The sequence below is a fragment of the Gossypium hirsutum genome, chromosome A03 (genome assembly GCF_007990345.1).
Source record: "Gossypium hirsutum isolate 1008001.06 chromosome A03, Gossypium_hirsutum_v2.1, whole genome shotgun sequence".
Lineage (NCBI taxonomy): Eukaryota > Viridiplantae > Streptophyta > Magnoliopsida > Malvales > Malvaceae > Gossypium > Gossypium hirsutum.
This window is the reverse complement of record NC_053426.1, coordinates 72,522,619-72,594,707: the sequence shown is the minus strand read 5'-3', so window position 1 is coordinate 72,594,707 and position 72,089 is coordinate 72,522,619. Positions and strand designations below refer to the sequence as shown.

The 72,089-nt window shown below is 32.9% G+C and overlaps 3 protein-coding genes, 1 non-coding gene and 1 pseudogene across 5 annotated transcripts; 2 read left to right on the top strand and 3 right to left on the bottom strand.

Moving 5' to 3' along the window:
• Positions 1–19,087: 19,087 nt before the first annotated feature.
• On the top strand, positions 19,088–22,804 carry LOC107887465 (phytosulfokine receptor 1). Its single transcript, XM_016811728.2, has one exon. The coding sequence runs from the start codon at positions 19,476–19,478 to the stop codon at positions 22,512–22,514; it is 3,039 nt and encodes a 1,012-aa protein (XP_016667217.1). The 5' UTR covers positions 19,088–19,475; the 3' UTR covers positions 22,515–22,804.
• Positions 22,805–26,684: 3,880 nt separating this feature from the next.
• On the bottom strand, positions 26,685–31,230 carry LOC107887466 (aldo-keto reductase family 4 member C10). Of its 2 annotated transcripts, XM_016811729.2 has the most exons (4): positions 30,963–31,120; positions 30,081–30,707; positions 28,676–28,930; positions 26,685–27,233 (listed from the first exon to the last, which is right to left on the bottom strand). In XM_016811729.2, exons 2-4 carry the CDS (start codon positions 30,636–30,638, stop codon positions 26,973–26,975), a joined length of 1,074 nt encoding a protein of 357 aa, XP_016667218.1. In that variant the 5' UTR covers positions 30,639–30,707; positions 30,963–31,120; the 3' UTR covers positions 26,685–26,972. The 2 variants fall into 2 exon arrangements, with proteins under 2 accessions (XP_016667218.1, XP_040954871.1); XM_041098937.1 differs by having other exon boundaries at positions 30,081–31,230.
• Positions 31,231–33,716: 2,486 nt separating this feature from the next.
• Positions 33,717–35,892, top strand: LOC107887468 (delta(24)-sterol reductase-like; annotated as a pseudogene).
• Positions 35,876–37,439, bottom strand: LOC107887467 (large ribosomal RNA subunit accumulation protein YCED homolog 2, chloroplastic). Its single transcript, XM_016811730.2, has 7 exons — positions 37,184–37,439; positions 36,906–37,094; positions 36,695–36,784; positions 36,501–36,593; positions 36,317–36,397; positions 36,176–36,221; positions 35,876–36,103 (listed from the first exon to the last, which is right to left on the bottom strand). Exons 1-7 carry the CDS (start codon positions 37,343–37,345, stop codon positions 36,027–36,029), a joined length of 738 nt encoding a protein of 245 aa, XP_016667219.1. The 5' UTR covers positions 37,346–37,439; the 3' UTR covers positions 35,876–36,026.
• A 7,097-nt stretch (positions 37,440–44,536) lies between these two features.
• Positions 44,537–44,642, bottom strand: LOC121225437 (small nucleolar RNA R71). Its single transcript, XR_005923320.1, has one exon. It is a non-coding gene; the product is annotated as a small nucleolar RNA R71 (small nucleolar RNA).
• Between the last annotated feature and the right edge of the window lie 27,447 nt (positions 44,643–72,089).

The following is a 72,089-nucleotide window of genomic DNA, read 5'->3' as shown; positions in this document are numbered from 1 at the left end:
CAGTAAATAAAGAGGAGGGAGTAAGCATAAATGCTTAGTAAGTTCATATGTAAATAACAAGTAACATAATAATAGAAATATACCAAACAACTTTAGCATGGTATCACCAAAACATATATCACATTTCTAAACATCATTCATCATCTTACCACCTTATCGTTGTTGTATCTAATTTCAACCCGAGGGTTAAGAACATACCTGTCCAAAGTGTCCATTTCACAACACTTACCAAAACGTCACTTGCATCTTAAGTGTTCTTCCATTTCACTAGAAATTTCACCCGTTGAACACATCGGAATACAACTCGGATACACAGATAATTTGCACATAAGTGCCTCATATGTAATCAAGAAATCATGTAACCTGCCCCTAAGTGAACTCGGACTCAACTCAACGAGCTCGGGCGTTCGCATCCATAAGTGAACTCGGACTCAACTCAACGAGTTCGGACATTTGCATCCATAAGTGAACTCGGACTCAACTCAACGAGTTCGGATGCTCAACCATCCTAGTGACATGTCACTTGTATCCTAATCTATTCCTAAGGTTCAAACGGGCGTTTTCCTCGATCACACATCTTTGCCATCTTCCACGGAATATCGAAATTGATACTTCGGTGATAGTTCATACTCATCAAGTAATTCACATAATCACATATTATTCAACAATAACCACAAAGCATAATATTTCATGATAATAATTAGCATCATATCATATAAACAACATTAAATTGCTTAAAATGACAATTATGTTACTACATTTACACATGAACTTACCTTGGTACCAAAATATAAAGATTTTGCAATTTAGTCCATAATCTTTTCTTTTCCTCGATCGCGACTTGAATCTCGTTTCTCTTGATCTATAATGCCAAATTAATCTTATTTAATACATACATTCATCAAAACAGCATTTAATACGAACTTTTGAAAAATTACACTTTTGCCCCTAAACTTTTGCATAATTACACTTTTGCCCCTAGGCTCAGGAATTAAACTTTATTCCTTATTCTTATGTTTTATAACATGCTGATCACTTTTCCCTTCTATGGCAACATCAAATTCTCTCTCTAACATATACTTGTGACTATTAGGTATTTTTGCCAATTAAGCCCTTTTACTCGTTTTCACTCAAAACCGAGTAGCACAAGTTGTCTAGCATAATTTAAAACTTCATATTCTATCATAAAACATCAAAATACACAAATTTCACCTATGGGTATTTTTCCAAATATAAACCCTAGGTTGAATTATTGCTAACATAAGCTTAATCGAGCTACCGGGATTCCAAAAACGTAAAGAACATTAAAAACGAGGCTTGGAATCACTTACTATAGAGCTTGGAAGCTTGAAACAAACCCTAGCTATGGAGAACCCTTGAAATTTCGGCCTAATGAAGAAGATGGACAAAAATTGGCTTTTAATTTTGTTTTTAATTCATTTTAATAACTAAATGACCAAAATACCCTTACTACTAAACTTTCCAAAAATTCCTTCCATGTCCTAATTTTGTCCATGAACTTAAAATTGGTCAAATTTCTATTTAAGACCTCCTCATTAATATTCCAAAACAATTTCATACTAAAAACTTCTAGAATGCAAGTTTTGCAGCTTATTCGATTTAGTCCCTACTTTCAATTTAAGCACTTTAGGCATAGAATTTCATCACGAAATTTTCACACAATCATGCAATCATATCATAATCATCAAAATAATTATAAAATAATTATTTCTATCTCGGATTTGTGGTCACGAAACCACTATTCCGATTAAGCCCTAATTCAGGATATTACATTTATGACCAATTTTATAACTTTTGCAAAACGGTCATTTCGGATGTTTTCATCAAAAATCACTTAGTAAAAGTTATTCCTCTAACCATAAACATGCATAATCTACCATTAAACCTCAAAATTCCAGCATATCACTCATGGGTAAATTTTTAAACATAAACTCTAGCTCAAAATAATGGTAGAAATAGGTAAATCAAGTTACCGGGACTTCAAAAATGTAAAGAACATTAAAAACAGGGCTCGGGATCACTTAAAAATGAGCTTGGAAGCTTGAATCAAACCCTAGCCATGGATCCATGGTATTTTCGGCTGGATGAAGAAGATGGGCATGAATTTTGGCTTATTTTCCCTTTTTATTATTTTAATTACTAAAAGACCAAAATGCCCTTAACTTAAAAATATTCTATTTCACCCATTTCATTTCTATTTTTGTCCAAAAAATTAATCAATGGTCTAATTACCATACAAGGGCCTCCAATATAAAATTTCATATCAATTGGGCACCTCTAGAACTCAACTTTTGCAATTTTTACAAATTAGTCCTTTTGACCAAATTGAGTGCCCAAACGTCAAAATTTTTGAATGAGATTTTCACAAAAATAAAAATGAATTTCATTACGTTGAATTTGGGGTCCTAAAACTACTATTCCGACTAGGCCCTATGTCAGGATGTTACAGAGATCGTCAAGTGATCCCACGAATATAGGAGTCTTGCAGGTGCTTTACAATATATAGTGTTAAATTGACCTGATATTGCCTATGCCGTGAATCGAGTGTGCCAATTCATGCATGCTCTAACTATTATGCATCTGGTTGCCTTAAAACAAGTTTTATGGTATTTACATGGTACTATTGATTTCAGGCTTATTTTTCGACCCTCTGACAGATTGTCCTTAGTGGGCTATGCCGATGCCAACTGGGAGTTAGATTTTGATGATCGACGATCAACAACAGGGTATTATGTGTATTTTGGACATACACATGTCTCCTGGTCATCAAAAAAGCAACAAATAGTGTCACGATCTACAACTGAGGCGAAGTATCGAAGTTTGGCTGCCGCTACCAGTGATGTTACTTGGTTAATTTCGTTGTTGCAAGAACTACAGTTATGTTCAGCTGATTTACCTGATATTTGGTGTGATAGTTCGAGTGCTATGACTGTTGCAGCTAATCCTGTTCTTCACTCTAAATTCAAACATTTTGAGCTTGATCTCTTTTTTGTTCGCGAAAAAGTTGCTAGCGGATCACTTGTTGTTGGTGAAGTTCCAGCTTGTGATCAAGTGGCTGACATACTCACCAAACCTCTATCTGTCTCTTCCTTTGTGCATTTTCAAAATTGCCTTCAGATTTTACCTGTGGAGAAGTTGGGAGAATGTTAAGTGTATAAGGAAGGTCTTCAATTGTTAGCTAATTGTTAGTCTGTTAGTTTGTTATACTCTAGCTGTTATGCAATTGCTGAATTGTTAGCAGTAGTTAACTCATTCAAAGTCCTATATATATATTTGTAATTGTTCACATGAAAGAACAGATATCAATTCAATTCTCAATATCATTTTTTGAATTACATTTTAAGCATTCATCAATTCATTTCTTGATTTACCTTTGGTAGTATTAGTTATTCTAGCAGTGACTAGTATCTGCATGTAAGTTATCATCAGACGAATCGTGGCGTTGGACGAATGGTATTTGTAGGCGAACTGCATTTAGTGGAAGCTATGTTTTCATGCACTCTGAAAGATCATGCCAATGGAAGGTTCTATATGTGAGAATAAGTTTTGGCTATCTGCAGGCTTGTTTCAAGGGCAAATATGTGTTCATATCCTCCAATATTTAGTGTTGTATGGGCTTGTTAGATGATGTTTGATAAGCCCATCAGTGGGCTTGATTATAACCTAATTGCTATAATGTATGTTCTGTTAGTGATCTTGGAAACTTTGGGAAAAGATATTTGTTTATGTGTGGAACTCACTAAACTCATTATGAACTTACTTGTCTTCCTCTTTTTTCTTTTAGGTACTTTAGGTCAGTTGTGTTCATGAAAGGACTCCGCCAGATTGTCACCATCTTGTGAGCTTTCCTTTGTTCTTCTGTAACATGTACATATCAAGCAATTCTCATATTTATGTACCTCATGTATAAGTTTGAATAAAATCAAACTTTATTGATTCGCACCCTTGTTCAGATGTTATGTAAATCTTCATATTGTTAATGAACCTTATGTCTCATTATATTTCACTGAAAGGCAAAGTGTAACACTTGTATTCGCCAAATATCATTAAACATGTTCTCTATTTCTTATTCCTTTTATATTTATGATATCAAAACCTCAAACTTCTTTCTTGCAAAAAAACATTACCAACTCTTCTCCTTTCCTCTGATTTTGATTCGAATTTATTGTTAGCCAAACATTCTTTTTAAGTTCTTTGGCTGATACCTCCTTTTCAGGAAATCCTTTTAAATGAAATCTTTAAGTACTGATTTAGGAGTACAATTGTCTTTTTGGTAACATTATAGTTCGTTGGCTGACTCGTGGGACTTGAGGTGTTACAAGAGTGCTTAAGTTGAAATGCTTGTAATCACCAAAGCATGAATATAAAGTCGTCTATATTACGGGGCAATATGAGGATGGAGAATTTTTTTTTTAATAATTTTGATTTTAAAATGCTTAAACAATTATTTTGTAGCTAAATTAATAGGGTGATGAGGATAAATTAGAATCACCTAACTTAAATTGCTTGTAATCACCTATTTTAAACCAAAAGCCAGCCGAGAATCAAGGAATACATTTTCATAGTATTTTGATTTTAAATTGCTTAAATAATGATTTTTTAGTTAAATTATTGGGAAGAAAGAGGATAAAAAAATGAAAATAATCTCAACAGCTGAAGTTGAACTAATAGTAAGTAGCTAAGTATGAATTAAGAAATACTTTTTGATATTATTATGATGACTTTGATATTAAAAGAATTTTTTGCAGGAAGAAAAAATATAAAAAATCGCCTAAACAAGAACGAAATCACTTATATTATAGGTCATGTGATCCCTGAATTTTTCCCTACTGCTTTTTCCTCTGTACATATTTTATAAAAATATCACCCAATTATGTTTGCGTTCATCCTTTTTAGTTACTTAATATTATAATTTTTTTAATTCAGGTGTTATTCTATTTTGGTCCCCATTGTTAAATTGATAATAGTAAGCATTCTTGTAATTGGTATGATAATACATTTAGTCCTCAATACTTACATATTCTATCGATTTGGTCTTAATTTTAAATAATTCAATAAATTTAATTTTTTACATTTACAAATTTTATCAATTTGATCCTCAAGCATCCTCGCTTTGTTCAACCTGTAATTTGATTAGGAGAAATGGATATACAGGCTTTGAAGAGCTTACAGTTACTTTCCGAGCTTCATTTTATGCCATTCATAACATGTTTCGCTTGCGGGGATAAGCAACAATCATGTTTCAATGCTTTATTTTGAAAGACTAAAACATATAAATCTAGCAAGCTTCCAGCCTTCCTCCATTGGAGAGAGGCAATATTAACCGAAAAAGAAACAGGAGGAACACTTTGTGCTTTCAAAATGGCTCTCAGATGAAGTAAAACCCAGCCAGAGAAAATGAGCACAAATAATAAACAAAAGCAGTAGCATACAACATAATTACCATGTTTAAAAATCTACTTCATATCTGAAAACAGAAAATACAAACATCAGTATAATAAATAGATGTTGTCTTTACGTCAAATTAAATCCATCAACCCACCCCATTTTAAAAAGCTGTATTATCACATACATCCATGAATTAAATTAAATGTTAGGATTTGTAAATTTATTGAATTAAGATCAAATTGATAGAATTTGTAAATATGAAGGGTAAATTTGTTGAATTATTTATAATTAAGATCAATTTGATAAAATATGTAAGAACAAATGTTTTTGTTATCAATTTAACAGTAGATGACCAAAACAAGAACAAATACAAACGTTAATACCCAAATTGAAAATTTTTAAAATTGAGTGACCAAAACAAAAACACAAACATAATTGGGTGACCACCTTATTAATATTATCATAGATTAATCATTAATTAATTCAACGTTAATTTAGTCCATGAAATTATTTAGTAGTCTAAACTAAAATCACAATAACAAAATAAAACAGACGGGTATTTAAGTATTTTAATTTTTAATAAATAATTTTTTATATTTTTAAATTGAACTTTTTAAAATAATAAAAATATAAACTGCTCTTCTTCTTTTTTCTCATGTGTTCTTTTACCAATATCTACATTAATGGATCTTAATGTTGGAGGACTTAGTAAATTTTAATATATATATATATATATGAGTTTAATGAGATTTTTTTTAATTAAAATTTTTATGAGATTAACGAGAACTTTTAAAAATTAAAAAAAAAAGTTTACTTATAACTTTCAAAAAAATTAAAAGATATAAAGAAATTTTTTAAAAATTTTGAAGGGTCAATTACAATTTTTTAAAAAATTTAAGATAAATGAAATCATTTCAAAATTTTGAAGGACCTAATTAAATTTGTTTAAAAATTTCAAGAGAACTAAAATTTTTTCAAAAAATTGAGAGGCCAAGGCTCTCTTGGTCACCATCATTATATTTATGATCCACCTTTCAATAACTTGGTACATATTTTTATACAACAATAAGGATAATAGTGAAAAAAATAAGAATAATATAATTTGAATTTGTATTAAATAAGTGTATGATATAAAAATAATAAATATTAATGAAAATGAAGAGAAAATGGATTAACCCAAAAATAAACAGAAATAGGGTATCTTCAACAATGATGGGACAATTTGATTGTGAGATAATTTCCATGAAATTGAACCCATGTCCACCAGAAAATGAAGCCTTCTCTTCTCTCCACAAACAGGTTTTCTTGATATAACTTTTTATTACTACTCATCCTTAAAACTCTAAAATTGACTTTTAAACACACAAAATTTTATTTATTTTTTGTTGTAACGATAACATTCTCCACTAAACTAAAACTTAATGGTAATAATAAATAATTAAGTTAAGGCATGTTTCTTTGATTTCTAAGGGTGGACACCTTAAATTTCGAAATAAAAACACAAAAAAATAAAAAAAAAAATGGTTATCCATTAGCCTTTGTATTTCTTTTTTTTTATATATATATTTGGAGAGAAAAATAAAATAAAATTCAATTATTTACCAGAGTCAAATACTTGAATCCGCTTAAGTTGACTTCGAATTCCTTCTCAATAATTAAAACAGTTTGGGTCAGATGTTGAATGGAACATATTTGTATTAGGAGACATTAAAAGTTGGGGTAGCATCAAATAGTTTCCCTTCACCACAATTCTCATCATCCCATATACGTGTCTACCCATTCAATGTATATTCAAAAGCCACCTCATAATTAGGTTATATTGAAACGAAATAATAGTTTATGAGGATTGACCTTGCCATAATTTAAACTAAATGTGCACCATAAGTCTCATTATTTGTATCATAAATAAATAAATAAATTTTGAGGAATGAGGTTTAGTGACTTTGCTAATGCTCAAATGTAAATGTTAAGTTGTGATTGTGAGCATAATGTTGGGGTGGAGGCAAATTACAAATAACACCAACGAATCTTCTTCACTGCTGTGGATTGTTGAACTTCAAACTTTCTCTCTGCTTTTTAAAATAATATTAGCTCCATAAGAAAAAAGTTGAAATAAATCATTTTATATATTTGCAGACAAATGATGATGAATTTCTCTAGTGGATGTAATCAAAATTTTCAGCCTTTTTCTTTTTCTTTTATTTATTTGTAGTGGATGGTGTGTTCCGCAGAAGAAAAAGAAAAGTTGGCATTCATCTTACATACTACACCTATCAATATTAGTTAATTAAATGAATGGACAATCTTTACTTTTCAACCAAAACTAATTGGATCTTTTAGAAGAAAGGATTAATATATAGTAGGGATGAAATGGCTTAACCCAGATGGTGCCTCATTCATTAAAATAAATCTGGCTTATTTTAGAACCTAATGCTCCATCATTTGCCATTATAAGAACAGATTGGCGCTGCACTAATATTAATATATAAATTTTGGGGTTAGTTGATCAGCAATCCATTTCTCTTGAATTAAACTATATATCTGACTTCTTCTTAAACTATTCAACCCTAACCTTGCTTCCATTTTCATCTCACCCCATTCTTTTCAGACTAATAAATCCAAAGTCATCCATTTTTTTTTATTTTCAACAAAATCTGCACTTGCAACATTCTTCTATTCATATCCTCAGGGGGGAAACGCCTTTCAACTTCTATCTCTAATATTTATATATCATTCAATGAGTTTGAATTTCTTTCTTTGGTTTTTGTAGGATATAAATTTGACTGACTCACCAATCCATTGTGCATATACGTATATATATTTTCCTTAATTTACTATTACTATTTTTATATAAGCTAAATACTTTGTTCATTTATTTCTTTAAAAAGAACACTCTCTCAAAACAAATCTTAGTTTTTATTTATGGCCTACGGTCGTGATTTTTCAACAATATTATTTGATTTTTCTTTTTGTTTTTAATTTCAATCCACTCCGTTTCCTCTTAATTTTTAATTTTAAATTGTGTTCTAATATATATAAGATTTATCAAGATAAGTATACTGTCAAATCTATTGAAAACTATTATCGAAAGTCTTTATCATGATAGAGTATAATGATGATATTTGTAACATTGGACTCCAAGATAAAACATTTGAGATTTGTCATTTTGTACATCACTAATGCGGTGGGACTCTCGGTAATGGTTTCTTAGTTGACTAGAGTTCATTATTATCACTAGACTAGTTCGATGATGACGAGAATAAGATACAATTTTCAGCGGTTAATCATGGTGATGCATCTCTAATTTATTTTTAAATTATTCTAATATTGTTGTTACCTCTAATTAATTTCTCTCTCTTTTTTTTTAATTACTCTACAAATATTACATTTATGCATCAATTTGTGGATTGTACTATGTATGTTTTTATTATTCATGATTTCTATTAATCATCAAATATTAATTTTCCTAAAAATACTACTAAACCACTGACTTGTATTGTTATAACATATTAAAATAATAAATAAATAAAAACTAGATTCTTAATTTGTTTTTAATTTCACTTGCAGCCATAACTTTGTTTCTTCACAAGTTGGAGGGTGAGGAAGTAATAAGAATAAGGAAATGTTAAATGCTGACCCCATTAATTCATGAATAAACTTAGACTAAAAGGATTTAGCCTTTCCTGAAATAAAGATTTTTTAATAATAAAAGTAGACAACGGTAATGCTGATCCCATTAGTTCATCCATAAACCGAAAAGCATTAATGAAAAGTGACTTTTTGCTATAAAAAAATCACTTTATAGTTAGATTTAAATATAATTATATTTCTGTAATATATTCTGATTTAAGTTCAAAAAATTATTTTTATATAATAATCTAATAGATTTCAATTTTAGTACATATATTTTATTTCTAAAATATAATCATTAAATTTATTTAAATAACCTAGAAATTTCATTTATAAACATACTTTCCTCCTAATTACTTAATGTTTATTATAAATTTAATTAAGTTACATCTATTTTATTATTGATTATTTATAGTTGGTCAATGATCAATTGAAACAATAAAGAGCATATGTTTTACATTTGAAAGAGAATAATCTAATAAATAAATATGGAATGTTAAAGTAATTAGATAAGATCGCATGTATATAAAATTTTTTTTTGTTAATTTTTTTAATAATCGTAATATTAATTTTTTTTTGGATTATCATACAATATGATGATTTGATTTTAAATTCTTTAATTGTTTAGAGAAATTTTTTAAAGTGAAACTAATAACTTTTATGATAACTAATAGATTTTTTAAATTTTCAAATTATGCAATTATATAATTACAAAATATATTACTAAACATGATATAAAAAAATTAAAATAGTAAATGCATCCCATCAATGAAACATGCATATGACTTAAAATTTTTTGTAATTTTTATAATTACTGTCTAATAATTATAATTTTATTGTCCAAACACATCTTAAATTTTTATATCGAGTAATAAAAAGATTATATGTGGATATTATTATAATATAACAACTAAATGTAATTTAAAATTAAAAAGCTTTTTTTCTGACGAAAATGGTTTGAAAATGCAGCCAATTTTTTAGAATAAAATTGATTTCTAAACAAACTAAATCAAAGGTGATCAGCTTTTGTAAATCTATTAAACCACAGCAGAATAATGAATAAAAATATTAAAATATAAGAAAAATGAAGTCCATTGACTATAAAATTACCAAAGTCAAAACTGTATTAATTGTGTGAACAACTCAGCTCTAACACAAGTTGCAATTTTAAAAATTCAACTCAATTTATTTATTTTCCTTTTAATAGAAACACAATCAAATCGAATCCATAGAAGAAAGGAATTTAGTTATGTTTTCTTTATTATTATTATTATTATTATTATTATTATTATTATTATTTAAACTCAATAAAGTGTTTTTTGTTTTTTACTTTTAATCCTATTTGTTTCACTGCTCTTAATCCTTCTATTTCCTGCTAAATGTCTCTACCAATTTTATATCTATTCGCTTTAAATGCTTTTTTAATATCATATTTCCTACATTAACATTTTTTTGTCAGTTATTAACATTTTTTTTAATTTAATATTAAGTTTTTTTACAATTTGATATCTAAATTTGTTAAATATTAAACAAATTATTTTAAAACACTAGCATACTAATTTTTTTAATGAAGGGATAGAAATAGTTAATTTATGACCAAGATGCAAAATTTACTGACAATAAAGGCTAAGATTATTGTGATTATTAGGTGGGAAGGATTCAAGGATGGCATGCTTAAATCAAGATATGGTTTTCATAAAACCTTCAATTCCAAAATTCTTCTCTTTTTATTTTTAGTATTATAGTTATTTTGTGTTCAAAAATTGGGCTTTGATATATGGATATTAAAAAAGAAAATAAGAATTTTAAAAAAAACCTAAATTAAATTAAATTAAAAGTAAATGACCATTTAAGATTATTATTTTCTCTCTCATAATATTTTATTTACAATTTTTATTTGTAATATTAAATACTTGATATATAAACTAACATCTTTAGTGTGTATATATATGCTAAAATTATAAATGTGTGATTATATGGTATGCATTTTATAGATTTATATTATATATACGCCAAAGAGTTATATATATTAAAATTATGTTTATAATAATAAATCTAAAAATTACTTGTAAACCTTCAAGCCATTTTGTTTCTTATCTTTTGTTTTGCTCATGACGGTACCAGCTTTCAGGTTGGCTATTGTCCACATTTTTCCCTCTCCCACCAACTCTTTTCTTTTTTTTTTTTCAGTTTGCAAATCTACTTTATGGATATCTTTATTATATTTACAAGTTATGATAGATAGATGACAATGTCTGTTGTTCATTAAAATTCCACCGGTAAACAATAGTTTTTTTTGGAAAGTGGGTGGCTCTTCGTCAATTTCATAATTTGTTTCTATGTTGAGAATATTTAAAAATAATAAATGATTTCATGAATCGATTTGGACTTGTGTTTGCTTAAGTTTTATATGATTTTTTTATTTGTTTTTTCATTATTTAATAAGTCTTCAATTTCAGAAGTTTTTTTCTGCTCTTGTAACATGGTTTTTAGCCTTACTTATGCATGTAATCTTAGTTTTACAAGTGATTTTTGGGATGGTTTTATTGTCGTCCTCTATAGTTTGGTGAATGTTCGATTCTTTTGTCGATTTTTGCTCGCCATTTTGGACCATCCAAGGTTGATTTTCTTATCATGTTTAGTGCTTGCAATCGCTCCAGATATGTTGCGCTTGAGTTGTGACAAAGCCAATTGTCAACGTGTCAGAATGTTCTATTAATGTTGAGGTTAAAGCCTTTGCTGTATTGATGGAGTTTGTTCTTCAATGTTTGTTATTTTTTTCTCTGAATTATATGGTTCCATTCATTGAATGAATTAATGAATTTACCTTTAAAAAAAACTAATAAACGCAATGAGGAGTAGTTATAGTTATAATCAACACCATAAGCATAAATGTTACCAACATTCATTGACCCTTAACTCGGTTAGTATCAATATTATTATCAATGTAGAAAAGACATGGCTTTGAGCGCGTTGAAGCACATTTGTCCTTCTATTTAAAGGTTGAGAGAGATTATGAATAATTTTAAACTTTATATAAAAAAAAAAAGATAAATGAGATAATCTCCCCTCTACTTTGCTACAATGTCTACTATAAATACTATATACCTAAATTTTGTAAACAAATCCTTTTTTGTACTACATAAATTATAAATTTAATCAATCAAATTAATATATATTTATTATTTTCATATTATATTTAAGGGTAAATTACACCATTAGTCACTAAACTATAGGCAAGTTTTCATTTTGGCCACTTAACTAAAAAAGTTACAATTTAGTTATTAAACTATTCAAAACTTTTCATTTAAGTTACTCTACTATTAAAATTGATGTTATATGGCTTTCTCTGTTCATACTACTTGCACAAGTCAAAAGCTCTCTTTCCCCTTCTCTTATACAGTTCAATTTTTTTTCATGAAACATCTTTGGACATTATGAATCTAAAAACCAAAATTCAAATAGTTTTTTCTTCGATTTATAACACTAACCATCAAATTGACTTGAATCTAAGGTATGTTCTTTTACTCATCGATGGATATTGATTCACCATGCCAATAATCGAATCATTGCTTGGAGTTTGTTGGTGAAAATTAAAAAGAAAAAAAGCTTAACAACTTAGTGAGTTAAATAAAAACTTTTGAATAGTTTAATGATTTAAATGAAAATTTTTAAATAATTTAGAGACTAAAAGGTAACTTTTTTTTAATTAAGTAGCCAAAACAAAAATTTATCCATAACTTAGTGACTAATAGTATAGTTTTCCCTCTATTTAAATACGAATATACGAAAACTAAAGTAAAATATTTTAAGTGAAAGATATGATAAAAAGTTTACATGTTTTAATTTAATTGATTAGGCTTAGAATTTATACCATCAAAAGGAGTTTCTGTAACAATATTTAAATATTTAAACTTTTGGTTGATAAATTAATTTAGTTAAAAAATAATTAAATATTTTATTTTTATAAAATAAATTATATTAGTATGTGGGATGTTTTTATATTTTTATTTAAAATCAACAAAAGGGAATGTATAATAAGATTTGAATCTAGGAAGAAGACCGTACAGGTTTCGTTTCGAATCTTGGTGGACTCTAGAGGAATCTTGTGAGGCGGAGATTAGAAAGCTATGGGAGGAAAGTTCCGGCTCTTTCTTAAATCACATGGTGAATCTTACTAAGGGCTTGAAAGTTTGGGTAGGCAAGATCAGGCATAAAAGAAATCGGGAGGTGAATCGACTTAATAGGAGGTTGGAAGAATTAAATTGTGAAGAGAGATCGGAGGAGAATTTGGGTAAAATTGTCGAGGTCAAACTCCATCTAAATATGGAGATAGATAGAAAAGAGAGGTATTGGGAACAACATGCTCGTGCTAATTGGCTGAAAATGGGTGATAAAAATACTGCATTATTCCATAAGTACACATCCTAGAGAAGGCATGTTAACCAGATTTGAGGTCTACAAAGATCTGACGGCTCTCTTGCTATGGATAGTAGGGAGGTGGAGCCCGTTGCTAAGGGGTATTTTTTTGATCATTTTATGTCTAGAGGAATAGGGAATATGTATCACATACTTTTTAGGGTGCATTCGTGTATTTCAGAAAGCATGAATCGAATTTTGTTGGCCACTTATGCTGGGGGAGAAATTATTGAGGTGTTAAAAGGAATGGGGCCTACAAAAGCTTCAGGTATTGATGGTTTCCCGGCAATTTTCTACCAGAAGTACTGGCACATCATTGGTAAGGATACTTGTGACTTTTGTTGAGATATCCTTAATAATGGCAATTCTTTGGGAGAAATAAATAGGACTCAATTGGTGTTGCTTCCTAAAACTGCTAATCCTACCAATTTGAAAAATTATCGCCCCATTAGTTTGTGTACTATTATTTATAAGATTATCGCCAAAACAGTGGCTAATTGACTTCAAGATGGGTGTATTGATGATGCTCAAAGTGCGTTCGTTCCCGATAGACTTATTCCGATAATGTCTTACTTGCTTATGAAGCTTTTCATGCTTTTAAGAATAAAAGAGCTGGTAGAAAAGGTTTCATGGCCTTAAAATTAGACATGAGTAAGGCCTACGATAGAGTGGAGTAGCCTTTCATTAGAGGGATCATGACTAAAATGGGTTTTGCAAGTAGGTTTATCAATTTTATCCTCAAATGTGTCAATTCGGTCCAGTATTCTATTTTAATAAATGGAAAGGAAGGGTCAAGTTTTAGGTCTTCTAGGGGTTTGCGCTAAGGGGATACTTTAAGTCCCTATTTATTTCTATTTTGTGGAAAAGGGCTTTTTGCGTTAATGAGACTTGCAAGTCAAGAAGGAAAATTTTTGGGAGCTAAGGTATGTAGATCAACTCCACCTATAACCCATCTCATGTTCGCTGATGACTGTATATTGTTTGGGGAGGCTTCAAATAGAGGAATCTGTGTGCTAAAGGATATTCTTGAAGAATATGAGTCTTGCTCGGGCAGTGTGTTAATAACAACGGTGTTTTTTAGTTCGAATGTGGAGGATCAAGATAAGAATTTGGTTTTCCAGATTCTTAATGTTCGGTGTTCGACAAATCCAGAGAATTACCTTGGTCTTCCTAATACGATGGGTCGAAAGAAAAAATGGCTTTCCAAAATTTGAAAGATCAATTGAAGCAAAGGATCAACAATTGGAGTCTAAGGCACATTTCACAGGGGGGTTGAGAGGTTTTTATAAAAGCTATTTTGCAAGCACTTCCTACCTACACTATGGATTCTTTCCTTTTACCAAGATTGTTATGTTTAGAATTGGAAAATATCATGAGGTCATTTTGATGGAGGAAAAAAGAAGGAAAGCGAGGCATGCATTAGTGTGATTGGAAGTCCTTATGCGCGCTTAAGGAAGAATGTGGTATGGGTTTCTGTAATTTGAATTATTTTAATATCGCTTTATTGGCTAAATAGGGTTGGCGTTAGTTACGTAATCCTAACTTTTTACTAGCGCATACTTTAAAAGCCAAATATTATAAAGAGTTTGATTTTTTAAACTCCAGGTTGGGAAATTTACCTTCCTTTACTTGGCGGAGCATTTAGGCTGCTAAGGGACTTCTCTTGAAGGGGCTAGGCAGAAGGCTAGGAAATGGCAGACTAGTCTCAATTTGGGAAGACGCATGGATCCCTGGAAATGATGAATTCAGAATACAGAACACGAATGTCAATATGAGTGTTCTAAGAGTTGTTGATTTAATTGATGCTAACGCTAAAAAATGGAAATCTGAGTTGATCTATAATACCTTTTCGGAGTAGGACGTAGAGAGGATTCTCTGTATTCCCTTGTCGTTGAATGAGCACGACGACTTTGTCATTTGGTGTGGTGAGTTGACTGGGGAATTTTTGGTTCGGAGTAGACATAAACTCCTTTTACATGATGATCAGAATGACATATAGGAAAATTACAATCAATTTTACAAAAAAATTTGTGGAATCTAGATCTACCCTCTAAAATAAATATTACAATTTGGCGATTTCGCGAAACTTTCTTCCTGCTTTTAGTAATCTACACTACCGGAGATTGAGGGGTTCTGCCACTTGTAGTCGGTGCCAAAATGAAGTGGAAATGAGGGAACATTTGTTCCGCGAGTGTCCTACAGTAAAGGAAACATTGGAGTCCTTGAGTATAAGCTGGTCTCGTTCAGTTGAAATTACTGATTTCAGAGAGTGGTTAAAACTTATTTTTGAATCCAGATCTACGGCTATTTGCAGAGTCATAGTATGTACACCATGGGCGATTTGGACTTCCAAAAACAGATATATCCATGAAGGTGAAGTTAAAACGGGTGCTCAAATCGCGGTTTTTGTAAAAAAATTTATACAGGAACTAGATGGGTTAAGAACATCTATCACTGTTGAGCGGCTTTGTGTAGTGAGGTCAGTTACTCCAGAAGGAACGAGACTTAAAATTAATTTTGACGCCGCTTTCAACAAACATAAAAAAGAATTGTGTTCTGGGTTAGTTATCCGAAATGCTAAAGCGGATGTTCTTTTTTTAAAAACAGTAATGAATTCAAACATACCGTCTGTCTTTGTTGCAGAAGCGGTGGCTTATTTTCAAGCGATGCAACTTAGCATACACCTTGGTTTGAGGGAGGTAAAGATCGAGGGGGATTCGCGGTCGGTGATTCGTAAACTACAAAAGGAGCAAGAGGATAGATCTGAGATTACTGCGTTTATTAAGGACTCTAAAAGCCTAAGTTTAGGTTTTCAGACTTGTGTTTTCCTTTTTACAAATAGAAAAGCTAATAAGGTTGCGCATATAATTGCATCTGAAGGAATAATAATGAGGAAATCAACTTATCTGGAGAATTTGGTACCGCCTGGAGCGACGGGTCTAGTGGCTGAGGACCGAAGGAGGATGGAGAACATGGGAGAACTGAGAGGACGGAGGGTTGACGAAGAAGAAGAAATTGGTTTTTGAAATCTAACTTTTGAAAGAGCATTAAAGAAAGGTGAAGTACTCAAGAAAGTTTTTGGGGGGCTTTTGAAACGGTTAGCTGATGATTTGATGGATGATAATTAATTTTTAATGTTTGTTGCTTTCAAGGGGGTTTATTTATTGGTTTCCAGCTGGAGCAAGAAGGCTTTAGAGTATCCCTTTTGACGTTTTTTTTGCTGGTTAGAGTATTTTGGGCTGTTTCTTGATTTTATTGTGTGTTTTGGGTTTGTCTTGGGTTTTTCTTTGGGTTGTTTTGTTAAGACTTTGTTTTGTCATTCGTTGTCTGTTTGTGTTGAGTTTGTTTTGGTTTTTGTTTATTTGGTTTCGTCTTGGTCATTGTATTGTTTGGGTTTGTTTTGTTTTGGCCCAGTTTCAATATAACTAGTGAGTTTCATTCAAAAAAAAAAAAAAAGAGATTTGAATCTAGGATGTATTTAATTTTACTATTTTAATCAAAATATTTTTTTAATTTTGGGTAAACTATTCAGATAACTATCCAAGTCTTAGCAATCTCCTGGTTTGGTCACCAAATTTTTTTGTGAATCTAGTTACTTCAATTAGATCAATTGTAACTTTTATTCACTCTATTATTAAAATACTTTTGGTCACAACATAAAATGCTGATATGGTTGAATATAATAACAAATTTAATTCTTAACATTTTATATATTTTGTTAATTTAATCTTAATTCTAAAAATTTAATAAATTTAACATATAACATGTAATGTTTACACATTATGTCAAATTGATTCTGATTTTAAAAATTCATAGAAATAAGAGTAGAGGTACTTAAGCTTGGAGTTAATAATTTGGAACTATATTTGTAGGGCATATATAGGACAATCTTATGAGCCTTGGCCACTAGGCGTATTCAAATGGTTGGTTCGGTTATTAACTAAATTGAATTACTATTAACCAAATTATCCAAAATGTAAAAATTTTTAACCACTAATTGAATCGAAATTTTTTCAAATATAATAACTTAACCGGTATATTTCAGTTAATCAAATTATCGAAATTTATATATTTTTGTCTTTTAATTAAAATAAGTATAAAATATATAAAAAAAATATGTTGCTAATATTCATTTTTTTAATAGTTCAATATATTATTTATTTTGGTTATTTCGATTAATTCAATTAATTATCTGATTTTAAAGCAAATTAATCTTATAACTGAAATTTAAAAAAATTATCAATCAATTTTCAATCAAATTAAATTCAATCACTATCTAATTAATTTAATTAAATCAATTCCATCAATTAATTTAATTTTAACCAACAACACCTCAACTGCACATAGACGCCACTATTAAACAATTAACTCACGCCTGCGACTTGGACCTGTTGCCAAATCAAACTCCACTATCAATTTCTAAAAGGAAACCGCAGGCAGGCTCCAACAATCAAAATCAAACTCGAAAATAAACAAAGCTTTATTTTTAATGTAACTTTTTAGTTAATGAAAATTAAAATTTTTTTATTTTTATTTGTTTTATTTATGTATTTTTTAAATATTTTTAATTTTGAAACTTTTATGTATTTTTAATTAAAATTTTATGATTTTCTAAAATTAGGATTGAATTGATATAATGTGTAAACATTGTGGGTTAATTTTATTAAATTTTTAGAATTAGGAACAAATTGATAGAAAATATTAAAAGCTAACTTTGTTATTATGTCTAGCCATATTAATATTTCATGTGTTGGCCAAAGATATTTTAACGTGGAGAGATTAAAAATTACAATTAATCTAACTAAAGTGACTAAATTAACAACAACGAAATTGTGACCAAAACAAGAATGCATTAAAACTTGGGAAATTATCTAAATAGTATAATCTTTAATTTTTATATAAATTTTTAATAATTATATTTTTAAGCTAACTATACAATTGTTCCCAAATTATATCACATTTCTCATTAGGCACCTAAAATTTTATTGGAGGTAAAAATAATACATAAAATATAAATTCCATCTTATTTTACCATAAAAAGTGTACAACATTTAATAAAAATATATCATGTGTTACATTTTTATTAAATAATATTATGTTTTAGAGTAAAATAAGATGAAGTTGATAGTTTAAATGTAATTTATGAGGAAAAGACCTACAATTGAAATAACTTAACAATTTTTCATTTAAGCATATTTTTTACATGGAAATTTTCTCATCCTATATATTGTTTTCTTGGGAGGCATTTAGGCTATTTCCCTAATAAATGTCATTAGTGATTACCAAACTTTGCTGCCCTTTAATTAGGCTGCTTTAGGTTTAATTTTGTTCTTATCCTAATTTGTCAGAGTATAAGGGAAATTTTTTCAATAATATTTTTTTTTGTATTGTACAAGTAAAATATTAATATTCACACATATAATAGGGATATATCCACATTAAACATCAAAGAGAATTCATTATTTCCCTTTAGTTTTTTTTATTTAAATTTTGAATCATAAAAATATAGCTGATTAATTTAGAAATTCAAAAAGTCAGACTAAATTGTAATAAAAAAATAAGTAGTCAAATGGCATATGGAAAGCACACATCTGTGAGCTGACCGGCCATCGCCAGTGATACCAACAGTTTACCGGTTAACCCATCGGATAGTTGTGTGCTTTCCATATGCCAACGGCTTTAATGGCGCAAAGCAACCTCTAAAGTCTAAATAAATAAAAAAATCCCCCAATATGAGAATAGAGAAGCAAAACCAAAGGCAAAGCACCTCTCAATTTCACTCATTTGACAATTGAAATCTGTGGTATGGCCAAATCCGTGTTGAAGTCAAAGCCACCATTTTGCTCTTCCTTTCCCTTTCCCTTTCCCTTTCCCTTCATCTCATCTCTTCTGTTTTGAGCTTTCACCCTCTCTCGACCCCCAAATCTCACAAGCCACATCGGAAAAATTCTTCTTTGGTTAAAGGGGTTTGCTTGTTTCTCGTCCTCAGCATACAAAGCTGCTCTCTTATTGTTGATATGGGGGCTCAAGGCTGCTGGGCTATGGTTATTATTCTTGGGTTGTTGTTGCAACCTCAGTTTCTCAGCTCTCAAAACCTGACATGCAATCAAAAGGACTGGACTGCTCTCCGGTATTTCATGGGCAATTTGACAAAAACACTTGAAGGTTGGACGACAAATTCCTCTGCTGATTGTTGTGACTGGGAAGGCATAACCTGTGATCCTCCATCTGCTGGTAGAGTAATCAAGTTGGAACTGCCCAATAAAAGGTTATCAGGCAAATTATCTGATTCTTTGTATGGTTTGGATCAGCTTAAAACTCTCAATCTTTCCCACAATTTCCTTAAAGATTCATTGCCACTTTCTTTGTTTCATATGCCGAATTTAGAGCAACTTGACTTGAGCTATAATGACTTCTCTGGACTAATCCCAGAAAGCATCAATCTGCCTTCAATTCGAAGTCTTAACATCTCTGCCAATTCCTTGAAGGGTTCCCTTCCTTCCCATATATGTGTTAACTCCACTGGAATTGGGTTCCTTAGTTTGGCAGTGAACTATTTCTCTGGTAATATTTCACCAGGGCTTGGAAAATGTTCTTCCTTGGAGGAACTGTATCTTGGCACAAATCAACTCACTGGTGTGGTGACTGAAGACATCTTTGAGCTTCAAAATTTGAGACGTCTGGGGCTTCAAGATAACAACTTGGGTGGGAAACTTAGTCCTGGTATTGCTAATCTCTCTAATCTTGTTCGTTTAGATATTTCTTCAAATAATTTTTCTGGAGAGATCCCGGATGTGTTTAGTGAGCTAAAGAGATTTCAGTATCTTATAGCAAATTCAAATAACTTTAGTGGTGGAATTCCCAGTTCACTGTCCAATTCTCCAACCGTTAGTTTGCTGAATTTGAGGAATAATTCATTGGAGGGTTCTATATATCTTAATTGCTCTGCTATGGTTACTTTGAATTCTCTGGATTTGGCTACCAATAAGTTCACTGGGCCTGTGCCTGATAATCTTCCCTTATGCAGACAATTGCAAGATGTCAACCTTGCCCGCAATAATTTCAGTGGCCAAATCCCTGAGAGCTTCAAACAATTCCATAGCCTCTCTTATCTTTCCCTCTCGAATTCGAGCCTCCATAATCTTTCCTCTGCTCTTCAAATTCTGCAGCAGTGTAGGAACCTAACTGCTTTGGTTCTCACCTTGAATTTCCCTGGTGAAACATTACCTGATGATCCTAATCTGCACTTTGAAAAGTTGAAGGTTCTTGTTATTGCAAGCTGTCAACTTAGAGGTTCAATTCCCCAATGGTTGAGCAAGATTTCTGCATTGCAGTTGTTGGATTTGTCATGGAACCATCTGAATGGAGCACTTCCGCCATGGTTGGGAAGCTATAGGGATCTGTTTTACTTGGACTTATCGAACAATTCGTTTACTGGAGAGATCCCTAAGAGTTTAACTGAATTACCGAGCCTCATTCATGGAAATATCTCACTGGAGGAACCTTCACCAGATTTCCCTTTCTTCATGAAAAGGAATGAAAGTGCGAGGGGATTGCAGTATAATCAAATTTGGAGTTTTCCACCAACACTTGAACTTGGTCACAACTTTCTTAGTGGACCAGTTTGGCCTGAGTTCGGGAATCTGAAAAAGCTTATTGTTTTTGATTTGAAATTCAATAATCTCTCTGGACCGATTCCGGAAAATTTGTCTGAGATGAGCAGCTTGGAGATTCTGGATCTATCACATAATGACTTAACTGGGACCATACCACCTTCACTGGAAAGTCTCAGTTTTCTGTCTATCTTTAATGTTGCCTACAATCGACTTTATGGGAAGATTCCTTCTGGAGGTCAATTTCAGACATTCCCGAATTCAAGCTTTGAAGGAAACAATCTTTGTGGTGATCATCGGTTCAGTTGTCAAGATAATACAAGTGAACATGTGTCTCCAAAAAGATCAAGAAGGAACAAAGATATCATCATTGGAATGGTTGTTGGAATCATATTTGGGACAGCCCTTTTGATTGGCCTTATGTATTTGTTTGTTCTGCGTACACATAAACGCAACGAGGTCGATCCCGAGAAAGAGGAGCCTGACACCAATGATAAAAATTTAGAAGAACTCAGTTCAAGGCTAGTGGTGCTCTTCCAAAATTGGGAATCCTACAAGGAGCTTTGCATTGATGACCTTTTGGAATCAACCAACAATTTTGACCAAGCAAATATCATCGGTTGTGGTGGTTTTGGTCTGGTTTATAGAGGCACTCTCCCAGATGGTCGTAAGGTTGCCATTAAACGGCTTTCTGGTGATTGTGGTCAGATGGATAGAGAATTCCGTGCTGAAGTTGAAGCACTTTCAAGAGCTCAGCATCCAAATCTTGTCCATCTACAAGGATATTGCATGCATAAAAATGATAGGCTCTTAATATATTCTTACATGGAGAATGGTAGCTTGGACTATTGGTTGCATGAGAAGGTTGATGGATCATCCTTGCTTGGTTGGGAAACAAGGCTGAAAATTGCACAAGGGGCAGCTAGGGGTCTAGCTTATTTGCACCAGTCATGTGAGCCTCATATTCTTCACAGAGATATAAAGTCAAGTAACATTCTTTTAGATGAGAATTTTAAAGCTCACTTGGCCGATTTTGGTCTTGCAAGGCTCATACTTCCCTATGATACCCATGTCACCACTGATCTGGTAGGAACATTAGGCTACATTCCTCCTGAGTACGGACAAGCTTCAGTTGCAACCTATAAAGGTGATGTGTACAGTTTCGGGGTAGTGCTTTTGGAGCTTCTGACCGGAAAAAGGCCCATGGATATGTGCAAGCCAAAAGGTACCCGGGATTTGATCTCTTGGGTGATTCGCATGAAGATGGAAAACAAGGAGAGTGAGGTTTTTGACCCGTTTATCTATGGCAAGCAGCATGATAAGGAAATGTTGCGGGTTCTTGAAATCGCATGCCTTTGTTTAAACGAAAGCCCTAAAATTAGGCCTACAACGCAGCAGCTAGTTTATTGGCTTGACAAAGTGACATCGTTATCTAGTGTTTGAACGCAACTACATGAAACTCCGGTTGTACAGCTAGAAGCAGCAGCAGAAAATTGGTAGTTTTTCATAGTAATGTCATCCTGTTGTAAATATTACTCCAGATATGTGGTGTATCAGATTCTGCTGCTCTCCAACATGGAGAACTCTGACAGAAAGCAACAAGCATTTTTATGATTCACTTTGTAAGTTTTCACAATCGAACAACAAAATGTTTGTTTCCAAACATGTAAAATACATATAATTCTTTTGTATGTAATGGTGATACGAAATGTGAAGATTTTTTTTCCATTGAATGTTATGCCTTCTTTTGCTGTTTTGCATGGTCCTAAGCTTTCCTACTTGGTGTATTTGTCGTAATGGTTTGTTGGTAAGGAAAACTTGGTTGTTGGGTTAAGTTAGAATATAAGGTTGAAATGACGTGGGGCTGCATCCATTACAATCAACCATTTGACATTAATAAGCAGCAATTACTTGGTCAAAAGTTGGGAAATACTTGAATTAAAGAAATTTTTGGGTCCACTGTAGGCTTCTGAAGACAAATTTTGGTAAAATGTTTATAGCTGACTAAGGGCCAACTTGTTCTTTTTTTTTTATGTCATTTTCAGGTTTGACTATGTGGCCAAACCTAATTAAAATTCCCTTATATAAAACTTTTAATGCATAATATTTTTTTTCTCTCTAACTTTACAATAAATTTTTTTTCATCTTTTAGCTTTTGAACTTGTATTTCTTTTTATCAGATCAATCCAAAATAGATGGAAAAGTTAGCGTTTATTAACTTTGCTAGTGTGGCATATATGTGGATTGCCATATATATACCATGTTAGTATTTAATTAATTTTTTAAAATTTAAAAATTATTAAGAAAATATATTTTATACTTTTTAAATAATCTTAATGTTTTTTAATTTTTAAAAATAATTTATATATTTTTTAATTTTTAAAGTTTTAAAAAATTAATTAAATACCAACGTGGCATTCACGAGTATGCCATGTTAAGAAAGTTAAAAGAAGGTTAATTTTTCTTCCATTTTAGGTGATTTAACAAAAAAGCAAATTTAAAAGTTAAAAAAAGCGAAAAATTAAATAGAAAGTTAAAATAATTTTTTTATAAAGTTGGGGGCCAAATAAATTATTATGACAATTTTAAAATATTAAATGATTAAATTTCAAAGGGAAAAAAATATAATTACATTAAATTGTTAATAAATCAAATGAAAGTGGGCCGGCGAATAGTTTAGAGTATGAGGTAATAGTTCCAAAATTATTAAAATAGGAAAGGGTGGCGGCTCAATTCGGGCAGGGGGCTTGCCTTTTGCCATCAAGGTGTTGAATTCTCTTTTGGGTCAAGTTGGTTCGTTCTTGCATCTGTTTCTTTTCACAAATCATAGTTTAGCCGAAGCAAAATTAAAAAGAAAAGAGAAAACCAACAGAAACTAAAATAGGAAAAAAAAATTGTTAGATTGCCACACATTCACGATATGCACGAAAAATATTTATATAAATAAATTTATATGTGTTCTTAGTTGAAATGAAAAAGTTGAGATAATATTATAATATTTTAGTTGAAATTATCTATTTGTCGCTAGTGTTGTCCAATAAAGTAAGTGGTTAGCCATTAAATGTGCTCAATTTCCATGAGGAAAAATACTCTCAACATATTGTCTAAGAGATAGAGGTGAATAACCACCACATTACACCTCATAAATTTTATTATATTAATGTTTTTTAGGTTTATCAAAATATAAAAAAAAAACATAAATACTTTTAAAATAATATTTATTATTTTGTAAAGAAATAAATTTTAGCAATTTTATAGGTTAATGATTGAAATTAACTCAATCAAACACATTATAATAATAACTAAACCTATTATTATATTAATTAGCAACGCAGTTATGGAAAATATGAGTTGGGAGTTTAGTTTTTATATTATTCTGCCAATATTAATTTTGAAAATGAAAGAAATTGTGATATTTGCATGTTAGATATGTATGACTGACTATAATTTATTTTAATGAATTTTTTAGTTATAGTTTTCCTCCATTCTTTATTTATTTTAATATTCTTTTCCTGGGATTTTTTTATCATATATTTGTAATTAAATTTTTTATAAAAAAAAAAAGAAGGTTGTGCTTTCGGTTCCATTAATAGACTGAAGTTAAGCCCTGCATATCTAATCTCTCTTATCAAAAACAGCTATTTATCTAGTGATTTTCAAATAAGTATAAACATTTTTATTCTTCAAACAATTCAGCAATACTAACATTTCCATTACTATATTAATTTATTATAAATTTTTTGAGTAAAACTAACCATTTATATAAATTTATGTATTTATATAGCACAACCACTGTGTATATGAATTTCTATAAAACAGTTTATATTTAAATAAAATTGTATATTTTGTTCCTACAGAAAATTACCATTGAATTATGTTTTATAAAAAATAACTATTTATATTTTATTTTCATTCTTTGTGTTAGACTGATCTACATTTCAACTATCATTTGATCCAATAACAAAATCGTTTTCATAAAAAGAAAAATTCAAAATTTAGTCTTTGGTGGTATGTCTAAATAATTACAGCATAAAATTAAATTAGTAGGAAGCATAATAGATGAAGAATCGAAAAGAACCGAACAAGCCTATTTATGACATATGCACATGTTAAGATTGAAAAGTCATGCATCCTAATTGTAAATGATAAAACTCAAACAAAATTCAAAAGTCTAAGCTGCTCAAGAATACTAAGGCTTGGTTGACTTTTTGTTTTAAATACATTTAGGAAGTTTTACTTTCATATTCAAACCTACGCCATATACAAATATTAAAATGTGTAAATTATAAAATAGTAGAAATATTAAACCCAAAACCCAAAAGTGAGCAGCATTTGTAAATGGAAAAAGGAGGTTTAAATAAGAAGGAAAAGAAAAGTGGAAGGATTATGTTAACAACCTTGTTGAAAAGATGAAGAGAAAATATGGAGATTGATTGGAGTGTAGTTAAAGTTGGTTAACTGCTCATTTGCCCTGTAGTTTAACAAAGCAGATGCCATTTTTTCTTAAATAAATCATTCAACGTTCCCACACTCTTGAATTCAACACATCATCGGACAGATACCAAAGACATTGAAACCAGTGAATGTGATAGACGTGTATGCAGGGAAAGTAGTCAATGGTTTTGGCGGCAATTGGTGATCTGAAGCAAGACAATTCTTTGCATGCATTCAACAGCTAATCTGATATTTGGAATTCTGAAACATCTAACTTACCTCTAAAGTATTAATTCCAAACACCCATTGAATTGATGGCACGATTCACCACCATCAGAAATACATGCCTAAACTCTCTACATTTATAACTCACCAAAATAATCATTTTCATGTGGAGGCCTCACCTCAACCATTATGGAGGTTTTTATATTAAAAGTTAAATTATATTTTACTCATTTTGCTAAAAAATTTAGTAAATTAGTCGTCGTATATTACATCAAAGAAGAAACTCGATAATTTTGTTAAAAATTTCATCCATTTCTAATATTAAAAACTAGTGTGAGTTACACATGCCTTGCCACGTATACCTCATGCTAATTTATAGGGACCAGTTTTTAATAGAAGGATCATTTTGCTCCTTAATCTAAAGTACAAGGGCTAATTTACCCACTTTTTAGTAAAAAGGGCAAAATGCAATCCAACTCCTAATATAAGGGTTTCCACGATACTTTTATCTATGGAAGAAGCTAGACACCAACATTTCACTACCATTGCTAATACCCTTCATTTGCTTTTTAATATCCATATTAACTTATCTTACTCATACTTGAGCGTGAGTGTCGTCTACATATTTGATGAGTTTTTAGAAGATCATATCTCAATTTTTGGATGAGCTTTAAGGAAAAAGGCAGCATGTATCACTCTTTCAATTTGAGGTTTCACCTTCTGATTAAGATATTTTGGATTTTAGAACTAAAGTCATGGTGGAGATTGATCCAAGATAACCACTTAACAATTCATACCAAAACCAGAATTAGGTGGAATAAGGTAATGGAATTAAAGCATTGACCATGTAATTAAAAAAAAAGTCAAATAAAATTTTCTTTGACAAGTATAATTTGAGCCATCTACAATCAAAATCCACACAATAACTTAAAACAAGAGTGACATCTTTTCGAAAAAAAAAATCATTGATAATTGACATTTCATGATGTTTACATACAAAGACACGCTTGCAGAAATATATGAAACACCTTTTTTGTTTTGTTTATAAGGAAAACTCTGCCACTAACTAGCTCATATTATACTAATAATGTCTTTCATTGACTTTCTATTCATCATCCATGAACTCTAAAAGTATTGCAAACAATGGGGGAGCATCAATAATATAATAAACCGCCCATCCACATGGATTGAATGTAAATGGGACATTTTTATCTTAAAAAAACTGACAAGCTTGCACGGATTTTAGGCGTTTGATTCTGCATCATCTTCTATCTCGTGCACAGCTTGAAGGGGACCGCTACCGAATGTCAGACCTCTGCCCGAGAGATTGTTTAGAGGACCATCTCCAAATAAACATACCTGCGGTTCAATCTGATTCAACCGTTTCCATTCATCGTCCGACAGTGACCAATTGAATATGTCGATATTTTGCTTTATCCTGTCAGGCTTTAAGCTACATGGTAGAACACTGGTTCCTCTTTGAAAACCCCACCGTAGGATTACCTACAAAAGGAGCAAAGCACAACCACATGATTTAGAATCGTTAGAACTGCTAGACTAGTTAAACATAGCATGTTAGGACAGGAAGCATATCGTGGCTTTTAAGGGCAATAAGTCAACTGAACACGGATGTTCTAGGATGAAGCATTTCTTGCTTTAACTAAATAACCAGAGTAATGCTCATAGGGAATTCAAGCCATTGTTACATTTTATTAAGAGAACCTTGAACTGAGCCAAGATAAAATAATGCACTATCATACACATGAAGCTCTAAGTACACAAAATATCCAAGATCAGAAGGTCCTGATCAAAAGCATTATTCAGTTCCAATCATAACATCTTGATGCTAAAGAAAAAAAGGGCAATCAACTTACTACTACTTGCTTACTGCTCAGCATATCCACAATGCACATTATCACATTTAAGGTCTACACGATTGAACACCATTGTAAGTGCATTTGACATGCATTTCTCGATTTCAATCCTTTAAAGCCTTGGACCACTCAGGAAATTGAAACAATAACATACGAGCAATGTTTTTATCTATTATCAATGAAGGTAATATAATATATTTTCTAACAATTGATTGGGTTATTAACACAGAGCCCTTTATTAGCTATTTCTATCCACATTTTTCCCTTTCCTTTTGTATTTTGTTTTTAGTTGGAATGCATAAAGTGCCTAGAAATAAGGTTTGTTCCACCGCTCACTAAACTCAGAAGTTCACTAGATGTAAGGATAACGTATAATTGTAGGCTTGCTTTAAAGCTTATTGACCTGATTGAAGAGCTATTCCGTGAATACGCTCTTCATTTGGTGTTTGGTGGAAACGGAAAAGGAAAAAGTGATTGAAAACCTGCTATATGGGGTTGGTGGTAGTTGACAACTGGAAATTCTCTGGTATAGCCATATGTGGAAGTTAAACCGAAAGAGACTCACCATAATATTAGTACTTTCCTAGAGATATACTTCTTTATTAGTTATTCAGGGGTTCACCGAAAATTATATGAACTCGGTTTTAATAATAAAGATATTGCTTTTCATGGTTACATATAACCATGAAAGATATGCAGCTTCCTGTGTCTGGGCAAATTATAGTCATTACTTCATGCAGTCTTCTTTCCTTTCTCGGTAATGGTACAACAGCATGAAAATGATAAATGCATTATCAACACATGGTACAAATGGAGAGTGGTCAAATTTATAGAGCAAAGTGAAACTAAATGAGGCGAGGCAAGTTCTAGTCAGACTTCACTTGACCAAAGTTTACCAAGTTTCATCTCTGTACGAGTTCATTTTGAAGCTTAAAACTTATCAAGTTTGTGAGGCAAGCTCAAGTTTAATCCTAGGTTGGTCACGTGGGAAATATTTCATACGCCAACTTTTAAGCAGTTGACTACAAAAAACATATTGGTGGCGTATTTCAAAGTCATTCATTAGCATACCTGTTCGGGTGTCTTTTTGTGCCTATCTGCTATCTCTCCAACAACCGACAATTTCAACATTGGTCCATGTACTGATCGAGACCTCCTAAATGAAATGCGAGGAGTTCCAGGTTCATCTTCCCCACCCGATCCACTATCAGACACTCCGGGACTTGAAGTAGGTACTCCCAAAGGTGTGTGAGCAGACACATGGATACCTTTTGATTGGCAAAACTTCACCAGTTCATCTTGTCTCCAAAAAGGATGCAACTCCACCTATAAATAATGTCAAATCAATCATACATGTTGCTGATGACTTTCACCAGATACAGCAGAATTCAGATTTCAGAAAAGGAAAAGTAATCAACTAACTTTGCTGTGAACTGATCTTTAAAAAAATTAAAGAAAAAAGATGACAACTATAAGAACAAAGGTCTTATAACTGGAAAAGTATTACAAGATGAACAAGCATTATTTTGCATGCATAAGATTCGAGCCTAATATTTGAACACTATTTCAATAACAGCAAAACAATAGCAAGAATGAAAGTTTGCGTAGATGATATCGAGTCATGGAAAAGAAAAAAAAACTACTAAAAAAGGAAAAGCATAATATAGAATCACATGTACATGCAATACATAATCTTTTTCCCTCTCAAGTTAATTAAAACAATCGAATAACATTTTATTTCAGTCAAATTTCGAGGCAATCAATTACAAAAGGCTTTTTCTTCATTTCTTTTAAGTGGTATGCAAGGTGACAAGAGACTTTAGCAGCCACTAACGTAGTCAATCAAATGAATCATATTTCTGGTTCACAAAGCAAAAACATGGTTGAATAAAACTCATGTAAAGGAAAATTTACATAATTTATATAGAAGGTTACATGTTTAGCAAATATAAACTCTAATAGTAAGATGCTGCGTACAAAAAACCAAGTCCCAAGCAAAATGCATTCCTCAAGGTACAAGCAAGGGGTTGCTCAAAATTATGTGCTTTCACATGATAGTAGATAATCCATGCTGGATGTGGTTTGTTTCCACTTTTGATTACAGTGATTATCAAGTAAGTACCAATCGTTGAAATTCCTAACCATAACCAAACAGTTACAATAAACAAAGATTCTTGTGCATCAAGTACTAAAAGTTTGCCTTGAGTTTCGCATACCATATATCAAACATTCTGAGAGTAATTTTATGCAAACCAAGGTGCATATCATCATACATGTTCATTAGACTGAATCACTGCAAGATAATTAAATAGAAGACACTCAATGGCTGGATCTCTAACTAGTAATGAATTTACTTCACGGTGAAGTTATTAATAAATCAAAGCAAATGACAATTCTTGTTTATGCAGGAATAACTGAAATTAGAATGAATTCAAATTTAAGGAAAAAAAGAAGAAGAAGGTGATCTCTATCAAACCTGGTTAACTGCAGGTACAATTTTTGTGAATTTAAGCAGTTCTTTGATCTGAGGCACACTGAAATTGCTTACACCAATAGCTCTAACCAAACCCGATTCAACTAATGCTTCCATTGCCTTCCACACCTTCTTCAGCCGACTCAAAAACTGCCTACGCTCGCTCCCTGACTTTGAAGGAGGATCGGTTGCATCTCCAAAAGCCGAGATCTCAGGCCAATGCATCAAATAAAGATCCAAGTAGGAGACCCCAAGGTTCTTAAGAGACACCTTAACATAATTCTCGATCTTATTTAATGAATTCATAGTACAATAAAGCTTAGAGGTTAAGAAAACATCTTCTCTTTTCAAAGAACCCTTGAAGGCTTCAGCCAAAGCTTCCCCAACTTCAACCTCATTGCCATAAAGATGTGCACAATCTATATGGCGGTAACCCACCGACAATGCTGTTTTCACAGCATCAACGCAGAGGTCTCCTCCACTCTGCCATGTTCCTAGCCCAATGTCTGGAATTTTAGCTCCAGTATTCAACACAAAGAAATTCCCAGTTTTCCCTTTCATTTCCCTTGATTTTCTTGACCCACCAACCAAGAATCAAAAAAGGGGGTTGGGGGGAGCAAGATTTCAACTCTAAAGTTTCCAACAAACAGAGAGAAAAAAACCCGATTTCAAAGGATTGCAGTAAGATATGGAAATCAAACCAAAAACCCACTACTAAAATCTCAAAAACTAGACAACCCAAATCAGCAAGAATACTAAAAGAACATTCTTTATTAAAAAAACCAAGACTTCACTTCAAATACTAAAAAAGAACTCAGCTGCTGTTTATCCATTACAATTGATCCGAAATCAAACTATATATTAAAAGAAAAGTAATAAACAAACCTCAAAAAATTCAGACCACAGCCACCAAATACACAGCCACCAAATACCAAGGACTTGTCATTAAGGGTTCTTGAATTGGTTGTAGTCCTGCACCACAGCTCACAAGAGCATCCCATTATTTAGATCTTATGAGCATCTCGTTATATGGCTCTCACGAGCTTCTCGATATTTGGCTCTTATGAGCTTTTCGACTAATGGCTCTCTTGAGCTACCCGTTATACAGCTCATATGAGCTTCCCATTACGTGGCTCGAAAAAGCTTCCTAATTACATGCTAGTATAGACATACTTGTATATGAATTGATAGATTACAGATTTGTACACTTCGTGTGTACTTCCTGTGTATCCAACGATATTTTAAATGGTTCAACAGACAAATTTTTGATATGAGACAATATCAATCGAGACAAATTATTACAGGTATATACTTGAAATACATGGATATGATTTGTACATGTTATATGGACACATGATATGGAAAGTATATGTATATGGAAATTTGATTATTTTTGAGCTCATACATGTTTCTTGATATTTATATAAAATACATGATTAACATGGTTGATGAGGATAAGTGTTTAGGCTATTGGCCAAATTGTTTTGGATATATCTTGTTTGCTTACCTTAAATGTGAATAAATGGTAAGTTAAATTCCATGTTATACGAACTTACTAAGCTTAAATGCTTACTCTGTTTTATTTCCCCTATTTTATAGTAACTTGGAAGCTCGTTAAGATTGGAAGCTGGTCAGAGTTACATCACACTATCCATCGGCCCATTTCAGTATATATAGTAAATTCATTTTGGTTATAATGGCATGTATAGGTTCATTTGGCCAATGATGGCATAAAATTGTTTTGTTGTGATTAGCCATTTGAATGGCTTGAATTTGATGTATATATATGTGGCATTATCAAGTTTAATGTGTGATGGTATGGTTGAATGATGGATAATTTATAAGCATATTGATGGTTGGATTGGATTGGTATATTAGGTATAAATATGCTTATATGTGTATTTGGTTAATTTGGTAAGTATGAATTCTTGGATATATGTGATGATATGTTATGTTTAAGACTTGAGTTTGGCTTGTTTTAAGTAGTTTTCTATGGCTTGATGATATGCAAAGATGTTGATGTAGGTTGAAGACTAATTGGGTGAAAATGTGGCTAGAAAAATGGCTTATTTCGTCCACACAGGCAGAGACATGGGCGTGTGTCTCAGCCATGTGTGACACATGACCAGGTGACACGGTGGTGTGTCCCTTGTATCTTTTAATTAGTACAAAACAGAATGCTCACACAGCCTAGCACATGAGCGTGTGACTTAGCCTTATGATCCCTACACCTTATTAATGCAAGTCAGTATGCTTACACGGCCTAGCACACGGACGCGTAGATTGGCTGTGTGACCCAAGTCAGAAAGCTCATAAGTTTGGACATGGGCTGGGACACGGTCGTGTGTCCCTATTTTGAATGTCCAAACGGCCTAAGACACGGACGTGTCTCTTGACCGTGTGAGACACACGACCTAACTATACGGGCATGTGTCCCCTGCACCTTTGAAAAATTTTAATGTTTTCTGAAAAATTCTCTGAGTACCCGGTTTAGTCACGACTTATTCCTAACATGTATTTTGGGCCTCAAGGGCTCACATAAGAGACAATATGATGGATTTGGATTAGTTTCTTATATGAGTGCTAGATGATATGAAATGTCTGTTATTTGATCTGTAAATTTTGGTAATGCTCTGTAACTCTGTTCCGGCAATAGATTTGGGTTAGGGGTGTTACATAGGAAATCTCCTAATTGCTTTGCCAAAACTTCAGAGAAAAAACCTGCAGGGACATCATGGATCTGTACCCAAAAGGATGTCAAAATTAAAGGGACTTTTAAAGGGTCTTCCCCTTATTACAGCGTGTGTAACAATAATAAGTGATTGTTAAAAGTCCATAGTGAACCTTTCAAAACCCTTTCCATATCCATGACATGAAAAAACTAAAACAAAAACCTTTTTTCCCCTAGATCCAGGATTTGAATGCCTCTAATTGGATGCCACAAATTTTCCATAATGCTTTTCATTACCGAGAAATGAATAATGCTAGCTGTTAGGAAACACCCCACCAATCGAAAATCCTCCTCTTCCTTTTCCAAATTCGGATCATTCTGTACTTGCAAAACCGCTTTTTCTTCTTCATTAATCGTTAAACCAGTAAAATCAATTTCCATGACTTCGGAACCAATATTTAAAGAGATTAAGAAATACCCAATCAGTTGCCGCCGAAAATAAAGCCAGACTTAAAAATACAAAAACCTAAAAAAATGCCAGAGAGGGCAGACAGTAACGTGCTACGATAGCAGACTTTTTTTTTATGACCAAGGTTTGTTTATAATTTTTTTTATTTAATATTAATTTAATTATTAGTTTAAAATTATGACTCAATCGATATAATATGTAAAAGTTGAGGGTTAAATTTATTATTATACCAATTTTTTTAATTGTCACGGAGTGATTAAAATGACCAAACTATGTAATGTGGGTATTTTAATTGTAAAATTTTTATTCTGAGTGCTTAAAATGAAAAGTTTTTATAGTCAAGTGACTATCAGTGTAGTTTATCCTTTAGTTTAATACACCTCGTCTTATTAATTTGTTCCATCTTGCCCCTTTCTTTTTTTTTCTTTTTTTTTTTTTTGAGTTATAGTTTTTTGACTTGATGATTATATATTGTACATGTGAAAACCTCACTTCATTCCACATAGAATGAAGGGCTATAAGATTCTAATTTCTGCTAGTCTTGGTACATATACAACATTTGTTTGCATCTTAAGCTAATTTTTTTCTTTTAAAAGTATGAAATACTGAAATGTTAATGGTGTTGAGTTGATTTAAAACTTTAGTCTATCATTGTTGCAGACGAAAAAGGTATAGTGTTTTCCAGTTTCCCACAATGTCAGATCTTGGAGTACCACTTCGTCCAGAGAGGAAGAAGGGCTTCGTGGAGTTGTTGGATTGCTGTCGGAATGCGGAATGTCGACTATAAGAGGGCTCGCCATTTCCAAGTGGATTTAGCTTTCCGCAATATCCTTGAAATCGATAAAGTGCAAATGATTGCTAGGGTGGAGCCAATTGTGACCAAGGGGCAGAGTATCACGGTCCCTATGAATCTTTCCCTTGCTGTGGTTGCAGACCTTGATTATCTTACAATTTTTGGTCTCATCAATGGCAATGGCATTGCAGGAAACTCCCACATTTATGGCCTGTTTTCCTATACTGTTGTTGCTTATGAAAAAGTTTTGGCTGTTGCGTTGTTAGAGCTACAAACGATGATGAATATTTTGATCTCTTCTATGCTACCCCTTGGTCTCAAGGAACTCTTGGCAGGGGCGGACGGAGGGCCCGACCCCTAAAATGTAAATTTTAATTTTTAGCTTATATAATTTTAAGTTAATAAATAGTAAAATTAAATTTTAGTCCCTCTAAAAATGATAAAATTTTAATTTAATCTTTTAAAAATTAAAAAAATATAAAGTATTAAAATAATAAAATTGTATTTTAACTCTCATAACAAAAATACAGTTTTATTTTAACTCTACTAAAAAATTTGGAAATCAAACTTATACCCATTAAATAATACATGAGGCTGACCTACACACCATTTATTGGGAACCTGCAAGAGCTTGCCAAGGGTTACATGGACTCCTTTACACCCAAAGATTGTGATGAGGATCAGGATAATGTAGCCAAAGTTCCGGAGTTTGTAGAAGCCATAATTTACTCACCTACTAAAGTTGTTTTCATGACTGGGAGATATGCCTCTAAAGAAGAGACTAAAAAGAAGGGGAATAATATCAAGTCTAGGTTGGAGGTTTAAGCCATGGTTTTACCAACATGCCGAATCAGCATTGAAGAAGGGAGAGTTTTTAGAGTACATTCCAAGCAGGGAGTATTACCATAGGCACACAAGATAATTATATTGGGAGGGGAAACCCATCCTTCCATTTGAAGATCAATGGTGGTTTAGGTTTCTCTTAGGATGGCTGATGCCACCCAAGGTTTCTTTACTCAAGGTAGGTGAAGCTATAAGAAATTATTACCATGAGATGCATGTCATTCAAGACATGCTTGTTCCTCTCTACAAAGTGGGGATGCCCTGGAGTGGGTCCACCAAGAAATGGAGGTAAACTTTTATGTTCTTGCACTTGTTTTTCTTTCATTACCTCATTGTATAATTTGTTGGTTCTCCAGGTTTATCCCATTTGGCTTTGTCCGCGCCAACTATTCAAGGTTCCAATCAAGACGATGGTATATCCCGAACCAGGGTTCAAGCATCATTGTAGACAAGATGATACACCTTATGCTCGGATGTTCACCTATATGGGACCTGTGTTGAGGGGTGAGGTGTTTGATGGTGCGGAGGCAGTTAGTAAAATGGAGCAATGGTTGATTAAAAACCATAGTTTCCAACAGCACTACGCAGTGTCGGAGCTAAATGAGAAGGATTTCTGGAGGATGTTCGATGTGGATCTCTACGAGTACGCAAGGAAGAAGTACGGAGCTGTGGGAACATTCATGAGCGGATACTACAAATCCAAGAAAGGAAGGGAGACAGAAGGAAGTGCAAGAAGCTGAACGTGCTCACCTTGAAACTGCAGACGCAGAGACTGATTATTAAGCCCATGGAATGGCACCTTGTGGTAGAATTTCTTGCTTTTCTGCTCTGAATCTTTGCATTTGTCTAATTGTCTCTCTGGTTTGTTTTCCACTCAATCGGATGAAATATGAGATTGTTTTAAGCAATGGTTTGTTGTTAGCATTGTTTTAAGCAATGGTTTGTTGTTAGCAGTGACCTTTTAGCGCTATCTTTGGGTATGTTACTTGCTGAGATTATTTATATGAAATGAACACTATGAGTAATTAGTATATTAAAATTTATACAAACGAAGATTATGGTACAACATAATACAAATATACAAATTGCCAAAATTAGAAATTCAGCAAATGAAATAATTTTTAGGGGGGGGGGCATAGATACAGTTAAAGAGTAAATGATTCTACGAATAATCTAAAAACTTGCATTCCTTAGTTCCAACAATCTATACCACCTTTTGTCGATGGAAGCTGCATTTCTTTTACCAATATCTGGCCCCAACAAAATTTGTTTAGTAAGTTATCATTTGAAAAGGCTTTTGTAACACAACAAAAACTACTTACAACGCAGGGTGGGTTCAGATTTCCGGCATGATTCTGAGCAAATGTCCTGCAACACGAAAATGTGAAAAAGGATAAATACATATATTTTCTCGAATGCAAAATCGACACTCGTCCTTAGATTCCATTTCAATATTCATTTACCTTGGTGGAGGTGGTTAACCGGATTGTATCCTGTATCAGTGAATCCAAGTTGGCTTCATATCCTGGTTTCACATAGATAACCTGCACAATCACATGTAATTGATATGATAAGTTCTTAATGTAAGAGTTAGTCATAATGATGGGGCCGCCTATGGAACAGAGAGATTAGAGTTTGGAGACTTAATGAAGGATCATCTCCACCAATTTCGGGCAGTTGATTAGATGCACCATGGTCTTTGTTGGAGGCCAGAACCCAAACGTTGAAGTTGGTATCAATCTGATGAAAGTTCCATTCCAGGTTAGAAATGGTAAAGTGGTAAGGATGGCATGTGTGAAAGGTGATATGTAGCAATTTCGAGACCCTGGTATCTAAAATACCTGTCTGCAATATGGAGAAGAACAGATGCTACATTTTCTGGTAAAAGACGTAATTATCCTTCCATCCACCGAAAGACCGAAGCTGGCATGCTGCAGTCAATGTTGTTCATTTAAACATTGAAGTAAAGCAAGTACTTGTGAACTTAAACTTTTAAAGCAATTGGTCTCCAGTTCTAACATGAATTGAAAAAGGGTTTGTGGGCTATTTGACCTTTTGGATACAAAGATTGATAGAAACCTGAGCATCCCTTTGTTCATCATCTTCAACCAAGTCATCCAAGTTAAGTTGCTTGAGAGACAAAAGGTAATCACAGTTCCATGTTCCATGCCATCTCCCATCTGCGGTTGAAATCGTGACCAGACGGCGTCGATTATTCCGACAGTCTTGCTTGTTAACACTCTGCAGAAGCAGCCATTAAAGGGTAACATTACGCAGTGAAATCTGAATAAAATGAGGAAAAGAGAAGGGGGGTTGAATGACGGGTGTACCAGGGATGAGTAATCATTCCTTTTCGAGGAACTTGCTTTAAATCTAATATTACTGAGATGGTGGGCTTGAAGTTTCTGGGAATTCAGCTTAGCTGGAAATGAGCTTGGAATTTGGCTGATGTTTGTTGCCGGCGATGATATTAAACTGTTGGCATCTGCCATTATTGTTCTTGTAATCTTAATGCCAAGAATGGTTGGATATAATGTTAGCAATATACCACAGCTATCTATTCTCACTTGGCAAATAGATAAGGATTTTCTGGGTATGTTACTGTCCCTACATATAGATATTTTTCTTTTCTTTACATTTTTTCCCTTTTAAATTTGATTTGATAATTCCTAGCTTCAAATAAATCAATCTAGCTTATAAAGATGATGGTATAAAATTGTGATTGCGATTTCAGTTCATTTATATTCCTTTTTAATAAGATAATAACAAATCAATTTTTTATATCTGATTTTTTAGCTTTGTTTTTTAAAAAAATATTCAAATCCAACTCAAAAAACTAAAAAATCCAACTGAAAAAAACTAAAAATCAAAAAGAAAAATTTAATTTATCATCCTACTATTAAAAATGAATATGGATGATATGAAATCAGAATTTCATATAATCTCTTCCCGTCAAACATATATGTCCTTTTCCCAAAAACTAAATCAAAAACATATACTTCCTTATTTTGAAATAAAATATATTTTTGAACAAAATAATATTCTTTAAATCTAAATTAAATTATGAAAGATCAACTCACTTCAACATACTTAAACTCATATCAAACCAGCTAAAACTTGATCAACTTAATTTTTAAAGACTTAAATACTCAATTCTTTGAATTTTACAATTTTTTTAATTTAATATTGTTTTTTTTCCTTTTGTACCCAAAACTTTTTCCAGCTTCGTATTAATCTTTTCCTTTTACTATTTTTGGCTTCTTTTTTAGATGGGGAAAATGATTAAATGATGTGGAAATTAAAAATTATTTTTCATTTTAATTTGTGAGTGAATTAAAATGAAATATTTTAAAAATCTATTTCTTTTAAACTAAAAACATGAATTAATTTTTTTTTTCACTCACATTTTTTCATTCCTCTCTCCAAAAACTCAGATGCATGCTCTTATTCCTCATCGATTGCGGAAACCTAGACAGTAAAAAATCAAATTTTTGGCTTAATGCACACTTTAGTCCTTGAAGTATATCACTTCTCCCATTTTGGTCTTTAAAGTTTTTTTAATCCACTTCAGTCCCTCATATTATCAGACGTTCCCAGTTTAGTCCCTAATAGTGTCAAACATTCCCAATTCAGTCATTTGAGCATTAAAAAATCAATCAGCCAATCATATACTACCACATGTCATATAATGATATTATTATGACATCATCATCCGAGAAAACCTTAAAAAATCAATAAAAAATTGTAAAAATTATTAAAAATAGATAAATTTAGAAAATTACAAAAAACTATCTTTAAAAATTAATAAAATTTAAAATATATATTAAAAATTTTAATATTTTCAAAATTTTATAAACCACATTTGGTAGAGCTAGAACATAACATTGTTGCCTCTTAAAAACGTATCACCTAAGATGTTTTATAATTTAATCAATTAAAAATAATAATTGTAGATTTTTTAGGTGATAAATTTGGATAAGCTTTTTTTAAATTATTTAAATAATAAAAACTAATATTATTTCAATTAAATACTAATTTAAATAATAAATAAAATTACTTTTAATTATTTAAATAATTTAAAAAAACTTATCGAAAATGTATCACCTAAAATTTTAAAAAATTAAGAGCTAAATTTATATATTATTTAATTATTTATATATTTATATTGTTTTTGTAATTTTATATTTTTTTATTTTAAATAGTTTTTAAATATTTTTAATTTTTAAAATATTTCAATTTTTAAGATTTTTCAAATGTTAATATCATGATGACATCATGTGACACATGACATTGCGTGATTAATTGAATATCTCAAACATTGATGTTTAACGACCAAAAAACTAATGTGTGCATTAAGCTAATTTTTTAATATTTCTCTTGATAATTTCTTGATTTTTTTAATCAATTTGCAACTTTCAGTCTTATCTTTTTAGGTTTAGATTTATTTAGGGTTGTTAATGGATTTCGAATTTTGTGAATACCATTTTCCTTAAATCTTACATTCCAAAAGTCATATTTCAACTATAGAGGTTAATCTCAATACAATTTCTTGGTATGTGAGTTTTTTTTTTTATATAATTTTACTCTTATGTTTAATCACTTTGATTCATTTTATATAAATGAAAACCAAAGAATAATAAAAATTAACTAATCAAATTCTCTAATTATTTGATGTATTTTTCAAGTGCTCACATATATTTATTATTATAAGTTTAGAAATTTTAACAATTTATCTATTATATTACATTTTGTCTATTACAATCCACTCAAAAAGTTACTTTTAGAACACTTTTACCCTCTCTTTTTTTATCATCTTGGTTAAACTTGTCTTTAAATCATAACAATAAAACATGCTTTTCTGCTAAAAAGACCTTTTTAGTTTCTCTCAATTTCAAAATTGAGCAAATTGGTCCCTTTCGAAAAATTGAAGCAATTTATTCCTTATCCATTTTGAAAGTAAATAATTAAGGACAACTAATCATGACGTTAATGTTTTCTGCCCATTGTACATAATTTTAATTGGTATAATAATAAATTTAGCTTAAAATTTACATATTCTATCAATTTGATAATTATTTAACAAATTTAGCTTGCAACATTTATGTAAATGTGTAAATGTTGAGACTAAATTTGTTGAATCTTTTAGAACCTAGACCAAATTGACAAAACATTTAAACATTAAGAGCTAAATTTGATGTTATATGCATCAAAATTATGTACCATTGATTGAAGACATTAATGTTGTAATTAATTGTTCTTAATTGCACACATTTGAAATTGATAAAGATCAAATTGCTTCGATCTTTTTGAAAAGAATCAATTTGCTTAATTTCAAAATTGAAAGAAATTGGAATGGTTTGTCACTTTGATCAAAAGAAGAAAACCATAACTGCAAATTGCTTCTTTGTTGTTTCATTTATTCGTTGAGGAAACAATATATGAAAATTATCTTGTCGTAAGCTTCAAACTGTTGTGTGGTAAAATAAAATACGAAGTTTGAATTTGTTGCCTAAACCTTTTTTGGACTTAATTTATACATAAATTTGAAAATTGTTAATTAAGTTAGTACCTTTTATTGGTATGTAACCTATATTTTTCGATGGAACCTAGAGAACAGAGACACATCTAGGCTAATGGAAATGACACAAACCCGGCGTAGCCAAATCGGTAAAAAGACAATGATGGTTCGACAACAGGAGGTTGCTAGTGGGCCAATAGTGATAATCGACGGCAGTGTCGGTGGTGGCCAATGATGGTTGACGGTGGTCCAACCGTGGCCCGAAACAATCCAACAGTGGATGGCTGTGGTAGAAAACGATGATGTGCATCGGTACCTTAACAGAAGTCTGTGGTGGGAAATATAAGACCCAAAGTATGCTTTGGGATGAATTTTGTAATTTTACTTTTTTTTAGGATGGAATCATGGAAACTTTGGCTCATCAAGTTCATTTAAATTTTATGCTTTTATATGTGATAGAATGATGATATTTACTTGACTGCGAATGTATGTTCATGTATGTGTATGATAAGCGTTCCATATAGTTTAGGGAAAGAATGTTGCATGTACTTGTCATGCATATATTGATCATTCATGATTGAAACCAGACATTAAAAAGCTTGCATGTTTTTAAAAGATTGAATGGGAGAAGGTCTCTTGTGATGTCATGGCAATTTAACTACACCACAGTAAGATTGTCATGTGGATCTCATTGAGGAGTTTTTCTGAAAGTAAGAAGAACCATATTGTAATCATATGATAATTGGTCGGCCCTATTGTAGGTATTATCATGCGATATAATTAGAAGTTTTTTTCACCAAAAAGGATAACTAGTCACGGCATGTTACTCAGTGAGAACGTCTAATTGTTAGTTTAAATAATCAAACTGAAATTATCAAAAGGCGGTGAATTGGTTTTTTAAAATTTTGTTGATGCTAGAGGACGAGAATAGAAAATTTTAGCATAAGAATTTATAGTGGTTCGGCCCCAATTGCCTACTCCACTACCATAGTTTTTCACTACTAAGGATTTTTCCAAATTCACTAATTTGACAACCTTTGAGGATAAAGTTTAACCTTACAAACTCTCTTAAGGTTTCTACCCAAATCAGTCAAATATTGATAGATTTTGGACTAACAACTAATATAATATTGACATGTGTAGTAACACCCCAAACCCGGCCTAGACGTTATGGTCGAATCTGGAGAAGTTATAGAGAATGGGTTTAGTTACGTAAAATCATTTTGGTTAGTTAACTCATATACTTTATCAATTTTTGAAAACGTTAGTTAACTAGTTTATTTGCCAAAACCTATTTGACAGCGGAAGCTTAACAAACCAATACATTTTAGAAATCTGATTCGTATTTTTTTTAGAAAAATCTCTTTTGCGTAAAAATTGTTGATTTCATAAAATAATTTATCAAGGCATGCAAATTGTTAACAAACCAAAAATCAACAATTAAAAAATCATAAAGTCCAGAGAGTCCCAGAAATTACAAACTCTCAGAATAAAACCAAAATTGTAAATAAAACAATAAATTAAAAACTTTAAACAATTTACGATTGCATGGTCACCGTTGAGTATCCGCCACACTGATCCGTCTAAGTCTATGGATTACCTGAGTAGAACAAACAAATAGAGGTGAATTTTCGTAAACTCAGTGTGTAACCCAACAGATTTAAGCAAGGAAACCTACAGAGTCATGCACACAGTCAGATACAAATTCAGATAATAGACTCAGATAACAAATTTAGATTCAGATATGCAAAATCCTACCCCCAACCTCTACACACCACCTCCAACCATCCCACCACACCATGTGGGGTTAAAAAAACTCATCCATACCTATACACCACATTGTGCCATTAAGACACATATCAGAATATATACAGCAAGCTGCCAGAATATAGGCAATTAACGCCGAATAAAATACTTCCTCCTCATATACAAATTTCCCTCCCCCAAAACAAATACAGAAATAAAGATTAAACATGCTTAACATGCTTATATACAGATAACAGGTATACATCTAGCATAACAACTAGACTTACATAATAGTATTATATCCAGAATAGATTTTCAGACAATCAGATCACATAGATTTAGGGTTTGGTTAGCCCTTTGATAAACCGTAATTTATACATATTTTTACCCTATGTTTAACGCATTTTATGGATGATTTCCTATTAGAATTGGTGAATACGATGCTCCTAATGTTTTAATTTCATGTTTTATACTTAGGAGAGCATAGGAGAGCGAAAGGAACGAGAAACGGGCCAAAATCGGAGAAAATGGGCCAAAGTACGAAATCAACACGGCCTGGACCTCCTCACACGGGCAGAGCACATGGCCATGTCAATTTCGCAGGCTCAAGCACGGCCTGAAGTAATCGCACACGGGCGTGTTACACGGGCATGTCCCTACCAAGCCTAAGTTGAGTCCGATTCGGAAAAGGCTAATTTTGAGGGCTTTTAGGCATTCCAAAGCCTATAAATACACCCTAGAGGAGGAAGAAAAGGGAGGCACAGAATAGGGAGTAAGGAATTACTCCAAGAAAGCCGATTGATCCATCTCAGAAGCTAGATTCACTATCAAGACTGAAGATCTCTCCTCAATTTCCTCTTCAGGAGTTTTGGGTTTTCTTTATGTTTTGTATTCTTTATTATTCTGAGATGTTTTCTTATCTAGATATGAACTAAAACCCCTAAATACCTAAGGGGAATGAAACCTAAGACGAATCCTATTATTATTTTCTGAATTGTATGATAAATATTTAACTTGTTCTTAATTATGTGTTCTTAATTCTTGTTTTGATATCCTAGGATACTGATTCAAGATAAGCTCTTATTCAGAGGAGGAATAGACCCTGTCTAAGAGTAGATTTGTCATAATTAAGCGGAGTTGATTGCGCGCCTAGACATAGGGTGGCAAGATTTTGCCGGATTAGGGTGAAACCTAATAACGAGATCCATAGATCGAGTTAATGCAACCCTAGGGTGTTAATTAGAGAAAGGTCTCAATAATTCAATTTAGGGATTAGATGTTATTAGTCTTGAATAGGGATAATAACATAACTTAGGGATCTATATGGAACAAGTTAAATGAATAAATCGTCCGATTAGGAGCCAGAATAACAAGTACAGTCTAGGTGGATTTTTCCTTAGTTATCATCTTAATTCAATCGATTTTCCCAAAAGCAATTCCCTAATTCCATTCTCTGTGAATTCTTAGTTTAGATAATTAGTTAGTTAAAACAAAAACCTCTTTATTCTTAGGCTAAATAATAAAAAAGACAGTCATTACTAGTACTTTTAGTTTCTTTAGGTTCGACAATCTAGTTTTTCTAAAACTATACTACTGTTCGATAGGTACACTTGTTTACATCGCGATAATAGTTAGTTTCAAGAACGATTAATTATAAATATTTAAAACCTATCACGAAACCACGCGATCAAGTTTTTGGCGCCGTTGCCGGGGAACTAAAATATTAGGAACACTCAATTTTTATTACTTTAGCCATTTATTTTTCTTGCAATCTAATTTTATTTTTAATTTTATTTTAATTTACTAATTTTCTTTTTTTTTTCTTCTGAAAGGTTTTTATAGTTTATGACTAGAAGAAACCTGTCAGGACCACTACTTTTTGACGAAGAAATCGATCGCACAGTCTACAGAAACCAAAGAGAAATAAGGCGAAGCCTAAGATACACAGAGAACGAGCAAGAAGACGATACTCAACCCCCAACCGAAGAGATGGCTGAAAACCAAGACAATCAGCTACCTTCTGCAATTGTGGTTAATCAAAATCCTACTCCACGCACCATGTATGATTATGCTAAACCTTCTTTAACAGGAACTGACTCGATCATAGTTAGACCTGCTGTAGCTGCAAATACTTTTGAACTAAAACCTAACACTATTCAAATGATACAACAATTTGTTCAGTTTGATGGTTTGCAGGATGAAGATCCCAACGCTCACTTAGCAAACTTTTTGGAACTATACGATACATTTAAAATTAATGGCGTTTCTGACGATGTTATTTGTCTTCGGTTATTCCCTTTCTCATTGAGGAACAAAGCTAAACAGTGGTTGAACTTGTTACCACGAGGGTCAATTACTACTTGGGAACAAATGATAGAAAAATTTTTACTAAAATATTTTTCGCCGACTAAAACGGCTAAATTACATAATGATATCTCTTCTTTTGTACAGATGGATTTAGAAACACTCTACGATGAATGAGAAAGATACAATGACCTTTTAAGAAGGTGCCCTCACCCTGGGTTATCGCTTTGGCTTCAGGTTCAAACATTCCATAATGGCCTAAATCCTTCGACACGGCAAATGGTTGATGCAGCTGCTAGCAGAACCATCAATAATAAAACACTTGAAGATGCTTATGAGTTCATAAAGGAGATGTCATTAAATAACTATCAGTGGCAAGTCATGAGGACAAAGCCAACGAAAACAGCTGGTGTTTATAACGTCGATTCAGTCATCATGCTCTCTAATCAGGTAGAACTCTTGAATAAGAAAATTGATGGTTTTCTTAGTTCTTCACAAGTTCACCCAGTAATGCAGTGCGAAGCAAGTGGAGGTGGGACAAGCCATTCAGAATACCAACCTTATGGCCACAACATCGATAAGGAGAAATTAAATTACATGGGTAATAATCCTCGACCTCAAAACAATCCATATAGTAACACTTACAATGCAGGTTGAAAGAACCACGCCAATTTCTCGTGGGGCATCCAAGGAAATCAGCGACCACCTCCGGGCTACAACAGCCACCCTATCAACAAGAAAAGAAGCTGAACCTTGAAGAGATGCTCAAAAGTTTATCTCGATGTCAGAAACTCGTTTCCAGAAGACCGAGACAGCACTTAAAAATCAACAAGCGTCGATCCAATGGCTCGAAACTCAGATAGGCCAGCTCTCCAAACTAATCTCCGAATGACCACAAAGGAGCTTGCCAAGTAATACTGAACCTAACCCAAGGAAACAACTCAACGCGATTAACGTTCAAGATGAAGAATGATTTGTTGAGCCTGGGCCAGAATCGAGGTAAGAAACTGTGGTAAGCAAAGGTTAAGGTGAGGTAGATCACAATAAAAACAAATCGGTGAATGTCGAATATAAACCTCGTATGCCATACCCCAACGCGATAAGGAAAGACCGCTCAGATGAAAAATTTGGCAAATTTCTTAAACTCTTAAAAAAATTACATATTAACTTACTGTTTATTGAAGCTCTATCACAGATGCCAAACGCAATGAAATTTTTAAAGGAGCTTTTAGCAAATAAGCAGAAGATGGATGAGGCATCACATGTGGAGCTAAACGCAGCCTGCTCAGCTATTCTCCAGAATAAACTACCCAAAAAACTTAAAGATCCAGGGAGTTTTACAATTCCTTGCTTAATTGGTAGTTTAGATGTTAATAATGCATTAGCAGATTTAGGGGCTAGTATTAACGTCATGCCTTACAAAATGTTCAAACAATTAGGTCTCTGGAAACCCAAATAGACTAGGATGAGCATTCAATTAGCAGATAAAACTATAAGATTTCCTAGGGGTATTATTGAAGATGTGCTAGTTAAAATCGATAAATTTATATTTCCCGTTGACTTCATTGTTCTAGACATAAAGGAGGATAGCAACACTCCTTTAATTCTAGGAAGGCCCTTTTTAGCAACTGCTAAAACAATTATTGATGTTGGCACAAGTGAACTCACACTCCGTGTGAGAGACGAAACAATCACCCTTCAAGCTCGCAATTCTAGAAACACAATAGAAATCGAAGGTGATAGTTTAAACCATTCTACTAAAACTAACAATATGGTGCAACCTACTTTGCAGGAAATGAGTCTGAAGGAAGCACATGAGTCATTCTTAAGCAATAGTAGAGGACCCATCATGAGGATCGAAAGCTACAAATCGAGGAGCTAGATGAATGGTAGACGCATAAACCGAGAACATTTGACAAACTGAATCTACGACAGAACAAGCTTAATCCCTTTCCAAATCAACTTAAGGTTGGAGATAGAGTCTTATTAGATGCCACAGATCGCCACATTGTCGCTACCACATCGAATGAAGAAATCCCTCTTACGGTACTCAGCATTTTCCCATTTAGTACGGTCGAGGTGAGTCATCCCAAGTTCGGCACTTTTAAGGTAAACAACACCCGTTTAAAACCTTATTTTGACGAGATTAATAGCAGGAATGAAGAGTATAAACTCCTCAAACCACCATGATCATTCAACGGAGAGGTAAGTCGAGCTTAGACTATAAATAAGCGCTTCTAGAGAGGCAACCCAAGCACTAACAATATTAATTTCTTTAAATTTTAGTATTTAACACCTAACCTACTAATAGAGATCTTGAATACAGGTTTTCCCACAAAGACACGGCCAAGCACATAGACGTGCTTAGGGCTATGTGAAAATAGGACAATAATTTTTCCCAAACACGGGCTACGATAAAATGCCACTGCCGTGCGACATGGCCGTAGTCGAACCTGCCAAAACAACATGAGGGTAAGACATGCACGTGCGGAAGAACCGTGGGTGAACCTGTTAAAACAATACGGGAGTACGAACACGCCCAAGGAACACGGGCGTGTACTAAATGTCAGACACGTCCAAATTTAAAATTCGCAAATCACACGAGCTGAAATTGGGGAACACGGGCGTGTTACCTAGCCGTGTGCCCCAAAATTTATAAATACCCTGTACTATTCATTGTCTTCCCCACTCAAAAACCCTAACCCTAGCAGCTACAATTCCATACGGCCTCCTTGCCACGCCCGTGTGCCGCCTCCAACTCCATTTTTGACGTCCATTCTCCTTTTTCTAGCGTTTGTTCACTCTTTTCTCGTTTATTCTTACTAATTTCTAGGGCTATTTAATATGAAATTTTTCATGTTCCTTTCTTATTTTTATCATACAAATGTTATATCTAGAATAGTTATTATCTTTCTCATGTTAAAATTCTTACTCATTATATGATTTCTCTACTTTATTTGATTAGTTAGAAGTAAATATTCATTATTAGAACAATATATATACTCATGCCTTTAATGTTAACATTTTTTTCATTCGTCACACATATTGCATTCCATGAAATTCGTTGCCATTTTTATGCCATACAATTGATTGCTTTGATTAACTTGTTAGTCTTAGTAGTTGCTGAAATTATGGTTGTTATTTACAAATTATCTTCATTTTACTTTGATCATTCCTCAAAATGAATTAATAGTTTTTGATCGCAAGTACCATGTTGTCTTCACGAGGAAAGAAAACCACCATACTTGCTTTGAAAAAGAGGAAGGGAGCATCATCTTTCGCGGGTCCAACCACGAAAATTCGTCAGCCTCTCCTGCAGTTCCCCCGAGGGCCTGACCTTTAATTGCGGGCCGTTGCATCGACTGGGCTACTGTAGAACAAGTTCAGTTGGCTGATGCAATTCGAGCCCTCCTAACCACTGACCCTTGGGAGTTGTTCTTTGGGATCATCGAACCAACATACCTCGAGCTCACGATGGAACTAAGCTCAACGTTCCATCTTTAGACCGTAATGACGAATTACGATGATCCCGGTACGGTCCAGTTTCACCTAGGTGGGTTAGTCCGCCAACTAAGCGTCCTAGAGTTCGGTGCTGTACTGGGCTTATATACAAAGGAGTTCAATGAGGAGAATGAACTACATGCTCTCACTCGCCACATACATTTCTCTCCCTCGAAGTGCTGGCACACTTTGGCCCCTGGCGCAGCCTCCTACAATCCTAGCCACTCTAAGGCATCAATTCTCCCACCATCCCTGAGGTACCTACAAGCCATTTTGGCTCATACAATTACAGGGAGGCGAGAAAGCACTGTCGTCGTCAACACTCACGGCGCCTACTTCTTATGGTGTATGTCACACAGGCACGTCATCGACCTTGCCTATTTCATTGCCCTCGCGATTCAGCACCAGACGGAGCGGCATAGGAAAGGGGTCATCTCCATTGGCCCCTATGTTACTCGGTTGGCTCGACACTTCGGGCTCCTCAGCACTGCGGCCCAAGAATCATCCCTTACCCTCATCATCCAAATGTCTCCACAAGGCATCTCGAGCATGCTTAGAATGAGGATGATCGAGAGGCGCCGAGGAACCTACCCTCCCCAATATCGTCTCACCCAAAAAATCGAGGAGGAAGCCTACGAGGACATTCCTGATGATGTCCCTCCACAGCACAAGGACCCACCGACTCAGCCACCACCACCCTCTTGTCCAGTTCTTGCGGCGGCTTCATATGCTAACATCTCTGAACGCCTCACTAGATTCGAGCAGCAGTGTTTTCAACGATTTGACAACATTGATGCTACTTTACAGCAGATTTTTCAGCACCTCCACATCTCATCGCCAGACCCACCTCGCGAACCATCCAGCGATGAAGATGTTTAAAAACATTTATTTATTATTTTATGCTTTTAATTTTTATTAAAACTACTTTTTATTTTTATTATTAGATTTTAGATTTTTATTTTTAATTATCAATTTCGGTTATTTCTTTATGAGTAATTATTCTTCCAAATATCCCCTAAAAAGTTCCTGATTTTATCACAGTTATATAGAGCTCTTGAGCTCATCATCGCATAGGAACTAACAACTCCACCGGGAAAGGTTCTTCACGACTACCATGTCCTGATCGACCACGACTATAGCTACCACTAGATATAATATTCTTTTGGTACAGGACTTATGGACTAATGAACCTCTACGACCGCCGGAGTATCCTCCTCCACTCTCGAACCGATCACTCTCTGAAACTCCAATTCGAGCAATTCATCATACATGAAGTTTCACTTCTCTCCCGATCTTATTTTTATACTCTAATATCTATCTTTGTACATTGAAGGCAATGTACATCTTAAGTGTGGGAGGTATTTATTTCATTATTAGAAAAATCCCTGAACGACTACCTTGTTCTCTTGAAAAGCTCCCATATCATATTTAGGATAAATTATGATTGATTTATGATTTTTATTAATATATCTTGAATTAAAACATAGGCATTTATGCATTGATTGTTTAAACTTTAAGACATTAGAGAATAAAGCATGATAAGTTTATTTTTGAGAATTTAAAATCTTAGGTTGTTTCCCCAAAGTTTAGGTATTACTTTAAGTTGGAATTCACAAGTTTTAAACATCAAAAAGTCATAATTTTTGTGAGATTTTTGAGCCTTTTGAGCATCCATTAATTCTTTCATGCTCACTTTTATTATTGCTTTGAGTGCGTCAGTATTAAACTGTTATTCTAGAACTTGCTTGATTATGCATGTCGAGACCACACCATTCGATTTGATATGTCAAAATGATTAAGACACTTAGGATTAACCCACTCATGCAATGAAAAGCCTACCTCCATGATTAACCCCTAGTAAACTCCCCTGAGCCTAACAAGCCATTTATTGTATTACCCTTAATATTAACCCTTAACCCATTATTGTTGAAATCCCCTAAATTAATTTGATCCCTATTTTTGTCGAGATTTAAGTTGAGTAAATTGCTTAGTTATGACTTGTTTGTAATAAGTTAGTCTATGTTATTTAACTTGTTCTTAAAAAAAACTATGTTTACACATTAGTAATTTCGATTCAATCTTCTTGTACACAAGTGATATTAACTCTTTTTCTTGTTAGGCAATTTTTCAATTCAATCTCAATTCTAACCCTTTCTTTCAGCTTGTGATCACACCCTCTAACCAAGCCTCATTACAACCCTCTAAAGACCTTTTGATTGATGTTTCATCTCAATTTATCAGTGGTGGAGATTTGATTTTCATGCAAGCCTATGGTAATGACTTTTCATTATTGACTATTGAGTGCTTCATTTATTGTCCTTAAAACACCTCGAGTGATTTAAGTGAATCTTTAGTAAGGATGTGAAACTCTGTGATATTCTGAATCAAAGGTAATTACTTAAATGAGGAGAGACACCTATGTTTTTAGGAGAAAATGCTCAACTTGGAATGTTAAAAACTTTTGTGTTTTCTTTTAGTTTAACTCTCAATGTTTGATTACCTATGAATTATTTTAAGATATTATCAATAGAAATTATAAGTTGAGAAGAATTTATTTTCATTATGAGTTAAGAATTTTGCTTGAGGACAAGCAAATGCTTAAGTGTGGGGGGTATTTGATAAACCGTAATTTATACATATTTTTACCCCATGTTTAACGCATTTTATGGATGATTTCCTATTATAATTGGTGAATTCAATGCTCCTAATGCTTTAATTTCATGCTTTATACTTAGGAGAGCATAGGAGAGTGAAAGGAACGAGAAACGGGCCAAAATTAGAGAAAACGGGTTAAAGTACGAAATCAACACGGCCTGGACCTCCTCACATGGGCAGATTACACGGCCGTGTCAATTTGGCAGGCTCGAGCACGGCCTGAAGTAATCGCACACAGGCGTGTTACACGGGCGTGTCCCTATCGAGCCCAAGTTAAGTCCAATTCGGAAAAGGCTAATTTTGAGGGCTCTAGGCATTCCAAAGCCTATAAATACACCCTAGAGGAGGAAGAAAAATGAGGCATAGAATAGGGAGTAAGGAATTACTCCAAGAAATCTGATTGATCCATCTTAGAAGTCGGATTCACCATCAAGACTGAAGATCTCTCCTTAATTTCCTCTTTAGGAGTTTTGGGTTTTTTATTTTATTTTTTGTATTCTTTATTATTCTGAGATGTTTTCTTATCTAGTTATGAACTAAAACCCCTAAATACCTAAGGGGAATGAAACCTAAGACGAATCTTGTTATTATTTTCTGAATTGTATGATAAATATTTAACTTGTTCTTAATTATGTATTCTTAATTCTTGTTTTAATATCCCAGGATACTGATTCAAGATAAGCTCTTATTTAGAGGAGGAATAAACCCTGTCTAAGAGTAGATTTGTCATAATTAAGCGGAGTTGATTGCGTGCCTAGACATAGGGTGAAAAAATTTTGTCGGATTAAGGTGAAACCCAATAACGGGATCCATAGATCGAGTTAATGCAACCCTAGGGTGTTAATTAGAGAAAGGTTTCAATTATTCAATCTAGGGATTAGACGTTATTAGTCTTGAATAGGGATAATAACATAACTTAGGTATCTCTACAGAATAAGTTAAATGAATAAATCGTCCGATTCGGAGCCAGAATAACAAGTACAGTCTAGGTGGATTTTTCCTTAGGTATTGTCTTAATTCAATTGATTTTCCCAAAAGCAATTCCCCAATTCCATTCTCTATGAATTCTTAGTTTAGATAATTAGTTAGTTAAAACAAAAACCTCTTTATTCTTAGGCTAGATAATAAAAAGACAGTCATTACAAATACTTTTAGTTCCATTGGGTTCGACAATCCGGTCTTGCTAAAACTATACTACTGTTACATAGGTACACTTGCCTACATCGCGATAATAGTTAGTTTCAAGAACGATTAATTATAAATATTTAAAACCTATCATGAAACCACGCGATCACCCTTATCGACCCTACAGAAGGATCACAGTCGATCGAAACGACCAGTACGACCCTACAAAAAATTTCAGATTAATGGGCCCACATACCCACGTGGGCCTATACGGCGTGGCCCAAAACCACACGCCCATGTGACATGCTCGTGTAGGCCCACACACCCAACTTGGCCTAGCAAGCATGGCTTACACAACCACACTCTGGCCACCACACGGCTGTGTCTTGCACACAACCGCGCCTTCGTCAGACACACTATCGTGTCTCGCATACGGCCATCTATATGGGTGACCACATGCACGTATTGCGTCGACAATAAGCAATTTTGGCTTTTACAGAAACTTCACTTTTTATATTTCGGGAACACACCTGATATCATTTCGATGCAAAAACAATCTCGAGCCTTCCAAAGCCTAAAACAGAGTACCCAAAAACAATTTAGTTGATTGATTAACGAATTCAATAACAAGAAATTGACACGAAATTAACTTACCACCAACGACAACCACTGTTAACACGTTCTAAACTGTTGGAGCACTAACGATAGTTTCCCTACCAATTCTTGTGCAAAACGTTCTTAATGAATTACTATTCTCCCGAATTATCCCCTTAATAAGAAACCCCACTATTCGAATAAACTTAAACAATTAACAAAATTGAAACTTTCAGTCAAAAGAAACCTCACTTACCGAAATGCATGATGAACATCGAAATAATGAACCATAAACTTACCATAGCAAAAAAAAAAGAATCGAAACGTTTGGAAGGGAATAAGAGAAGAGAATAGTAGAGGATAAAGAAAAATCAATGTTAATTTTTTTGGAAGGGAGAGAAAATTTTCAAAAACAAAAATCAAAGAAAAGATTAACAAATATCCTACATATCATTTATTCTACTCCCACTACCACCTCAATCTCAACCACTTCAAAAATTTATCCCCACTGAAACTCTAACACGAAGCCGAGCAAAATATAACATCCATACTCACGCAAAGATTCGAACATAGGACCTCCAATACACCACCCCCTTACCACTCAAACTAGTAGGCTCATTCTAATATGGATTTACAGACAATTTAATATAAGCCCACTGAACAAAGATGAGCCCTAAATCCAAAAATAACCAAAATTTGGTAAAGGTAGGGCTTGAACCCAATACCTCTTACACACACCCAAAACACTAAACCACTGAAGCAGATACACAATTGTGTCAGATTTTTACAGAAGCAGACATACATTTATTAGAGCGTTACAACTCTACCCCCTAAAAGAAATTTTGACTTTGAAATTTACCTGATCGGAACAAATGAAGATACTATTGATGCATCGAGTCCTCAAGTTCCCACGTGGCTTCCTCAGTGTAATGATTCCGCCACAGAACCTTTACTAACGAAATGGATTTCCTCCTCAAAATCTTAATATCACAATCCAGAATTTGAATTGGCTCATCCTTAAAAGTCAAATCTAGTCTAACCTCAATCCCCTCAACAAAAACAACGTGAGATGGATCAGACCGATACCGCCTTAACATCGAGACGTGAAACACATCGTGGATACAGTCTAACTCTGGAGGTAGCTCCAACTAGTAAGCGATTGGTCCCACACGTTTCAGAATCCAATACGGCCCATTAAACCTAGGGCTTAACTTGCCCTTACGACTGAATCTCAGAACCTTCTTCCACAGAGAAACCTTAAGAAAAACGAAGTCCCCCACAGTGTACTAATACCACACCTCTTCAGATCTGCATAAGATTTTTGTCTATCAGGAGCCGTTTTCGGACAATCCCAAATCAGTTTAACCTTTTCCTCGGTCTCAGAAACCAATTCAAGACCCAAAATCTGACGTTTACCTAACTCAGTTCAACATAGTGGAGTACGACACTTAAAACAATATAAAGCCTCATAAGGTGCCATCTGAATGCTAGACTGGAAACTATTATTGTAGGCGAACTCAGCTAGCAGTAGGTAATCCTCTCAACAACCTCAGAAATTTATCACACAACTCTGAAGCATATCCTCCAGCATCTGAATCATTCTCTCAGATTGATCATCAGTCTGAGGGTAGAACACAGTATTGAAGTCCAATCCCGAACCTAGAGCCTCGTGCAACTTCTTCTAAAATCGAAAAGTGAAGCGGGAATCTCTATCAGAAATAATAGAAACAGGAACCCCATACAGTCTTACAATCTCAGAAATATACAGCTTCGCTAACTTCTGCAGAGAAAAGTCCACCTGAACCGGAATAAAATGAGCAGTCTCGGTCAATCGATCCACGATAACCCAAATAGAATCCTTTTTAGTGGGTGTCAAGGACAACCCACTAATAAAGTCCATTGTCACTTGTTCCCATTTCTATAAAGGAATCTTAACTAGTTGTAACAAACCCGAAGGTAACTGATGCTTAGCCTTAACTCGTTGGCACGTCAAACAACAAGCAACAAAATCTGTAACCTGATGCTTCAAACCAGGCCACCAGTATAGCTCATGAAGATCGCGATACATCTTATTACCACTAGGATGCGTAGCATATGGGCTACTATGCGTCTTCCTCAGAATCGACTGCTTCTAGTCAGAATCATTTGACACACAGATCCGACCTCAAAAACAGAGAACACCATTATTATTTAGCCCAAAATCCTAAGTATCAATCTGATGGAACCGTAAACTCAAAGACTCATCCCCTAACTACTTATCTCGAATCTGATCAATCTAAGTAGGCTTAACTCGCAACTCATCTAACAGAATCCCATCATCAAACAAACTAAGTTGAGTGAACATCACTCTCGAATCAGTCATCGATCTTTGACTTAGAGCATCGGCCACCACATTGACCTTACCAGGATGATACTCTATTGTGCAGTCATAATCTTTGAGCAGCTCAATCCATCGACACTGCCTAAGATTCAACTCCTTCTGAGTAAGGAGGTACTTGAGGCTCTTATGATCAGTATAGATAATACACCTCTCACCATACAGATAATGCCTCCAGATCTTTAACTCAAATACTACTGCAGTAACTCGAGATCATACATCGAATAATTCCCTTCGTGTGTCTTAAGCTGACGGGACAAATAAGCCATAACCTTACCATCTTGCATTAATACACATCCCAATCCGACGTGCGATACATCACTGTATACCACAAACTCTTTACCGGATTCAGACTGTATCAAAGCCAAGTTTCAACACTCAGGCTGTGAATTTTGGGTTGTTTTAAAAAGAATTGATTTTTAAATGGTTGAATAATAAGAGAAAGTATGTGGTACACCAAGTCTTCAACGCTGATCTTGTAAGCATCTCTATACTTAGATAAAATTACTCTGAAACACTATAGATAGTACTTTCTAAAACTGTATTGAAATAGTTAGAAGATTGAAACCTTTGAAAACAGCTCTAAACTTATGATAATTTTTGCTTAAAATATCTGCTAATAAATATTGGAACTGATACATAAAACTTTATAATGTAGATAAAAATTTAAAATTTTACGACGAGCGCTCGTGGAACTCGCAAATGTAGTATTCATGGTCGTTGTAGAGGCCGTAGTGGTGCTCAAGTTGAGTCTTCTTCTCTGGGTAGTATGCCAAATCTAAATATGAGTGAGACACCGGTTTCACCAGCCACTGAGACTAGGTCTCAAAGCCGCTTGGCTGGGGACAACACACTGTCCCAAGCCATGTTGAGGATATTGGAGAGAGCTATTATACCCTATTCTGGATCTGAAGGTCGTGGGTCGGTAACCGAACGACTCTAGTCCAATAGTGCTGAGCTGTTTAGGGGTGTCACTGGAGTCGCCCTTACTATGACTAAGTATTGGTTGAAGGCCACAAAAAAGATTATGATGATTTAGATTGTACTCCTAAGTAGAAGCTGAAGGGTGCAGTCTCTTTACTTCGCGATGAGGCATATCAATGGTAGTTAACGGTTGAGGAGGTTACCCAGTCTGATCATCTGAACTGAGATTTCTTTAAGACTACTTTTCAAGGAAAGTATATGGGAGCGAGCTATGTAGATGCTCGTAGGCATGGGTTCATGAATCTTACGCAAGATGGTAGATCTGTGGCCGAGTATGAGGCTGAATTTCTGAGGTTGAGCCGCTATGCTCGAGGTATGGTGGCATTTGAGTATGAGAAATGTGTTTGCTTTGAGGACGGTCTGAGAGATAGTCTGAGGGTTCTGATTGCTCCGTAGTGGGAGTGTGAGTTTTTTATTCTTGTGGATAAGACAAAAATCACCGAGAAGGTTAAGTGCTTGGAGCACCAGAATAGGGATTATGAGAGAGGCAAGAATAAGAAGGATTCGGAGCCCTCTAGTTCTGTTCAGAGGCCAAAGAAAAAGGCCTGACCTGATGGGCAGGTTAGAGCAGGGGTTCCTGTTGCCCCTATTAGGGTTCAGTAGTGTAGAGATTGCGGTAGGCGTCATTCGGGCGAGTGTTGAAAGAGGATTAGGGCTTGTTTGAGGTGTGGATCCTGGGATCACTATATTAGAGAGTGTCAACAGCGGGTAGATCAGATGCAAGCTTTAACATCGAGTTCTGTATAGCCTCAGAGGGTAGTTCAATAGCCATCTAAGGGTCGTGGGCCGACTAGAGGTGGTAATAGTATGGGCCGAGGGTAGTGAGCATCGGGTAGATGTGCTAGTTTGACTGAGGCGAGGCAGCCTATGTTGGTTTATGCTGCTCGACATCGAGAGAATAGAGATACTCCAAATGTTATCACTGGTGCGTTCTTAATTTTTTATATACCTTATACTGCCTTGATAGACATAGGTTCTACACATTCCTATGTAGCTAGTTATGTATATGAAAACCTGGAGATTTCTGTTGAGAGCACTTCTAGTGAGGTTACTGTACTGAGTCCGTTCGGGCAGTCTGTTCGGGTTAGTAAACTTTATAGAGATGTTTCATTAGAGATGCAAGGGGCGGTATTTCTGGCAGATATGATGGAGCTCCCATTTAGGGAATTTAACTTGATCCTGGGAATGGATTGGTTGGTTAAACATCGAGTTAGTTTGGATTGTGCGACTAAGAGGGTCGTTATGAGGACTGAGGATGATAAGGAGGTGGTTGTAATCGACGAGCGTCGAGATTATCTATCCAATGTGGTCTTCGCTCTTGTGGCTAAGAAATTGGTTCTGTATTTGGCCTACCTCAGTGTTCCTTATTCTAGGGACTTTTCTACCAAGGATATCAGAACTGTAAGGGATTTTCCAGATGTCTTTCCTGAGGAGTTGCCAGGTTTACCTCTGAATTGAGAAGTTAAGTTCGACATTGAGCTCTTACCGGGTACAGCTCCAGTGTCTATCGCTCCATACAGTATGGCAACGAAGGAGCTTACTAAGCTTAAGGCTCAACTTCAAGAACTTTTGGATTGTAACAACCTAATTTTCAGTTGTGTTGGAAACAGTAATTCGAGGTCACTTAATCAGAAGAGTAAGCTTGAAAATTTAATAAATTAATATTTATGAGTCAAGTGTGATTTTAGAAATATTTTTGAATTAGTGAGTTTTATGATTTAAAATAATTTATCAGGTAAATTGGGTTGAAAATAAGAAAATGAGACCTCGATTTCATAAATTGAGCCATAAATATTTTTATAAATATTTTGGAGTGTTTGTGAATTAGTATTAAAGTTTCATTAAAAAATTTTAATGTTTTGATAGGTAATTAAAAAAGACTAAATTGAAAAAGGTGCAAAACTTGTTAATTAAAGAAATAGTGACTAAATAGCTCAAATAATAAATAAGAGGGATTTAAAGGGCAATTGGGCCTAAATTACATAGGTTGCACAGTAAAAGTATAGTAATTAGTAAGGAAGTAATGTGAAGTAAGAGCAAAATTGGAAATTTTGCAAATTAACTAAATAAAATAACCAAATTGAAATTCTAGACAGATCTTCACATTTCTCCAGCTAAAAATAGTCATTGGAGAGTTCTTTTAAGCTGGTTTTTCATATTTTGCTACATATCAAGAACCTGAAGATAAACGTAGAAAAGAGAAATTAACAGAATAGCCTCAGAATTTCTACAACTGCTACAAATTACCCAGGTAAGTTCATATGGTTGAAATTTTATGATAAATTGATGAATTAGGAATGATATATTGTATTATTTCATATATTTATTATTGATTTATGATTATTGTAATAATATGAAGATTAAATCGAATGTTCAAATTAAGTGGAATGCAGGATTGATTACGATCATTTCGTGTTAGAAGATGAATTGACGGATAAGACCATGGTTGGACCATGCCAAAGTGTTAAAAGTAAAACCATAGTTGGGCTATGGCATTTCAATGAAAAGACTATAACTAGGTTATGGCATCGTGAACGTAAGACCATGGTTGGACCATGGCAGTATATGTAAAAGTGTATGACCATAGCTGGGCTACGGCATCCTAATGATAAGACCATAACTAGGTTATGGCACTACGAGTGTAAGACCATGGCAAGGCCATGTCAATATACGTGTAAGACCATAGTTAGACTATAGCATCAAGAAAACGATGTACTCAAATCCGTAAGGCGTTCTCTAATTTGACAAGTATTATTAAGTGTTATATAGATTTATTGTTGAAGAATATAAGAAGTTTTTGATATTGAGCTCAATCAAGTGAATTTTATTAATTGAAGTTGTGATTGGCAGGCAATGTTAATGAAATGCCCTGTTTAATGTTTTATTATAGTTTGTTAGGTAAAATTTATTTTTAAAGCCTATGAACTTACTAAGCTTCTACAAGCCTACTCTTGTGTGTTTAATGTTCCTTGTAGATTGAAACCTGCATCTAATTTTTGAAAAATAAATTGACCACACGGCCTAGCACATAAGCATATGGCTGGCTGTGTGACCTAAGTCTGGGAGTTACATGGGGTAGGACACAGCCTGAAGCACGGGCATGTCAAAGGGTCACACAGGCGTGTCCTTTGACCACACGGGTGTGTGTGTCCTGCACTAAGGAAAAATTTTAGAAATTTGTGAAAAGTTCTCTGAGTTACTCGGTTTAGTCCCAACTCATTTCTAATCCTTAAATTTGCCTCGAGGGCCCATTTAAGGGACGATATGATTAATTTCAGAAAATGAATAGTAAATGACATTATTTATTTATGATTGTTCTGTAAACTCCGATAATGCTTTGTAACCCTGTTTTGGCGACGAATATGGGTTAGGGGTGTTACATGGATCGCGATTTTATTCGCTCTAGTAGGTCTCCATGGGGGGCACCGGTTCTGTTTGTTAAGAAGAAGGATAGGACAATGAGGATGTGCATCAATTATCGGCAGTTGAATAAACTGACTATGAAGAATAAGTATTCACTTTCGAGGATCGACAATTTGTTTGATCAGTTCTGAGGGGCTTTGGTATTTTCTATGATTGATCTCCAATCTGGGTACCATCAGCTTAATGTTAAGGATTTTGATATTCATAAGACTGCATTTAGGACTCATTATGGGCATTACAAGTTTCTAGTTATGCCTTTTGGTGTGATGAATGCTTCGGCTGTATTCATGGATTTGATGAATCGAGACTTTCATCCATAACTAGATCAGTTTGTCATGGTTTTCATCGATGATATTCTGGTTTACTCTAAGACTGAGGATGAACATGATGAGCATCTTAGAATAGTGCTTCAGATTCTCCGTGAGAAACAGCTCTACGGTAAGTTGAGCAATTGCGAGTTTTGGTTGCGAGAGGTAACTTTTTAGGGGCATGTGGTGTCTGTTAAGGGGATTCGAATGTATCCTAAAAAGATTGAGGAGGTGCCTGGTTGGAAACAACCTAGGAACGTATCTGAAATTTGTAGTTTTCTAGGTCTTGCAGGTTATTATTGGCGTTTTGTTGAGGGGTTCTCTCTGATTGCAGCTCCTTTGACTAAGCTTCTGCGTAAGGGAGTTCCTTTTGTTTGGACTGATATGCAATAATCGAGCTTCAAGAAGCTCAAGTCTATTCTAACTCAAAAATTTTCCCCCCAAAACAGATACAAAAATACAGATAAAACATGTTCAACATGCTTATATACAGATAACAGGTATACATCTAGCATAATAACTAGACTTACATAATAGTATCATACCCAAAATAGATTTTTAGACTATCAGGTCACATAGTTTTAGGGTTTGGTTAGCCCTTACAGGCCCTGCAGTAAGCCTATAGTCGATCAGAACGACCCATGCGACCCTAGGAAAAATTTTAGATTAATGGGCCCACATACCCGTGTGGGCCCACATACCCATGTAGGCCCACACGTCGGTGTGGCCCACACGGCCTGGCCCAAATCTACACGCCCAACCTGGCCTAGCCCGTATAGCTCACATGGCCACACTCTGGCCACCACACGGTTATGTCTTGCGCAAGGCCGCACCTTCGTTAGACACATGATCGTGTCTCACACATGGCCATCCACACGGGTGACTACACGCCCGTGTGGCGTCGACAGTAGGTAATTTCAGCTTTCACAGAAACCTTACTTTTCGCATTTCAGGAACACACCTAATATCGTTTCGATACAAAGACAATCCCAAGCCTTCCAAAGCATAAAAATAGAGTATCCAACAATGATTTAACGGATTGATTAACAAATTTGATAACAAGAAATCGACACAAAATTAACTTACCGTCAACGACAACCACCGCTAACATGTTCTAAATCATTGGAGCACTAACGATAGGTTCCCTGTCAATTCCTACGCAAAACGTTCTTAACAAATTACTGTTCTCTCGAATTACCCTATTAATAAGAAACCTCACTATTCAAATAAACTTAAACAATTAACAAAGTCAAAACTTACAGTCAAACGAAACCTCACTTACCAAAATGCACGATGAACACCGAAATAACGGACCACAAAGTTACCACGGTAGAAAAAAGAAATCAAAACATTGGAAGAGAAGAAGAAAAGAGAATAGTAGAAGATAAAGAAAATCGAAATTAACTTTTTTGGGAAAGAAAATTTTCAATAACAAAAATCAAAGAAAAGACTAACAGATATCCCACATATCTCTTATTTTACTCCCACTAACACCTCAATCTCAACCACTTCAGAAGTTTAACCCTACCACGAAGCCGAAAAAATATAACATCCACGCTCGCTTAGAGATTCAAACACAAGACCTCTAACACACCATCCCCTTACCACTTAAACCAACAAGCTCATTCTAATATGAATTTACAAGCAATTTAATATGAGCCCAGTGAACAAAGATAAGGCTTAGATCCAAAAATAACCAAAATTTACTAAAGGTAGGGCTTGAATCCAATACCTCCCATACACACCTAGAATATTAAACTAGTGAAGCAAATACAAAATTATATTAAATTTTTATAGAAACAGACATACATTTATCAGAGCGTTACGTGTGTCCTTAAAACATAAAAAAATATTTTTAAATTAAAGAATATAAAATTAGAGATTTTATTTTTTGTATTTTACATGCATAATGAACCCAAAAAAATGGTTCATTCTAATGTGTATTTCAAGTAATTTTATATTTTTATATAATTTCAAATGTTAATATAAAATTATTTTAGAAAATAAATTTTAGAAATTTTAGAAAAAAATATTTTTGAAAATTAAATATTTTTAGGTTTTCTTCAATTTTAGGATTTTTTTTATTTCCCGTCCACAGTAAATTTGATTGTTCATGTGTTTAGGTTCATTTTGGATGTGTATTTCTAGTGATTATATATTTTTATAATTTTAAAAAGAGAAAATATTTGGCACACTACCAATAAAAATAAATCTTAATCCCCCTACTTGAACAAATTCTAGGTTTTAAAATATATTTTAAGTCGTGATAGTACACTTTTTTACCTTCCACTTGAATTTATTTTAAAAAAACTGAAATTTGTATTATAAAAAACTTGGTATTTATTTTAAAACATGGAATCTATTTTAAAAATATTTTTTTATATTATTATATTTTTGAAATTATAAAAATATAAAAATACTAGATATACACACTCAAAATAAACTTTGACACTTGGTTGTCTAGAATCAAATGAATCAAGACAATAATTTGTCTATTTTAATTATGCATGTTAAACTTAAAAACAAAATTTTAAAATTGACAAAAAATTCTAAAATATATAAAAATTAAAAATATTATAAAATATATGAAATTTATTTTAAAAATAATTTTCTATTATTATCTTTTGAATTTATAAAAATATAAAATTACTTAGAAGTACAAATAATTCAAATGAGAGAAGAAAAAAAAAAGAAAAGGAAAAAATGTAACCTCCTCAACCTGGCCTAGACGTTAAACCCGAATTCGAAATATTACATTAGGTACCGAAGTGACCCAGTAAGCTATCATGGTTTTGAGAACAGTCATTTTAAAACATTTGTTTAATTTAGTTGAAAACTTAGTTAAATACCAATTTATTAATTTTCAAAACATTAGTTAAGATATAGAAGCAAAAAAGTGATAAGTGGTTGTTTTTAAATAAAAACCGGGGATTCATGCATAACTCAATAAAAATGTATCTTGTTATCCTAAAATTAAATTAAATGTCATGAAATATAAAACCCAAATCCTAAATCTCATGCCACCATTCGAAATAAAATAATAATACAAACTCTGAATAATGAAATATCAAATAATATATCTAAAAATATTTTAGAAAAACAGAGCTGAGACCCTTTGAATGTCGCATCCGCGTCCTAACCTAGTAGGTTATCTATAAGGATGAAAATTAAATGGGGAATGAGCTATGATGTTCAGTGTGAGCTCCATCACAAGTAAAGTGCCAAATAGTAATCCAAATATATGTAATAACAATATACATTTCATTAGCAATCTCATAGTATAGTAGAAAGTGACAGTTCATTCGAGCATGCTTATGCATGATGATGCAATACATAACAATTTCAGTTTAACAATATAAATAGGTCCTACCCCACTATTACACTCCACAGTAAGAGTTCTGTAATGACCCGAATTTTACCGTCACCGAAAAAGTTAGTTTCGGGTCTCCGTTTCTGAAAAATGGATTCGTAAATATTTATTAAAAATATTTACGAAGTTAATCGAGTGGTTAATTAGAGTTTAATTAAGTGAATTAGCTTAAATTAAGGATAATTGGATAAGAGGATTAAATTGAATGAAGTGTGAAAGTTTAATTATAGAATAAAGAAAATTGAAAGGACTAAATAAGTAAATAAGCCAAAAAGAGAGCCAAGTGTATGACAAAAATAAAATACAAGTGTAATAAATATAATACACACATTTGTAATACATGTATGTATTTGCTTATTATTTAAGTAAACATTAATGTATTTATTATTATTAAATTGATATTATATGATAAATAAATAAAAGTAAGACAAATGTATGGTAATGATTGGGTACAAGTGTATTAATAAAAATACATACACTTGTAATGCTTGTATTTAAGTATTAATAGATATTTATTATTTATAAAAAGTATTTATTAATTAAATAATTATATTATAAGATTTTTATGTGAAAAATAAATAAAAAGTTGACAAATGTATGGTATGTATAGTGACATGTGTAAATTAGTATATGTACATTTGTAAAATACATGTATATTTACTTATTATATAAGTATATTATTATTATTATTATTATAAAACAAAACAAAGCAAAAGAAAAAGAAAAAGAATAGAAAGAAACAGAGAAGAAACGAAACAGGGGAGAAAGAAGGAGAAAAAGAAAGGAAAAATGAGAAATAGGGATTTTGAAGCTTAGAAGTTTAATAGGTAATCAATTTAGCCTCTTTTTACTTAATTTTTATGTTTTAGAAGCCTTGGAACAAGGTTTTGATGAAATTAAGTTAAGATTTTGAAAGTTATTAGATTTCTAGATATTGTTTATGTTAAATAAAATGATGAATTAAGGCTAAATTGATAGAAATTCAAGTTAGAAATGAAATAAGGATTGAATTGTAAAGTAATTCATAAGTTTTATGTTGTAGGGGTTAATTTGAGGAAATTTCGAAAATTAATGAGACAAGCTGAAAATTTAATAGTTAAATTTGAGTTTGGATGGAATTTGAATAGAAATGGAGAATGAATTAAGTTAGTAAAGTGAATGAATTAGTTAGGACCTAATTGGAAATAAGGTGTAAATTGAATAGAAATTCAATTAATTGTTATAATGAGTGCTTAAAGTTAATGGTATAATTATTTTAATTTCCGTAGCTAACGTTGTCTCAGGAAATCTCGGCTAAGCAAGGACAAGACAAAGACAACGAGAGTTAGCTTGAAAACTACGGTTTGTATTTCTATAAACCGAATCTAATAATTATTTGTTGAATTTGTTATTTATATGAATGGTAAGTATTATTATTATTATTATCATTATTATTATTATTGTTATGGTATTGAAATTGAATAAAAATTCATGAATTATTAGTGATCATTGATATTGAATAAAATATGTGAATATTGAATGGAAAATTGAAAAATGTATATTGTATTGAAATTGAATTGCATGTGGATTGATATGGAAAGTGTATTGAAATGAAATTGAAAATTTGAAAGTTTACTGAAATCCCTATTAACAGTACCGGGCTAGTCGGATATAGTTAGCATGCCATAGGATTGGAAGTGTTCAGGGATATTCCGACTTTGTGTCGATGAGACACTATAAGTGTCGCCAGACTGTGACTATTTTGGATTCGTTCCTATGAGGTACTTAGTGTAACGTGACTGTGACTGTTCCGGATTCGTTCCGATGAGGTACTTTGTGTACCGTGACTGAGACTGTTACCGTTACGGTATATTTCGACTTCGACCGATGAAACACTGTATACTATCCCCGGTGTGTGGGTTGGATCCGTGTATCCGTCTAGGTCCGAGTCACGTTAATATGGGTAATTAAATGTATTAAAGGTTGACTGCTATGGATTAATTGACTGTTATTGAATAAATGACTGTTATTGCATAACTGACTGTTCTAGATTGTCGGAATGTTACTATATGAAACCGATAAATTGATTGATACTATAAATGTTTATTGATACTGAATCGGGAACTGAAGTGTGAGTAAAACATACGAATGGAAAGTATTAATGTTTAGATGATTTATGAATTCATTTGAAAAGCTAAACGAGTTAATAAATGATAAAGATTAAGTGAATTATGAATAGTTTATTTATGAAGTGAATGATTAAATAATTATGATCATTATATGAATTTATGTGTATGTTATATTTTAAGTATTGGTTTATAGAAATACCACTGAGTTCATACTCAGCGTACGGTTTGTTTCCGTGCGTAGGTTAAGTTAAAGCTAGATTGTTGAATCAGTATCCCAAGCCGATCCCGAACTCAATAAGGTAAAGCTTGTTAATTGTTGATAATGGCATGTACCTAGGATGTCTTAAGTATGTTATATTGGATTGTGATTGTAATAGTGAAATAAGTACATTGATAATTGATAATGATACATGATAAGTGTTTAAAGTTAAGTATTGGATAGTATATAAAATGTGTTTGGAACGGTTTAGTATTGGTATTTGTATTGGTTGTGAATTGATATTGGCAGGGTTGGATAGTAAAGTGTGAAAGGCTCATTATTGAGTCCACACGGCCTGGTACACGGGTGTGTGACCAGATCGTGTGAGACACACGGCTTGCACATGGGCATGTTGTTAAGCCGTGTGTCCCCTGCACTTAAATTGTTACAACCAAGTTAGTACACGGGTGTGTGCCTTGGTTGACATGGCCATGTCTTTAGTACACGGGCAGGCCACACGAACGTGTGTCATGGTCGTGTTTAAAAGTCAGTGTTGCACACGGGTTTAGGACACGGGCGTGTCCCAAGCTGCACGGGCATGTTAAACTAGCCACACGGGCGTGTGGTACTGTTCAAGAGAAGAAAATCTAAAATTTCACGAAAAATTTTCTAAGCTTCCGATCAAATCCCGGTTTGTTTAATTACACTTGTAAAGTACTGTGGAACCATTAAAGTTATATTTAGATGGATAATATTGCATTTATACTTGTTTATGTGCTAATGTACTGTAAAGACTGGTAATAATATGTAATCATGTTTCAGTAACGGGACGGGGTTAAGGGTGTTACAAGTTCCCTAGAACTCTTATATCTTGGACACTCAAATATGTGGATAAACCACCAATGTTGTAGGTTAATATGATGCTGGTAGTTGTGAATACACAACGGATTTGCAAATAATAGCTACCACTACAGGAAAATAGGGCTTTAGCGGCGTTTTTAGTGGCATTTGAACAAAAAACACCGCAAAGATTATACATTAGCGGCGCGCAAAAAATTGAACAATAGCGGCGTTTTTGGCCCAAACGCCGCTAAAAACTGATCAATAGCGGCATTTTTGGTCCAAACGCCGCAAAAAAGTTTATCTACAACGGCGTTTTTGGTCCAAACGCCGCAAAATGTTAGGCAACCATTTTTTAGTAGGGTAACCGACACTCGTTTTGATTTGATCTGATTTAATTTTCATATTATTTTCATATTTTTGTTTTGAATTCGATTTAATTATTTTGGTATTTGAAACTAACTTTATAAAAAATATAAACTACACCATTCACTTAGCTATGAGAAAGTTTCAATTTAGTTACTTAATTATGAAAAGTTACAAATTGATAACTAAACTATTTAGAGGTTTTCATTTAAGTTACCAAGCTGTTAAAATCAACGTTGTATGCATGGCTTTCCCTAAACCCTTAAATCCTAAACATTAAACCCTAAACACTAAACCCTAAATTCTAAAATATAAACCCTAAACACTAATCCATAAACTTTAAAACCCTAAACCCCAAAAAATCATACGGATGTTGATGTGTATATACATAGATACTAATGTAAAAGCTTATGTTTATAATAAATTGTGGAAGTAGTACTTAATATTGATTAAATTTATTTTGGGGTTTAGGGTTCAATGGTAGAATATATTTTAAGTTTATGGTTTAGGGTTCAATGGTATAGTATGTTAAGTTTATGGTATTGGTCAGGTTTGTTATCTTGGGTTTGGGGTATAGTGTTTTAAATTAGTTTGTTGTTTGGGGCTTGGTGTTTTAAAGTGTTTAAGGTTTAGGGTCTTAGTGTTCAAGGTTTTAAGGGTTAGTGTATAGGGTTTAAGGGTTAATTGATTAAATGATGTTTTGGTTGAATCTAGGTTTTGGAGCGCTCGAAGTGTGGTTTAATTAAATACTTAATCTCATGTTTATACATATATTTATGATGTATATATGTTTATATTCCCAGATAATTACGCAAGATTTAGTATTACGAATTTTGATGAGGTGGTTCCTAAAATTATTGAATACGAAATGTTAACATGAAATTCTTAAACTTGAATCAATTTTAAAAATAAAATAAATTTAGTATTTTTATTTTTTAAATTAAATTCTAATTATAAAGTTCGTGCACACTTTAAAATTTATAGCCTCATGATTAAATATTGAATTTGAATTTATAATTTCAAAATCTAAAAAATAATATGTTTTTAATAAGGTATTAATTTCCGAGTAATACAAGATGCTATAACTTTCTTTGCATGTAATGGACTCTCAAAATTAAACTCGTCTTACTTTAATTTTAAAATGCAGAAAATAATGATCTCTTAAAAGAAATTTTTTAAAATTTTATTTTATGAAAGGTAATTTTAAAAGTATTGGTCACACCTAGTTAAAAATATTTTTAATAAAAACCTAATGTTTTAAAAATTTTCATTTTTTCTCAAGGTTGTCAAGTTCATTCTTATCAAAAATGGTTTTGAATATATATTTTTTTATTTCAATTCATTTCATGTTTTAAATAATTATTAGAAATTATTTTAAATTGATTTACCTAAAATTTAAATATTAAATATTTAAATAATAATTATTCAATATAATTAAAATTTTTTCAAATTAGATATATTGTTTGAACGAAAACAAACTTAGTTTAAAATTTATTTCTATCAAATGCATTAGTGGCGTTTTTGTCAAAAATGCCGCAAAAAATATTTCACTTTAGCCAAAACAGCGTCATTTTATGTTGTGTCTCCAGAGGCATTAGCGGCCTTTTTCTAAAAATGCCACTAAAGATTGAGAATTGGCGGAGCTTTTGTAAAAACGCTGCAAAAGATTGAGATTTAGCGGCGCTTTTGTAAAAACGCCGCTAAAAGTTTAATTAAAACGACATTGTTTCGTTTGCGATTTAGTGACGTCATTACCTTTAACAAAACAACGCCATTTTTGTTTCATCCTTTTCATCCCCAATGCATACCCAAAACCCCTTATTTTCTCCCAAATTAAAATTTCTCCTAAACCCTAAATTTCCCCTAAATCAAACCCATTTGTTGTCTCCCTTTCTATTTTCCTTTCATTTCATTTCGATTTCAAATCAAAACCGAAGCTCCTTGTTTCATTTTGATTTCATTTCTATTATTTTTTATGTTACTAAAGAACAGGGCTTTAATGTTATAGAAACCACTTCCAAATTTCATTTGTTTGCTTTGCCCTCTGTCTATCACATTGTTGTTTGGTTTGGTGTATTTGCTTGTTTTGAGAGTGTGCATGGCTGATGTTAATCACCATAAACATGGTACTTTAAGGTATGTATTCGTTTATCTTCATGTTATCTCATTTGGATTTTTCTTTTTTTTTATTTGATTGGTGGCAGATGAGTTCTTTGTTTTCCACTCCATGTTAAATCATTTGGGTTTTTCTTTTCTTTTTTTCTAAACTTTTTTTCCTTTTCCTGATGTTTACTGAAATCTAGTGTCTTGTTTGTTTTTTTTTGTTCTTCATGTTATTTCATATTATTTTAAGGATCAGTAATGGCTTTCGCACCTGTTTCCTTGGTGTTGTAGGCGATTCAAGGGCACGCATAGAAAACCCATTGGAGTGGCTCTTTTCTAACAGTTTCGCATCAAATTATCAAATTAAGGTATGTACTGGTGATGATAATAAAGCAAACCCAAATTTAAGTTTGCAAGCTAATTAGATAATCATTTCATCAATTGGGGACAAACCTAACGATTTCATCAATTTCCTATATCTGATATTATTGCATTATAATAACAATCTCTCATTATTTTTTTTGTCTATTTAAAATTATATGTGTTTATATTCGTTCATTCAAGTTAAACGAACATATTTCAGAACATAAGATTAAAATTCATTAATAACAAACAAACAATAAATATATATCTTATTTTTATGTATATAAAATAATTAAATAAAATAAGCATATGAACAAAAATAATTTTATTAGTATATAATAATAAAAAAATTAAACGATTAAATGATGTTATTCATGAACAAAAATGAATTAAATAAAATCTGTTGGTGTTGGGTTTATTATACACTTAGTGCATTTATAGTGTTATCCAACTTCAAGTCCATTCACATTGAACTATACCCATTATTAATTATGCCTAATATGAACACCAATTCAATCACAAACTGTAACTCTAAAAACCTTCATTATTGATGCTGGATTTGGAAAACTGAAGCGTATGTGACGTAGCATAATCCTAAGCAAGTCATTGTTTTTATTCTCTTCTCTTATATCCCATTTGTTTTTTATTATAAGAAATCATCACGTCCAAGTCAACTATTTTGATAAGAGGAAATTAAGAAGAAGCTCACTTTATCTTCACTTTCATAATGTTACAAATAAAAATTGTTAATTTACGATAACATATCTTCACTGTCATAATTCTTATCAAAACTCATGTTGAAACATTGAGTCTAGACAAAATCTGTGTTTCAATCAATTTTGTCAAAACTCATGTTGCAATATTGAACTCAGACCATTGATGCTCTAACATTTTATGCTCATCTTTTTGTATCATGTCATATTTGAATAGTATGTCATATTGATTAAATTTACAAAGTAATTTATGTGCTTGTGTTGTGTTTATATGTATCTCAAATTTCTCATAATTTTTTATAATTTGTAAAACTTATTCAATTTTATATACATATATGTTAATGTTTTGTTCACTTTAATTTTTTATATGACTAACTACATTTATATATACAAAGTAAGTTTTTTGCTTAATTACTTTTACATTTATGTTCTGTGTATTGAATCTAATTTGATAAAGCAATGTATTCCAGGGAGCAATTGAAAAAATTATCAGCCATTCAGATTGATAATTTTTGTATCAGTTTGTTAGCAACCTTATCAAGTATCAAATGCCTATCTGTTACTTCTTGTACATTGTAGGTTGGTTATATACTTCTTGTTTGGGTTATTCTTTCAAGCTTTACGTAGACACTGTTCAATTTTACTATATTAACTAATGTACTAAACTTCATGATACCGATTACCTGTTACCAAATTAATATATCATAGTATTTGAATTAATTTTGTACAAAAATATTTTTTAGACTGCTTTTAACCAAAACCTAATGTTGAAAGTGTGAGTTAAAGTGAAATTTAAGTGACTAATATTTGGTGGTACTAGAAGTATACAAACCTGCCACGCCCTCACTTGCACCTTGACACCTAGCAGCAAAATCAAATGTTTCTCTAACAGTTAGCTCTGGTATGTGATTCTCTAACAGGCATATGTTCAACAACTATAGTCGAGTAGAATAAAGCTAATTCAACTTGAACAAGAACTTCAGAGAGCACAATCTCAGGTTTTTATTTTTTCTTTATTATATTGATTACGATTTATATATATTTACTGTTTGGAGTTAAACCTGTTTGGACCAGATGATAGCAGTTAAATTTTTTTTTGGATGAATTAAGCAAGCTAAGAAGTACAAAACTTTGGTTGATCAAAGTTTATCATCTATACCTTTCTCGGCCTTCAAATTAAAATCGACAGTAATGTTTTGAATTATAAAGTGCTTAACAAATATGAAATGATGTGATTAAGTGAACTTATGAATGAATTATTGGAATGTACTATATATGTACGAGTTATGTTAATATTGACTTATTCTGCTTATTATGCATATTGAAGTGACTCAATTGGTTTGTGTGATAGCTATAACATTGCATTCTTACTTTTCTTGAGTCATGGATAATATCTCATTGGATCAAGGTAGGCTTAATGAATTTTCCATCAGAGTTTAGTAAGCACTATTACGCATTGTTGTTTTTGTGTGGAGATTTTGAGACTTGGCTCATCCTTTGGGACATCACATCATTGTGAGGCTAGAAGAGTATGAAACTAACTTTTTTATGATCAGTGACTCTAATGGCACATATTAAAGACTCAATATACTTTGTAAATATGTCAGTTTCATGCCTACTTGAAAACTTGCCTTATGGTGTAATTGATGATTTGGTCCTCGTGATTGTAATATATATATCAATATGCATATATATACATATATCAATATGCATATATCTTGGGTTGTTTATTTGATCTGGAACTCATATATATTTGTTAATATTGACATGTGGTCAAGAATTCTAGGTTTACGTCTGCTGCATCGCCTTCGGTAGTCCTTGGCATCGTCGTCGACAGCCCTCTGCTATATTTCCTTCGGCATCCCTCTGCTACATCTCCGTCGGCATCCCTCTGCTGCTTCTCTAGTTTTCTGCCATCCAATTTGCTTAGCTTCAATCCACATCGACTTAGGTAAGGCTTTGGGTCCTATACTGTGGTAATTGCTATTAATTATTCCTCATTAATATTAATCCACATTGTTAATATTAAGCTTCTCTTTTTGTTGGTAGTAATACTTAAATTATTCTCGTTACTCAAATACCTCAAAATATTAAATCGGTTAAAATTTTTTTAGTCAACTATAACATTCCACATGATATAAACTTAAAAAGTATATTTTAAATTCTTTCATTTTCATTTTTCTTTTACGTCATTTCTTTTGTATTTCTTTTTCATTAATTACATATAGATATTGCTAACCCAACCAAATTATTTTTTGTCTAAATTTATAATCTACATCTATAGCTTATAATTTAAAACATAATATAATATATATATATAGAGAGAGAGAGAGAGAATAAACATGCAAAATCTCTTGAATTGATGAAAATGACAATGAGTATTCTCTATTTTTTATTTTTTTCATAGAAACTTTTTTTATTAGTAGTGAAAAATTATCATTTATAAGTAAGAATTCTAATTTCACTAAAAGTATTTGGTTAAGAAAATTTAGTTGATAATGTTAAGAAAATTCATTTGATAATAATAAAAAAGTTATTTTTATTTCAAATTTACACTAAGTTAATTTATGTTCTGGATTATAATTTGGATGCATTTCTTACCTTTTTAGAAACATTTTAAAAAATTTATTCAATTAAAA

Coding starts and splice junctions, on each gene's coding strand:
- LOC107887465 (XM_016811728.2), top strand. CDS start 19,476: ATGGGGGCTCAAGGCTGCTGGGCTATGGTTATTATTCTTGGGTTGTTG.
- LOC107887466 (XM_041098937.1), bottom strand. CDS start 30,638: ATGAAAGGGAAAACTGGGAATTTCTTTGTGTTGAATACTGGAGCTAAA. Junction 28,931..30,080: donor TTGTACCTGCAGTTAACCAG/GTTTGATAGAGA, acceptor CATTATTTATAG/GTGGAGTTGCATCCTTTTTG. Junction 27,234..28,675: donor ACAAAAAGACACCCGAACAG/GTATGCTAATGA, acceptor CTCCTTTTGTAG/GTAATCCTACGGTGGGGTTT.
- LOC107887467 (XM_016811730.2), bottom strand. CDS start 37,345: ATGGCAGATGCCAACAGTTTAATATCATCGCCGGCAACAAACATCAGC. Junction 37,095..37,183: donor GGAATGATTACTCATCCCTG/GTACACCCGTCA, acceptor CTGCTTCTGCAG/AGTGTTAACAAGCAAGACTG. Junction 36,398..36,500: donor TTGGTGGAGATGATCCTTCA/TTAAGTCTCCAA, acceptor GTGATTGTGCAG/GTTATCTATGTGAAACCAGG.